This window comes from Pangasianodon hypophthalmus, chromosome 8, assembly GCF_027358585.1.
Source record: "Pangasianodon hypophthalmus isolate fPanHyp1 chromosome 8, fPanHyp1.pri, whole genome shotgun sequence".
Lineage (NCBI taxonomy): Eukaryota > Metazoa > Chordata > Actinopteri > Siluriformes > Pangasiidae > Pangasianodon > Pangasianodon hypophthalmus.
The window spans coordinates 25793033-25865121 of record NC_069717.1 but is presented as its reverse complement, the minus strand read 5'-3'; the positions used below and the strand labels follow the sequence as shown (position 1 = coordinate 25865121).

Genomic DNA, 72089 nt, shown 5'->3' with positions numbered 1-72089 from the left:
GCAGTTCAGTAAAAATGACCAAAACATATCTGTGATACAAAAAAGTAAATCTTTAGAACTACTTAAATGCTTTAAGTTCTGCACTAAATTAATTCATATAAATATGTGGCTAAAACCTAATATTCATATTTTACTTATTGTGTTAGATTTACAAGTTTTGCATGTGCTTAGAAAACTAAAAAAAAAATTAATGCGCAAAATTTCCTTTGGATATGTAGCTACGTATAATATTGTAGCAGTTTCAGAATAAAGGTGGGGCATGGCTTTTGAATTAGATTTGCAAATGATTCCCAGGAACTTTAATCTGATTTTTAATAATTTATATTAATTTTGAGCACAAAGGAAGGGTTCTTTTTAATATTTCTTGTTTCGTGTTGGATTTAAGGCCTGGGATCATTGTGTTACAAACTGATTTGTAAGAGCAAGTGTTTCGGTAAAGTGTTCCTAGTTTGTGTTTCTCAGTCAGCTGTATAAACGTGTGTGCACGCAAGTGTGTTAAATAGTCTTGTTGGGTTCTTTTTATGGAGAACAAAAGAAAACGTTTGATTTGCTTGTTTTATTTGCGTTTATTTGTAAAAATATTTCAAATTTAAAATGAATTAGATTTGATCCAAAATTACATGAAGTTAATTTTACTTTTTAAAAAAATCTAATGTAAGATTATTGCCAAAAGATTTTTTTTTAATAAATTTGATTCTTTTTTTTCAGTGAATGACAAAAAACATAAATGTTCTTTAATAAAACATGCAGTTTGTCACTGTTTGGCATATTTTTAAATGCTTTTTCTGCTGTATTAATGAAATGTTATGTAAATTACCAGTCTGCATGCATGTCTGTTACCATCAAAATAAATAAATGCTAATCAGAGATTACTATGTTGAGTAAGGGGACAGTATCTTCCATCATTACACATGCACGTGGAAGTGAGTGGATATCAAAGTGAGTGGATATCAAAGATATCAAAGGATAGTTATTTTCCCAAAGCCCTTTTTCATCACAAGCAATGTTATTTGTATAGAACAAGCTGATGGTTTATGAATGATGGTGTCTGCCATATGCACAATTCATTGGGACTCAACTCACTCAGTGATCCTGTACAACTCCTTTCACATTTATGGTATTACTACACTAGTCACTGAAATGGATTGCATAGGTAGGCGATCACTCTGGTTCCATCATGAGGGCATTTAAGCTAGATTAACTCATAAGTAACCAAAATCTCCACCACCATTGATGTGCCCTGTTTTGTCTCCACCACTGTTAAAATCTTTTATATAATAGTTTGTCTTGTTCAGTGTATTGCAACATAGTGGTATGATCACATTATTGTATCATCAATTCATTTACATTAAACTACAAATCATGTTGAATGAATATTGGAAGGGAATGACAATATGCAGTCAAAACACTGACGCTGGCCAATCTCAGTATACGCTCTGAAATAACTTTTGAACTAAATTATAAAGAATGCAAGGAAAGTATTTTCTCCCACTGATTCAGTCTCAGCAAAGCATTATATTATATCGCACAAACGGTACATTATTTGCAAAAACTGCACATATCCGCACTTTATACTGTATCTGTACTGTCAGACTGCTGCTGCCATCATACATACATATATATATATATATATATATATATATATATATATATATATATATATATATATATATATATATAAGAATACAGAGAATCATACAGGATGTGTACACGGTGTTACACTAAGAATGAAAAATATTTCAAATTCTAGATTTATCAGCTGTGTCAAATATTAAGACCCTAGTTGCACACACTTTAAGCTTTAAGTTCTGCACTAAATTAATTCATAAATATGTGGCTAAAACATAATATCCATATTTTACTTGGTGTGTTAGATTTGCATGTGCTTAGAAAACTAAAAGTTCAGTGATCCAGTACAACTCCTTTCACATTTATGGTATTACTACACTAGTCACTGAAATGGATTCAATGGAGTCCAAAAGGTCCAAAATCAGGGACCTCCCTAAAACCTCACGTGCCAGTGTTAAGATAATTTGGTGTAATTGAATTTGCTGTTGTGTGAGCATACCTTTATTCAGTTGCTTTACAAATACAGGAGCAGACATGAGGTAAAAAGTTCAAACAGCCCTGAAGCAAGACCCACACAGCTTGTTTAGAGAACAAAGCAAATAGACATTAGGTACTATATGAAGAATACAGAGAAATATACAGGACGTCTACAGCTTGTGTAGAGTGCATGAGCTCTTGGCTTGAAAGATGCTCTGAGGTCATGGTAAATAGAGAATTTTTTTAGTCCCTCAATATGAAATAAAGTCTATTAATGTGCGTCTGACTATCACAAAAGTATATCATTAAAGTATGTAACATCAGTTGACTAAAAAACTGAACAAAGTTCTGAAAAATGTGACGCTCACAGGAAAACTTTTGAATTCGTCTGATCTGATGGTGAAATGTGATTTTAATTAAGTGTATGGTCTAATGTAAATGTAAACATGGTATTACATCCAAAATAAATACTTGCTGGAAAATTACTTTGCTTTGTTATCAGATGTAGGTAGTACAAGAGTATTTGACTATAAAATGCTTTTTTAAAAATCATCATAGTGTTTTTTTATGTAATCAATTTAAAATATGGAACTTTTAAAGTATTTTTAATATTTGATATTTTACATATTTAGATTTAAATTCCAATAAAAATGCAGTAGTGCCCTCTCTGAACCCTGATAACCTCCAGTTCATGCGCCACTGTGTACAAACAATGAATATTGAAAGGGAATGACAATATACAGTGAAAACACTGACGCTGGCCAATCTCAGTGAACGCTCTGAAATAACTTTTGAATTAAATTATAAAGAATGCAAGCAGGAAAGTATTTTCTCCCATTGATTCAGTCTCAGCAAATCATTATATTATATCGCACAAACGATATATATATATATATATATAATATCATATTTTTTATGTATATAGTTTTCTTTATATATTCTTTATATTTAATATTTTTCTATATTTCTATATTTTCTTATTTTATGTCGGAACAGTTGTATAAAGCATTTCACTGCAAGTGGTACTGTGTATGGTTATGTATGTGACAAATAAAATATGAATTTGAATTTTAAAATACAATTTTACCAAATTAGGATTGTGTTAGTTTAGAATTGTAAAGTGCATACACTTCGTGACTGACTGTGTCTCTCTATTTCCATAAACAAACAATAATCAGACAGTACACAACTGGGAGGACGAGCTGACAATGCTAACCTAATTTGGTGTGACTGAATTTGCAGTTTCCATTTGCATTGTGCGATGGTACATTTATTCAGGTTATTTACAAATATTGTGACAGGAGTGAAAAAGAGCAAACAGACCTGAAGCAAAGAATACAGACATTAGGTACTACATGAAGAATATAGAGAATCATACAGGGTGTGTTCACTGTGTTACACTAAGAATGAAAAATATTTCAAATTCTACATATATCAGCTGGGTCAAATATTAAGACCCAGAATTATTTTATGTGATGTTTCTACTGAGGATTTGTTCTTCTCAAAATGAAAACCATGCAATTGAATGAACCGTTTAACTGAATAGAACCAAGTTAGTTCAGTTTGCTGATTTAGTGAATCTGAGGCTTGTGCTCCAGAGACCTGCCAGGTAATACTAGCAATAGTGTATGACAGACAATGTGCCTTGTGTGTGTGAATTTAAAGCTAACTATACCTAGTTGCATACACTTTGTACAATTTTTGGCCGAATTTTGTAGTCACAGACAAAAAATGCACATCATAAAGAACTCTTTAGACATGAATTGAGATTGACAGTCTTAGTGTGACGTGACGCGTAAGGTGACATGCTCACCCCCAGCCGATGTAACACCACCGTGATCAAAGCCAGCTGTAATGTGTAATATATATATATATATATATATATATATATATATATATATATATATATATATATATATATATAAAAGCAAACAAAGAAACTCTTTATTTACACTATTTAAAAAAAAAGGACAAATGAAAGATCTTTTTTTCACAGTTTAAACCTCCCTAGTTAGACGAAACAGGAGAAAATAGACAAAATAAAATGGCATCTCACCTCTACAAACAACAAAACTGAAAGAATAAACTACATACAAACTTAAATGAAAAAAAAACATGCTAAAGGATGCTAATGGAAGTTGGTCTTTGTTTGCCTAAACTGCTAACACGTGGCGGCCCATTTAAATTTTCTAGAAAATAGGGGAAAAAACATCCTTTTATTATTTTTACTAAATCGCTAACAAGGACGCAATTTCTGTATACGCTATTTAATGGAACTATTTTATCAGATTTATAGTGTTTGAATCATTGAGGTATGACAAAGCATTAAACAAAAATATATAAATATTATTTAAGTAATATCTAAAGATGCACTAACTTTTGCACTGCCTGCTAGTGATGTTAGTGAAATGTCTTCTGAGCACATGTTAGAGTATGAGCATCCTAAATAGTTTAGGCATTTCTGTAAAAAAACTAATTTCCAATTTTACACACATTCCACAAGCAATGCCCCAAAATCTCAGACATTGCCCCCAAAACTAGCAAACAAAAGACAAAGCAAAACAAAGCAGTGACAAAAGCAAAAACAAAGCAAAAGATGCATATATAGATGCATACAGCAACATTTTTTGGGACCCTGAACATAAGAGACCTTCAGAACCCTGATGCGGACGATATAACAAGGCAGAGAAGTTCAGAGAAGAAATTCATATTGTTTAATCAATTTGTTGCACTTATATGTGCAATAACAATAATGTGCAATAACATGTATAAATTAATGTGACCACTAGCAAAGCCAAATATAACATATTCACTATACAGTGCTGTAAATTTGCACTCTCACTGCGAATGTCTTCTGTTTCTATGTGCTCGCGTTCCCACTCTCTCTTCCTCAAGTTTATGTCTTGTTCTTGTATTGCCTAGTGTTGTCCTGCCTAGCCTTCCTAAGTTATATCTTCTGGTTTAATAGTCTCTTCATTGTAACATTTACATTAAACTCTAAGTCTAGTTACTTCCAGGTTTGTCTAGTCTTGATTATAGTGTTTATTTTAGTGTTTTCTAATCTTATTACTATTAGTTGGTTTAAGGACTCCTGCCATTACTTAAGTTCTTTATATCAGCTGTTTAGTTTCTGTTATCTTCTGAGTTTGGTGTGTTTAGCTAGCCATTTGGTTTGGTTACCAAATGGCATAAATGACAAAAGTAAAGTTTGGTGTTCCGCAAGGCTCTGTTCTAGATCCACTGCTCTGTTCTATACATATGCTACCTCTGGGTACAATTATTCGTAAACATTTGCTTCCAACCTCTATCTCTGTCAAGCTATACGATACTCCTGTTGCCTTATAGAATGCTGGTGCCTGATGGTTGCAGTGGCTAGTGTTGTCCCCTCTCAGCTCCAGGGTTCCTGGGTTGATCCTGAGCTTATATTACTGTCTGTGTGTCCTCTCACTGTACAAAACCATAAATGTAAGCAGATCGGCTATGCTAAAATTGCCTGTAAGTGTAAATGTGTTTACACATGGTGCCCTGTGATAGACTGGTGTCCCATCTGGGGTGAATTTTACAGTATTGCCTTGTGCCTAGTATTCCTGGGATATATGTATATTTTTTTAATTTTATGTAATCTTACTGTGCACTGTACATTGTATATGGCTGTGATGACAGTAAAGATCTACTTGACTTGACTTCAATTGACTTGTATGTCATGGTCTACATAATCAATAACCCAGTATATTCAGAAAGCCAGAAAGCCAGAAAGATAAAAGTAAAATAAAATTAATAATAAAAATGATAATAACAACGATAAATGAAAGCCGTAATAAATGTCTGTGCAAAAGCACCTGTGCAAAAAAATTTAGAACTGGTACTTGTAGCCAGGGTGCAGAACTGAACCAAACACATCAAACTCAGAAGATAACAGAAACTAAACAACAGATATAAATAACTTAAATAATGGCAGGAGTCAGTTGTGAGAAAGTAATGGGCAAAGATTATGATGAATATGCAAGTATATCTCTGTAAGCCCTGTCAACAATTCACACATTAAGGCGGTCTTAAACAACTCCTGATTACACACTTGAGACAAGTAATTAGAATATACCAACAGGCATCTTCAAACAAAACTAAAAGCAGTAATACTAAAGTTAACAATGCTAAATTCAACAGAACCAAACAGATAGTATGCAAGAACTAGTATCCTATCTTACCAGCAGAGACTAGATCCAAGATCCTTTAATCACACTGAATATTGAACTGGATTTGTTGCTTGGTGCACAACAACATTCCCGTATTAACTTCATAATTTCTCTATAGTCCTCTTTTAACTTGGGCTATGTGCCTAAATCCTTTAAACTAGCAGTTATCAAACCAATGATTAAAAAAAATACTTTGACCCTTGCCGAGTGTCAAATTATAGGTCAATATTAAACCTTCACTTTAAATTTTCTCTGAGATACTAGAAAAGGTTGTTGATCAGCAGTTAAGCTGATACCTGCATAGGAATCACATACATTATGTCTTTCAGTCGTCAGGATTTAGACCTCATCGTAGTACAGAGACAGTGCTGGTTAAAGTGGTAAATGGCCAACTACTGGTCTCTGATTTGGGTTGTATCTCTTACTTGTGTTGCCTGATCTTATTATAGCTTTTGGTACCATAGGTCACAATAATATTCTAAATATACTATGAAATGTTAGAGTTATGCAAGCTGCTTTTTCCTGACTAGGTCATATTGACTGTTTGTAAATATCAATGGTGACTTCGTGTATGATTGTTCATCACTGTCTTTCAGTCTTTAGCCCTACACTTTCCATCCTCTTTCCAATACACATAGAGAAAAAAGTTTAGGCACAAGAATGAGAATGTACAGGCAGTGTAGAGCTAGTGCCACCTAATGCCAGAAGCAGCAAAGCCTGATGTTCAAGTGACAACATAAGGTATACGGAATGTGTGTGTGTGTGTGTGTGTGTGTGTAAGTACTTTGCCGCCTGAGTCCATCAACCAATAGCCATGAATCCATGACCAAACAAGGCAAAACCCACCAAAAGCACGGGTCTGGATTAATTGGATAAATATATTTCCAATTATTTATCATATATACTGTACTGTGCAGAAGTCTTAGGCACCCTATTTTTTTTTTTTTTTTTTTTGGGTACAAACTTATAGATTTTTATTTTCTGACTTCTACATTATTGATTCAGTACAAAAACATTTTAGATTCCAAACATTAATTTTCCAGCACAAAATTAAATGTTACAGAAAAATGTTTGTATGTCAGTAAAGAAAGCAGCAGATTACATAAGAGACACTTTTCAGATAAAAACATAATGAAGGCTGCTGGGTTTCGCTGCAGAAATAAGAAGCGAACAGCTTACAGCTCATTTCCTTATAAAACTGCACACACTGTACCTGAGACTGCTAATTGTTTTTTAAAGTGAAGGATGGTCACACCAAATATTGACTTTGTTTCATTTATTACTGTTTACTGCTCTTTATAGTGTTTTTTTTAAATGTAGAAACATTTAATTCCTTTAGTTTTGAAGGCATCTTTGCTCTACAGCATTTCTTTGCATGTGCCTAAGACTTTTGAACAGCACTGTATATATATATATATATATATATATATATATATATATATATATATATATATATATATATATATATATATATATAAGCTTGCAGTGATGCAAGTTAGATGTGTAAATGCATAGTGTGAGGGTGTTTATGTGCTTTCAGAAGAGCTCAGCATTGCCTGGTTCATGAATATAGTAAGAGAATCATATGCAGTATAGATGATGCTGGTCAGCTTAACCCACCATCAAAGAACATACTGCATCTGAACTTAACAATGAAGAATCAATGCAGCGAAGTATTTTTCTCCCACTGATCATCTTCAGTCTCACCAAATTCAGATTATAGTACACAGTTAATTATGTTAATATACAAGACTCAGTCTGTTACAAAAACACTAAACAATTGTTTTGTGTAATGCTTTATTGTAAGAGCAGATTTCTCAGACTAAACTACAAAAGGCTCACATTCTACCTACATTATTGTTTGCACAATGGCCTTATATGTGAGCCTTGATTTTGAAACTTCTGTCTCAACAACTTTAAATGGGGTTGACTTTACATTCAACTGATGGGTCATTCTTAGTCACTGTATATTTGCATGTTTTAAAGTCCTTTTGCAGGGTGCAGCCAGGGCTCACAGACTTTGGAAATCTGGAAAATAAACAGATAAATAAGTATTTAGTATGTTTTAGACATGTCAGAAACATGATTTTTCAGCAACACTGTTTCCAAATGATTTGTGTTACTGCATTTACATATTTTGTATGTAAGAACAATTTGTTCCATTGTGTGTTGCTGTTGTGTGTATTTACTCAGAGCAGCAGATCATGTATCCAGGCCTACAAGTGCATGTAACACAGTTGCGGTTTGTCCAGGTGGATCCATGTGGGTGCCATGAAGAATCGAAGTAATCCAGACACTGATCTGTTAGCAAAGAGTAGAAAGTAGAAATAAGTAATGTGTGTGTGTGTGTGTGTGTGTGTGTGTATGTGTGTGTGTGTATACCTTTGCCACCAGCGTCCATCAACGAGCAGGCACGAATCAGAGGAATAATGCCAAACAGGACAAAACCTCCCACCAATGTCTTCTTCAGCAAAGCCTTTTAAAAAAATCAAAGACACAAATTAACTGGAGAAATATCTTTCCAAACATTGATCAGATCTTCACCTTACCTCAATCATTTATACATATCATTTACATTGACACAACCATCTAGATATTAGTAAACGTTTTACATAAATCTACCCTTTACAAAACCTACCCTACCTACCCAACATAACAAAACCTACGCTACCTACCCAACATAAAACTACCCTTAGCAAAACCTACCCTACCTCCCCAACATAACAAAACCTACCCTACCCTACCTCCCCAACATAACAAATCCTACCCTACCTACCAAACAAATCTCCGCTTAACAAATCCTACCCTACCTACCCAACATAAATCCACCCTTAAGAAATCGTACCCTACCTACCGAACATAAATCTACCCTTAACAAAACCTACCCTACCTACCTAACATAAATCCACCCTTAACAAAACCTACCCTACCTACCCAACATAAATTGCCGCTTAACAAAACCTACCCTACCAACCCAACATAAAACTACCCTTAACAAAACCTGCTCTACCTACCCAACATAAATCCACCCTTAACAAATCGTACCCTACCTACCCAACATAAATCAACCCTTAAATTGTACCCTACCTACCCAAAATAAATCTCTGCTTAACAAATCCTACCCTACCAACCCAACATAAATCCACTCTTAACAAAACCTACCCTACCTACCCAACATAAATCCACCCTTAACAAAACCTACCCTACCTACCCGACATAAATCCACCCTTAACAAAACCTACCCTACCTCCCGAACATAAAACTACCCTTAACAAACTCTACCCTACCTAAGAAACATAAATCTACCTTTCATGGTCCTCTGAAGAGAGGGGTGGAGAGGTTAAAACAAAACAAATCATTAATCACATAAAACATTGTATTGGTCTGTTTTACACACTTTGCACACAGTTAATTAAAAGATAACCTACTAAACCTCAACAACTACAAACTATTTAGAAACAGTAGATGGGATGGTTCATGACTGTGACATGAAGTAGAACATTTCCATAACTGCATCATATGTGAATTATATTAAAAACACCAAAAGAGTGGTGTCACAATAATATTGGAAAGTAAACTTACCATGTTTCCAAGTTGGAATATTTTCAGTGTTGTAAATTCTGCAACCAGCAGCAGATTCTTCCTTTTAAATAAAGCAGAAAAAGGGGCGGGTTGTGAACATACACACCGATGGTTTAGATCACATGTATACATTACTTTGTTCTCTGTGTCAACCCCATATTCATGTTTAAATATTGATATACACTTCCAGTAAAAGCAGACATGGAGACACATAGAGGTATTGTTTTTTTATTACAGTTTCCCTGCTGTTAAACAAATGTTAAACAAGTCATCAAATACCTAAACATTCGTCCACTCTCAGATTCTAATCATCTAATCACCACAATGTCTGTAGGTCTAACAGCTAGTTACTTTGTATTATTTAAGGAAAATTCTTTTTTAAAAAATTTAAAACAACACTGAAAACACTGCAAATTAGCAGTTCAGTAAAAATGACCAAAACATATCTGTGATACAAAAAAGTAAATCTTTAGAACTACTTAAATGCTTTAAGTTCTACACTAAATTAATTCATATAAATATGTGGCTAAAACCTAATATTCATATTTTACTTATTGTGTTAGATTTACAAGTTTTGCATGTGCTTAGAAAACTAAAAAAAAAAAAATTAATGCGCAAAATTTCCTTTGGATACGTAGCTAAATATAATATTGTAGCAGTTTCAGAATAAAGGTGGGGCATGGCTTTTGAATTAGATTTGCAAATGATTCCCAGGAACTTTAATCTGATTTTTAATAATTTATATTAATTTTGAGCACAAAGGAAGGGTTCTTTTTAATATTTCTTGTTTCGTGTTGGATTTAAGGCCTGGGATCATTGTGTTACAAACTGATTTGTAAGAGCAAGTGTTTCGGTAAAGTGTTCCTAGTTTGTGTTTCTCAGTCAGCTGTATAAACGTGTGTGCATGCAAGTGTGTTAAATAGTCTTGTTGGGTTCTTTTTATGGAGAACAAAAGAAAACGTTTGATTTGCTTGTTTTATTTGTGTTTATTTGTAAAAATATTTCAAATTTAAAATGAATTAGATTTGATCCAAAATTACATGAAGTTAATTTTACTTTTTAAAAAATCTAATGTAAGATTATTGCCAAAAGGTTTTTTTTTAATAAATTTGATTCTTTTTTTTGAGTGAATGACAAAAAACATAAATGTTCTTTAATAAAACATGCAGTTTGTCACTGTCTGACATATTTTTAAATGCTTTTTCTGCTGTATTAATCAAATGTTATGTAAATTACCAGTCTGCATGCATGTCTGTTACCATCAAAATAAATAAATGCTAATCAGAGATTACTATGTTGAATAAGGGGATATTATCTCCCATCATTACAGCATGCATGTGGAGGTGAGTGGATAAAAATATCAAAGGATAGTTATTTTCCCAAAGCCCTTTTTCATCACAAGCAATGTTATTTGTATAGAACAAGCTGATGGTTTATGAACGATGGTGTCTGCCATATGCACAATTCATTGGGACTCAACTCACTCAGTGATCCTGTACAACTCCTTTCACGTTTATGTTATTACTACACTAGTCTCTGAAATGGATTCAGTTAAAATGCATAGGTAGGCGATCACTCTGGTTCCATCATGAGGGCATTTAAGCTAGATTAAATCATAACTAACCAAAATCTTCACCACCATTGATGTGCCCTGTTTTGTCTCCACCACTGTTAAAATCTTTTATATAATAGTTTGTCTTGTTCAATGTATTGCAACATGACAATATGCAGTGAAAACACTGATGCTGGCCAATCTCAGTGAACGCTCTGAAATAACTTTTGAACTAAATTATAAAGAATCCAAGCAGGAAAGTATTTTCTCCCACTGATTCAGTCTCAGCAAAGCATTATATTATAATGCACAAACGGTACATTATTTGCAAAAACTGCACATATCCGCACTTTATACTGTATCTGTACTGTCAGACTGCTGCTGCCATCATATATGTATATATATAAGAATACAGAGAATCATATAGGATGTGTACACGGTGTTACACTAAGAATGAAAAATATTTCAAATTCTAGATTTATCAGCTGTGTCAAATATTAAGACCCTAGTTGCACACACTTTAAGCTTTAAGTTCTGCACTAAATTAATAAATAAATATGTGGCTAAAACCTAATATCCATATTTTACTTAGTGTGTTAGATTTGCATGTGCTTAGAAAACTAAAAGTTCAGTGATCCAGTACAACTCCTTTCACATTTATGGTATTACTACACTAGTCACTGAAATGGATTCAATGGAGTCCAAAAGGTCCAAAATCAGGGACCACCCTAAAACCTCACGTGCCAATGTTAAGCTAATTTGGTGTAAATGAATTTGCTGTTGTGTGAGCATACCTTTATTCAGTTGCTTTACAAATACAGGAGCAGACATGAGGTAAAAAGTTCAAACAGCCCTGAAGCAAGAACCCACACAGCTTGTTTAGAGAACAAAGAAAATAGACATTAGGTACTATATGAAGAATACAGAGAAATATACAGGGTGTCTACAGCTTGTGTAGAGTGCATGAGTAAAGAGTGCTTTTGGAAATGTGCAGGCTTTCTTTGTGCTGGTGTTCTTTGTATTTAATTAACAAAGACGCTACGATTCCCCAGACATTTCAGCTATTCAACAGATTTCAACAGATTCAATAAAATAATACCAAGCAATACCAAAAGATAAATATTTAAATGACCATTTCAGATCTTTGCACTTTTTGCTTTGGAGCGTCTCTTCTTAACAGCAGAATCGGTTTCCCTAATGAACACAAGAATCCAGAAAGCTTGACATTTTCGCTTGTGTTTTGAGCTCTTGGCTTGAAAGATGCTCTGATGTCATGGTAAATACAGAATTTTTTTAGTCCCTCAATATGAAATAAAGTCTATTAATGTGCGTCTGACTATCACTAAAGTATATCATTAAAGTATATATCATCAGTTGACTAAAAAACTGAACAAAGTTCTGAAAAATGTGACGCTCACAGGAAAACTTTTGAATTCGTCTGATCTGATGGTGAAATGTGATTTTAATTAAGTGTATGGTCTAATGTAAATGTAAACATGGTATTACATCCAAAATAAATACTTGCTGGAAAATTACTTTGCTTTGTTATCAGATGTAGGTAGTACCAGAGTATTTGACTATAAAATGCTTTTTTAAAAATCATCATAGTGTTTTTTTATGTAATCAATTTAAAATATGGAACTTTTAAAGTAATTTTAATGAGCCATTTAAAAGCCCTTCGAGATCAAATTTAAAATATTTAAATTTAAATTCCAATAAAAATGCAGTAGTGCCCTCTCTGAACCCTGATAACCTCCAGTTCATGCGCCATTGTGTACAAACAACACATAGGCAGGCGATCACTCTGGTTCCATCATGAGGGCATTTAAGCTAGATTAACTCATAACTAACCAAAATCTCCCCTACCATTGATGTGCCCTGTTTTGTCTCCACCATTGTTAAAATCTTTTATATAATAGTTTGTCTTGTTCAGTGTATTGCAAGGGAATGACAATATGCAGTCAAAACACTGATGCTGGCCAATCTCAGTGAACGCTCTGTAATAACTTTTGAATTAAATTATAAAGAATGCAAGCAGGAAAGTATTTTCTCCCACTGATTCAGTCTCAGCAAAGCATTATATTATATCGCACAAACTATATATCTATCTATATATATATATATATATATCTATATATATATTCTTATACACATTTTTCCCCTTCATATTTTTTTTATGTATATAGTTTTCTTTATATATATTCTTTATATTTAATATTTTTCTATATTTCTATATTTTCTTATTTTATGTCGGAACAGTTGTATAAAGCATTTCACTGCAAGTGGTACTGTGTATGGTTATGTATGTGACAAATAAAATATGAATTTGAATTTTAAAATACAATTTTACCAAATTAGGATTGTGTTAGTTTAGAATTGTAAAGTGCATACACTTCGTGACTGACTGTGTCTCTCTATTTCCATAAACAAACAATAATCAGACAGTACACAACTGGGAGGACGAGCTGACAATGCTAACCTAATTTGGTGTGACTGAATTTGCAGTTTCCATTTGCATTGTGCGACGGTACATTTATTCAGGTTATTTACAAATATTGTGACAGGAGTGAAAAAGAGCAAACAGACCTGAAGCAAAGAATACAGACATTAGGTACTACATGAAGAATATAGAGAATCATACAGGGTGTGTACACTGTGTTACACTAAGAATGAAAAATATTTCAAATTCTAGATATATCAGCTGGGTCAAATATTAAGACCCAGAATTATTTTGTGATGTTTCTACTGAGGATTTGTTCTTCTCAAAATGAAAACCATGCAATTGAATGAACCGTTTAACTGAATAGAACCAAGTTAGTTCAGTTTGCTGATTTAGTGAATCTGAGGCTTGTGCTCCAGAGACCTGCCAGGTAATACTAGCAATAGTGTATGACAGACAATGTGCCTTGTGTGTGTGAATTTAAAGCTAACTATACCTAGTTGCATACACTTTGTACAATTTTTGGCCGAATTTTGTAGTCACAGACAAAAAATGCACATCATAAAGAACTCTTTAGACATGAATTGAGATTGACAGTCTTAGTGTGACGTGACGCGTAAGGTGACATGCCCGCAAAGCCAGCTGTAATGTGACCAAAGGCTGATGATCGACCTTGACATTGCTTGAATTTCATGGCAAAAATACTGTAGAAACCTTGAGAACATACAGAATTTGGTACAGAAAAATCTTCCATAATGTTAATCACCTTTTATTAAACCACCGTCTGTGTCATTTACAAATCAAACCACAAAATACTGCAATCATTTTGTGCAATTCAGTAATGTATGATTTTAAAATCAGTTCTGTCATGACATTTTGCAAAATGAGTCTCATGCTCATTTGATTAATTAAGATCAATCAACTGTAAAGTCACTTAAATCTGTCATTTTAATTATTAAAGATCACTTTCCAAAGGCAACGGTTTCTTGTTAATCACTCTACATAGGTTGCCACTGTCCAAATTCATTCTGTATTCTGCCTATATATATATATATATATATATATATATATATATATATATATATATATATATATATATATATATATATATATATATATATATATATATATATATATATATATGTATGTATATATACACACACACACACACACACTATGTGTATAAATATATATATATATATATATATATATATATATATATATATATATATATATATATATATATATATATATCTAAGCAAACAAAGAAACTCTTTATTTACACAATTTAAAAAAAAAAGGACAAATGAAAGATCTTTTTTTCACAATTTAAACCTCCCTAGTTAGAAGAAACAGGAGAAAATAGACAAAATAAAATGGCACTCAACAAACAAACAAATTTTTAGTGTTTTCTAATCTTATTACTATTAGTTAGTTTAAGGACTCCTGCCATTATTTAAGTTCTTTTTATCAGTTGTTTAGTTTCTGTTATCTTCTGAGTTTAGTGTGTTTGGTTCACCATTTGGTTTGGTTACCAAATGCCATAAATAAAGAAATGACAAAAGTAAAGTTTGTTGTTCCACAAGTCTCTGTTCTAGGTCCACTGCTCTGTTCTATGCATATGCTTCCTCTGGGTACAATTATTCGTAAACATTTGCTTCCAAACTCTATCTCTGTCAAGCTATACGTTACTCCTGTTGCCTTATAGAATGCTGGTGCCTGATCCTAAATCCCTCTGCCCTCTGGACCTGGAGTTTGGTGTGTTTGGTTCAGTTCTGCACCCTGGCTACAAGTACTGGTTGTAATAAGAGAACCTTAATTACTGCTTTTGGTTGAGAACTCACAGAACCCATTTCACTGAACCAGCTCTTCCCCCTGATCATCCGGCTGTTGCACAGTCAGCCCCTTAAGTCTTCTATAAGCCCTTCAGCTGAAAACCCCAAGCCCACAGAACGAGATGTGACAGAAACTTCAGGCTCGGTTATGTTTGGGTTGTGAGGTCAGAGATGGTGGTGAGTAAATCCAATGTCAAGAAATTTTCTCCTGTGCAAAATAAATTTAGAACTGGTACTTGTAGCCAGGGTGCAGAACTGAACCAAACACATCAAACTCAGAAGATAACAGAAACTAAACAACAGATATAAATAACTTAAATAATGGCAGGAGTCAGTTGTGAGAAAGTAATGGGCAAAGATTATGACGAATATGCAAGTATATATCTGTAAGCCCTGTCAACAATTCACACATTAAGGCAGTCTTAAACAACTCCTGATTACACACTTGAGACAAGTAATTAGAATATACCAACAGACATCTTCAAACAAAACTAAAAGCAGTAATACTAAAGTTAACAATGCTAAATTCAACACAACCAAACAGATAGTATGCAAGAACTAGTATCCTATCTTACCAGCAGAGACTAGATCCCAGATCCTTTAATCACACTGAATATTGAACTGGATTTGTTGCTTGGTGCACAACAACATTCCCGTATTAACTTCATAATTTCTCTATAGTCCTCTTTTAACTTGGGCTATGTGCCTAAATCCTTTAAACTAGCAGTTATCAAACCAATGATTAAAAAAAATACTTTGACCCTTGCCGAGTGTCAAATTATAGGTCAATATTAAACCTTCACTTTAAACCTTCTCTGAGATACTAGAAAAGGTTGTTGATCAGCAGTTAAGCTCATACCTGCATAGGAATCACATACATTATGTCTTTCAGTCGTCAGGATTTAGACCTCATCATAGTACAGAGACAGTGCTGGTTAAAGTGGTAAATGTCCAACTACTGGTCTCTGATTTGGGTTGTATCTCTTACTTGTGTTGCTTGATCTTATTATAGTTTTTGGTACCATAGGTCACAATAATCTTCTAAATATACTATGAAATGTTAGAGTTATGCAAGCTGCTTTTTCCTGACTAGGTCATATTGACTGTTTGTAAATATCAATGGTGACTTCGTGTATGATTGTTCATCACTGTCTTTCAGTCTTTAGCCCCACACTTTCCATCCTCTTTCCAATACACATAGAGAAAAAAGTTTAGGCACAAGAATGAGAATGTACAGGCAGTGTAGAGCTAGTGCCACCTAATGCCAGAAGCAGCAAAGCCTGATGTTCAAGTGACAACATAAGGTATACGGAATGTGTGTGTGTGTGTGTAAGTACTTTGCCGCCTGAGTCCATCAACCAATAGCCATGAATCCATGACCAAACAAGGCAAAACCCACCAAAAGCACAGGTCTGGATTAATTGGATAAATATATTTCCAATTATTTATCATATATACTGTACTGTGCAGAAGTCTCAGGCACCCTATTTTTTTTTTTTTGTTACAAACTTTGTTATAGATTTTTATTTTCTGACTTCTACATTATTGATTCAGTACAAAAACATTTTAGATTCCAAACATTAGTTTTCCAGCACAAAATTAAATGTTGCATAAAAAATGTTTGTATGTCAGTAAAGAAAGCAGCAGATTACATAAGAGACACTTTTCAGATAAAAACATAATGAAGGCTGCTGGGTTTCGCTGCAGAAATAAGAAGCAAGTCGACAGTCAAAGTCTCCAGAAGAACTGTGGCTGCTTCTGCAAGATGCTCAGTAACACTTATAGCTCATTTCCTTATAAAACTGCACACACTGTACCTGAGACTGCTAATTGTTTTTTAAAGTGAAGGATGGTCACACCAAATATTGACTTTGTTTCATTTATTACTGTTTACTGCTCTTTATAGTGTTTTTTTAAAACATTTAATTTCATTATATTTGAAGGCATCTTATGCTCTATATTCACTGTATATATATATCTATATCTATCTATATATATATATATATGTGTGTGTGTGTGTGTGTGTTTGTTGGTTGTTTGTGTGTGTGTGTATACATATATATGTGTATATATATATATATATATATATATATATATATATATATATATATATATATATATATAAAGACAATGCTAACCCCCTTTCATCAAACTGCAGTTTGACAGTTTTTCGTCCAATCAGAGTGCGCCACGTCACGAAGTCCCTCCCCTTTTATCCAATCAGAGCGCACTGTGGCGGGTAGTCCCGCCCCCCCTTTCAACCGATGAGATTCTTCTTTTTTTCCAGGGGGTCCGTTCACGCGCTTCAACCCCCTTTCTCTCTCACCCCCCTCACCCCCTGGTCTGGGGCCCTGTGCAAATTATCCGGCCGGCGCACGAGGTCAGATTTCAGGCGGCTAGTGTCATGCCGTTCCGGTCTTAAACTTTAGCTAATATTTAATACATCTTAGATAAATTTGGATTAAAGCTAGCTAGCAAAAATTCCCCAATTGGAAGAGTTTAGCACAAAAAAACCCAGTGCTTAGCATCAGTTAGGTTAGTCTCGCTATTTATATTTAGCCACATTTTACCAACAAGCATACGGGGAACATTTAATGCACAATGTACAAATTATTTATTTGTTACTGCTGTGTATAAGTGATTTATTTGAAGCTAGTCAAAGTTGATGGTCGTAGTGATGAACTTTTTTTCCCTTTTCCCGTGTATCGTGCGATTTCGGGTCTTTTATTAATACTTTATTTATTTATTTTTGAAACATAAACGGTATCTCTGTTATATGCAAAAAGAGGATTAATGGCCCATCACAGGTGTTCTATTATCAGTGAGACTATTATTTCAATTTTTCAAGATTCTGACAAAGACGGCCCGTGGAAAACCAGCGCGTATCTTCGCCGCACTCAAGCACCGCCGGTGGGTCCGTTGTGCGAGGAATGGCCTCCGGATTTCTGCGGACTGGGTGGACGATGGGGCTATGTGTTTAGATACAAAACCGGGGAATTGCTGCTTTATCAGGCGAAGTGTCGAGAGAGACCGGGGGTCTCGACGTGTCTAGCCTCGTTATCCTCTAACGACTGGGGTGTGTTAAAGAAGGTTGTCCTTGAGAATTTTGACAAGGATGAAGGAAAATGGAGAGGGAACGGGAGGGCCTCTCTCCCGGAGACTTTTCCCAGTACCGCGGAGGTTTCAGAGCGAAAATTCAAGTTTATGGCTGTATGGTTGACTAGAGCCTCAGGTACAGCTCGCTGGTTCTACAGGGCCAGTCGCTGTGTGGAGAACATGGAGAGAGAAGGGGTATGTAAGAAACCCAGAGAGTACTTTGTCCTGGATCTTTTCAGCTCGGACTGTGGTGTTTTTCATACCGTGTTGAACGTGCCGTTTGTAACGTGGAGGGAAAAGATGGGGGAGATTGACTATAAAATTACTTCGCTCTTTCGCAGCTGTCGTGAGTGGATCGTGCTTCTATACCCCTCAGCACGTACCCGGATCGTGCTGAGGGGTATAGAAGAAGAGGACGGAATGTCCGACCGTCCTTCATCTCCGGAGGAGAGTTACGCCGTTCCTTTGCCGCCGACCCCTCCCCCGAGCCCCGAGCTCTCGCAACAGCTTTCACCCCCTCGCTCCGAGGAACCTGTCATCTCGGGGCACGAGGAGACTGTCGTCACGGAGCACGCTGACGAGGATCCTGCGGGGATGGAGGTTCAGGACACTCCTTCGAATGAGAACTCACCCTGCGGATCGGATGACCCATTGCCGATGTTCATCGACGACCCTGACGCGCCGCTCACATGCTGGTTGAAGAGGATCGAGTTTTTCAAATGTCTGGAATCAGCGGTGCTTCATTTACTCAACAAGGTTCTGAGAATGTACGCCGAAGCCAAATGCAACGGTTGTCAGATCAGCCATCCTAGCCAGAGACAACACACATGCTTGCTCGACCCACCCGACGACATATATCAGACCTGCTTTCACGGTGTGATGCGGATGCTGTGGAACTCACTGTTCGTCCAAGCCCTTGAGAAATATATGGAGAGCTACGGGTTTTACGAGACGTGCGAGGGCGACATAATTGGGCCTGCAGCAGAGATTCTTTTGCTGGGGTATAGATCAGGAGGACCGATCTACGACCGCATCTACCGAATGTACGATGAAATCAAACCTGATGAGGAGAGAATAGAGCGTTTCATAAAGCTGGTCATGGACTGCCACTATTCCTGTTAACTTATTCCATGCCGTCATATATGCATTTATTCAGTGTATTTTTTGCAGCTACCTCTTATATTTTATTCTATACTATTATATATTCGATTATTCAGTGTGTTTTTTTTTTGCTGTGCTGCTAGCTATTAAATACGCTTGTAGTTTGATTTTTTTTGCTGACACGTATATGTATATAGTTTTTGCACGCGTGTGTTTGATTTTATTCTATACTATTATATATTCAATTATTCAGTATGTTTTTTGCTGGTACCTCTTATATTTTATTCTATACTATTATATATTCGATTATTCAGTGTGTTTTTGCAGCTACTATGCGGTACTCTGGGCCATCTTGGTTCAAACTTTGTTTATGATAAAACATTAATAACGTTTGTGTGTTTGTGTGTATAAAAAAAAAAAAAAAAAAAAAAAAAAAAAAAAAAAAGTTGAATAAAAAGTCTGAATAAAAAATCATGACTTTCTCTGTGTGTATAAAAAAAAAAAAAAAAAGTTGAATAAAAAGTTGTAGTAATGCGGAGCCATCAGTTCTGTATCTTATGTCTTTACTAACAATACCTGAAGACATGAAAATAAGTTGCCCAAGCTATACAATATAATATTATTTCTGACGCATACACCCGCTCGCTCCTCACTCCCTGCAAACATGAAAATCCCCTTACAACTAGCTACTACTGCCATCTAGAGGGTAGCTGAACCATAAACCCACTTTACTACAAGAGTCTGAATAAAGAATCTCGCCTCTCTCTGTGTGTATAAAAAAGAATTTGAATCTCAATCCTCGCCTTTTTCTCTCATTTCGGTTCAGCCATGCCTGAGAAGCGTGCGATGAAAAAAGCGTATTACGATCCGTCCGACCCCGGTAGTTTCGGAGGGGTAGAAAGACTGCGAAGGGCCGTGCGAGATGAAAAGGGGAAGCCGCCGTCTGTGGAAAGGGTAAAAGATTTTTTATCGGAGCAGGATGCTTATACTCTACACAAACCAGCCAGAATACATTTTACTAGAAATAGAGTTTTTGCCCCGCGTCCCTTGAACCAATTTCAAGCCGACCTGTGCGATATGCAGGCTTTATCGGATTATAACGACGGGTACAATTATTTATTAACGGTCATAGACATATTTTCCAAGAAAGCTTACGTTAGAACTCTCAAAAGAAAAACATCCGCGGAGGTGGTAAAGGCTCTAGAATCCATTTTCTCTGAAAGCCAGACGCCTGTAAAGCTACAGACCGACGCCGGAAAAGAATTTTTTAACAAGGCTTTTGAAGGTTTGATGAAAAAACATGGCATCGTGCATTTTTCCACATACAGCGAACTCAAAGCTTCAGTGGTCGAAAGATTTAATCGTACTTTAAAAGGTCGAATGTGGAGATATTTCACAGCTAACAACACGTTGCGATACCTCGACGTGCTGCAGGACTTGGTGAAAAGCTACAATAACAGTTTTCACAGCAGCATTAAAATGGCACCGGCTCAGGTGAGCTTCGAGAACATCGATCGAGTGTTTCAGAACCTGTACGGTAAGCCGCCACTCCGGAAGGCTAGATTGAAGATGGGTTTTGAGATGGGGGATCTTGTCAGGATATCGAAATTAAGAGGGGTGTTTGATAAAAAATACGAACAGAGTTTTACAGACGAGCTTTTTTCGGTGGCCGAACGCCTCCCTCGCGACCCTCCGGTGTACAGACTGAAAGATTACGACGGAGAACCGGTCCAAGGCACCTTCTATGAGGCCGAGTTGCAAAAAGTAAAAACGGACGGGGGCAAAGTCTACCACGTGGAGGAGATTCTGAAGAGGCGTACGGTCAGGGGCGAAAATCAGGTCTTTGTACAGTGGAAAAACTGGCCCGAGAAATTCAACAGCTGGATCAGAGAGAGCGATTTAAAAAATATATAAAAAACGGACGATGTCCGTGAGGGTTCATCATTTCCCAGTCATGTACGGCCAGAAACACGCGGGTTTTTACATCACCCTACCATCCAACGCCAGCCTCGATGTTTTTAAAGATAACAAAATCTCCAGTTACCGCGTGGATCTGGCTCATACATATCGATCTGGAAGGGGAATGGGAGGTCGCCTTGACGGAGATTTCCTATCCTCACACGTGGTATACCGTACCCGAAGAACGAGCATACTATGAATATAAGTTTAAACCAGAAACCCCGGAGACGAAGAGCAAGGTGCGTCGTCACAAATTCCCAACGGGTGTTTTTGCTAACTTGGGACAGTTCAAAACGGAGATGGAGGCTTCGTTTAGAAAAATCAACTCCGATATTTACCTGTCCTACAACAATTATCTGAGGAAATTCGATTTCCAAGCGGGCGGTCAGACTCATGTGCGGTTTTACCCACCGCTCACTTACATTATGGGTGTGAGACCGGAAGAATGGATAGAATTCGACAGGAAGCTGGCCGATTACCCAGCTGATCTACAAGCTGGATTTTATCACATGTTCTGTTACTGCGACGCGGTTCGCCCTCAGTTGATAGGCGACGCTTATGCTCCGCTGATGAGGGTGGTCGACGTGCGCGGAGCGTACGGGGATGTGGTAACCTTACGCTTCGATCTGCCGTATTATTTACCTGCAAGCAAGCGCCACATCGAGAACATAAAGGTCGAGATAAAAACGGATCAGAACCAAGAGGTTGAATTCACTTACGGGAAGGTCATCGTGACGCTTCACTTTAGACCGAAAACATACGGTGTATGAATCTATATAAAATCCATCCGACCGTCATTCAATCTCAGGCCTGAGAGGACCAAGCTACGTTTGAGGGTGTCGGAGAACTAATTAAAAAATAAAATGGTTCAGGTACTAGCGATGGAAGACCCTCACAGATTCGTCCGTTACTACGAAAATCAGGCCGGTTTAGGAGGATTTTACGGAGCCCCTGTAATGTACGGTCGCGGTATCGGCTCTATATTCTCAAAACTGTTTCGTTTTGTATCTCCTCTGCTGAAAAAAGGGTTCGACATTGCCAAACCCCATCTTAAAACGGCCGCCACCCGTATCGCTATGGATGCGGTCGGTACAGTCGTGGGGAAAATGTCGAACTTCGACGATCGGAAAAAACAAGAGGGATCAGGGGGCATCGTGGTTTTGTCGTGAAGGGTGAGGAGACGACCTCCGGGGGAGCGCCTCTCGTCGAGTTCTAATAAACGCTCGACGGGTAAGAAGAAGAAAACAGTCGGCAGAAGCGGTCGCTCAAAGAGGAAACCCTCCCGGAGCTCCGATATATTTTAACCGATGTAGGGGAAATTCAAACAAAAAACATGGCTCTCTTGCATCAGAAATCCCTCGAGTGCACGCTGCGGGAGCTGGATCTATTTTCTGCACCTATGACACAGCTTTCGATCGAAGATAAAATATACACCGAAATCTCTCCCGTGTCTGCCATCACGGACACGGGGCCCATTGAGTTTTTCATCCCCGGAGATGGGGAAAAGTATCTCGATCTGAATGACACCATGCTGCATCTCCACGTAAAAATCACCAACGCCGATGGCACGGACCTGGCCGACGCGGCCGTGGTAGGGCTCATCAATTACCCCCTGAATACGATATTCAGTCAATGCGACGTCATTCTGGGGGACCGTCTAATCTCACAATCGAGTGCCACACATCCCTACCGTGCCATGATCGAGACTCTGCTCAACTTTTCACCGGATACCCTCGGGAGTCAATTCACAGCCGGTCTTTTTTACAAAGACACTGCGGGAGCGATGGATTCTATAGCGATCGCCAACGGTCCTAACAGAGGATTAAACAAGAGAGCCGAATTCAGCGCTAATTCTAGAGAAGTGCACCTGCTCGGCCCGCTCCACGGGGACATATTTTTCTGCGAGAGACTTTTGCTGAACTCGGTCGACCTGAGGGTCAAACTGACACGTGCCGCCGATGCTTTCTGTCTTATGGGGGCGCGCGACTCGGGATTCCGACTGAACGTGCTGGGAGCGTCTCTCTTTGTGAAAAAAGTGACCGTAGCCCCTGCTGTGCGGTTAGGGCACGCGGTGGCCCTGATGAAAGCCAACGCTCTCTACCCCCTCTCACGTGTCATCGTGAAAACCTATTCCATCCCAGCAAACTCTAGGATATGTAACCAGGAGAATCTACTTCTCGGAACCACTCCTAAATACGTGGTTTTAGGTATGGTGCACCACGAAGCATTCACGGGGAGAAGAGACCTATCCCCGATTAACTTTGTACATAACGACGTAGAATATCTGGCTCTCTGTCAGGATGGTAGACAGACCCCCGCCAAGGCTTTCCAGCCCCAATTCAACAACAGACAATCCGTCAGGGAGTTTTACAACATGTTCATGGCTACGGGGAGACATCTGAAAGATTTACCTCTGAGTATTAACCACAGCTAATTTAACGAAGGATACGCCCTGTTTGCTTTTAATCTCAACCCAGCCGACGACAACGATGCATTGTCGGTCGTATCGAGCGGTAATTTGAGACTGGAGATGAGATTCAGAGCGCCTTTAGCGAATACCACTACTCTTATCGTCTACGCTTGTTACGATTCTATTCTAGAGATTGACTCTAAAAGACAGGTGCTGGTGGATTATTACCAAACATGGATAATCTTCAGCTAGAGAGTCTTTTGCGGCATCTTCCGAGGAACGTATTTTGTGGTGTGTGGGCTTCCGACCACCTACCCTCTCTGTATCCTTCCTTTAGACCTCCTGCCTACTTCGTGGTCAACACGCACCCTGCCCACATGCCCGGCGAGCATTGGTTAGCATTAACCCTGGAAAAGGAAGGTGAAGCCACATTTTTTGACTCTTACGGATTTCCCCCGGACTTTGCGCATTACCCTTCGACCATCCTGCAGTTTTTGGAAAAACACTCCGAAAACATCAAGTACCACAGCACTCAGCTACAACAGTCTATGTCTACCGTATGCGGTCATCACTGTGTCTATTATCTTTACCACCGAGCCAGAGGCTTATCTTTTGACCAAGTATTGTCTTTGTACAACGAGGAGGACTTGATAAAAAACGATCTTATGGTGTATGACTTTGTGAAAAAATGTGGGTTAAAAATAAAAGCGATTACTGCGGTGGGGCAGGGTTGCTGTTCTTTATCCGCATGTGAATACAAGTTGTGAAAAATGAAAGACTGTACGCATAATGATTCGATTAATTAAACTCTTTATTGACAAAATAATTGTCTCAGACATTTATTATTATTGCGAATACTCGATCCATCGAGGGGATAGAACGATTCGTTTATTGCTCCTGAACTTCTTAGAGGTGAGAGGTGCAGGGGGTGTGATCCATCGCGGGGATAACGAAGCTGAGGTGCTTTTAGGATGTGATTTTAAACCGGTAACGCTACCCTCCTTCAGGGAACGGTATTGTTCTCGAGCGTGCAGGTTATTTACCGAAGATAAAGGGACGTTCAGTTCCGATAAAGTATTCAGAAATTGCGTCCAACCGGTGGGAGGGGGTGTTTTTTTCTTAGAGGAGAGAGAAAGATGTTTGAATAAATCGATCATATGAGACCCTTTCGCCGTCTCACCCTTATAAACAAATTCCCCCTTCGAATTCCATCCCCCGCCGCTCTCCTTTAATTTCTCGATGATGTACGCGCCGTTCTTGCATCCCCGAGGGGGTAGGCTTTTCAAAACTTCATCGCCCGTACGGTCGAAATCGCCCCCGTCTGACGCACACGCGGTTCGAGCGGGAGAAGAGGAGGGGTGTGGATCTCCCACACGGGCAGGGATCCGAGCCCTCTCCTCCTCGTCAACCTCTCCACCCTCTCCATCCTCGGTTCGCTCCCGTAATGTCAGAGTGACTCTACACTCGTCTCGCCGATCCTGCTTCAGCAACGTCAAATATCTCTGCAACAAAGCGTCGTATTTTTTAATTTTTTCATAAGAACTCAGCCCCGGCTCGTTTAACACCTCCCTCATTTTATCGTTCAAATCGTCTTCGGCCGTTTCTCTGACCGTAGACCGGGTCAGTACAGAGCCGCGAGCAAGGGAGCGTTCCTTTTTATACGAGTCGTCATGACGTTTTTGGGACGTACACGGTTGAGCTCTGGTGAGGGAGCAGCCTGCTCCTCAACCTGTATCTGTCTGGGCACCCCGGGGTGAGGTCGATGATTAAATAACTGTGAGGATCTCTGGTGGCATCTTCGAAACATTCCAAGAAATAACCCTTTTGTGAAGGAAAGATCTGATGGGCTAATACACTCACCTGTAGTTTATCCCGAGGGTTTTTAAACAATACCAGATAATTACTGTTCAGGCACAAACTGTACGGTTGTGTTTACCTCGCTGAAACACGTTTTGAGTCAGCATCATGACGCTCATGTTTCTGTGGTGTCTGTACTGAGTGAAAATTTTAACCACTTCAGGATGTTCGGATGCTTGAAAGATAACGTCGTCCAGAATGATCAAATGGTTTAAGTCCTGAGGAAACAGGTTTTCATCTTCGAAAGAATCAGGAAGCCCTTTGACAAATTTTATCTTTTTATTCATTTTCTGCAATTCATCGTACATAGGCTGGTAAGAAGTGTAGACCCATACAATGTTTTCGGGTACGACATTCATGACACGTTCAGAACATTCCAGTACACTCTTTACAAAACAGGTTTTCCCACAGCCACTAGGGCCCGCTATTATACAAGAGAAAGGACAGACGAACCTGTGTTCGAAATCTGTTTCTTCTATAACCTCGAGATGTGACATTTTATTTATTTATTTGCCCCTCCAAAAAAAATATAGATTAATATCCGAACGGCAGAGTTGTACCGTCTGGAAAGAGTTGTCTTTTGTCGTATACAACCTGAAACTTTTTCTGAAATGTCGAGTTTTTTAACGAGAAACCCTTTTTATCACGAGTTATTCCGTGCTGTGGGATCTCGATAGCGCCCGGCACCCCTCCCTCCCCGGAGATCTTTAGGTAATCCTCCACCAGATCTCTGACGCTGTCAAAGTTGACTCTCTCACTACATTCTACGGTCTGTGTGATCCCTTTGACGCGCATCACCACTTTTTTTTTATTCTTTGTCTGATAGGCGTAACTCTTGGGCCCCGCTGCCGCAAACTCCTGTATGCTATCCCCGTCCAATTCGTCGGTCAGGTCACCTAGGTAATTACCCAATTCTAAAGGAGTCTCCCCCTCCTTCACCACATAAATTAAACTATCCGTGTCTGTGTAAAGAACTCTGTCCCTCAACCTTTCCAGGTAGCTGTACAGTTTGAGACGCGCATGGGCGGTGGTGAATGCGGCTATGAACACATTACTCCTTCTGCCTGGGGGTTGAATGCAACGGTCGCTGAATCTCCACCTGATCAATGCTCTCTGGTCATCCAGAACATCAAAGCAATCGATCACGTATTTACCAGAAAACAGATAGCTGAAAAACTTTTCAGGATCCGATACTATCTCGGTGCGGAGCAGATCGTCTCTCTGAGCAAACTTCCCCCAAAGACTATTGAGACAGAGTTTAGCCACCTGTCTCTTGGCCGGATTCGCCTCTATCTTTTCAGGGTCTAATCGGACCCCCTGACGCTCCAGATACTCACTGACGTACCTCTCCCTGCTGACCAGATCCTTAGCTTCGGGCGGGTAACCGGACGCTTCCTGCTTTCCTTTTAAAAACGCGTGTACGTACCCTGTGAACACAGAGTCGCTGCTTTTATCGAAGTGCCATACCTCCGTGATTTTAGCCACTCTGTAGCCCATCTCCAAGGCTTTGTTAAATTCTACAGTGACCCACACACCCGTCAATGCTCGGGCGTCATCGTCATGCGAGCAAGGGTCTCTCTGCATGCATGATTCTGCACATGTGCGACACAGACGAAAGAGCAATTTACCGCTCTTGCTTTTGTACGGTAAAACAGGGAAAAAGAGCCCACGAGGCGGGTAGACTGTGGCTCTGATGAGACCAAAGTAATTTCTAGGGTCTCCGAAATCTTTGTATATGATAGTAGGGTGATCTAAGGGATAAGAGCATGCACTATTAACGTATGGATATAGAGAGGTGACGTCAACGTAGAGCACCTTTTCCCCAGGCCCCGCTGTGTGTCTCAGCTTAAGAGCGCTCGTTCGACCTCCGTAAAGAGCGGCGCGAGGGACCAGAGGCTCTGGAGGATTAAACGTACGGAGAAACTCTTTGACACGATCGCAAGATTTTTTCATCTCGCACCACTCGTGTTCTCTCACCACCGTCACGCGGACGCCATGTTCGGACTCTAACGTCCTCACTCTCTCCTCGCTGTTCAACCATAATTCGCCGAATCTGACGTCTCTCAACGGGCACGTCTCTGCAGGGTCGAAACACATCGGACACCCGTGGTAAAAGCACCCGTGATATTCCCACGCGTACTTTTCTCCGTCAATCTCGGCGTAACCGTCTACAAAAAAAGGACCGATCTGCTTTTCCCCCCTATTTAGAGCGTGCTGAATAAAGATTTTTTCTTTCGTCATGATCCATTCTAGCCATTGGATGGACGCGTGCGAGAATCTTTTACACGCCCGGGTGTAACCGTAGGGGCATGGTATGGCCAGCGTCTTAGGAGTCATATAATTTGTGATAAACACTTTCATGCAGGCTGACAATATGGTGATCGAATCGAACGGGTCCACCCCCATCTCTCCGAGAAACTGATCTCTGAATTTCATGTAACCCGGAGAAAGTATAACCACGTCGTTTTTACAATAATGCAGAGCTTCCTTCCTAAAGTTAAAAACGCCCCGCGCAGCCACGTCGTACCATTCGTGAAAATCTTGACGTTCCCGCTCCGATATGCGTTCTACCCCATAATCGGAGGCGGGTGGGTAGGGTCCTACGTACTCGAGACGTTCGGCCGAGCTGAATTTATGAGGAAAATACCCCTTGGTCTGATCGGTGAAACCTAAGGCTTTTGGGAAATCGCTAAGACGCATGGGTAGGAAAGACAGAGAGTCTATGAATTTTAGCTCATAATGAGGATCTTCAAAACTGAGGATTTTACTCCCCGTCATGAGAATATGTCGAGGCGATAACCCCTCTTTCAGCATACCTTTCAAAACCAGATAGCTGTCGAACCCTTTGGCGTTGTGAGCGATAAAAACGTTACGTCTGTAGCGCTCATTTCTGAAATACATAAGAAAATGTTTAACGCACCCATGACCGTAAAACCACTTCTCTTCGCCTTTCAATGTTTTCGCATACACCAGAAAAGGTACGTGCACACCGTTCTCTGTGGCGAACGTTTCAAAGTCATAAAAAATCAAATCAGGATGGTCGGCGCTCACGGGGAGAGGGCGACTGTAACACCTGTGGTCAGTTTCCAGCTCCCTCGTTAACGTCTCCCCACAGATTCTACATTTCGGTTTAGCGCAACGATGACCATTTCCTACACGGGTGTTCGGTCCTGTGTTGTAACACAGGCTGCATCTAGCACATTTTTTAACGAGCTCGCAGAGACTGATCGACCTACCCGTTACAAAGTTCCTCTTACCTTCTTTGTGACGGGCGAAACACGCTGGGGAACGACACTTTCTGAGACAGTCCGAGCATTCTACAGGATTGTACTCTTGCATGGGACACTCCCCATTGTTACAAATATGACAATAGCCCCGGCAGGAATGCACATAGGAGCAATTAAAACCCTTGTAGCAATAATTACAGACGAATCGCGTACCTATAAAACCCTTGAGTTTTTTTATCCCGTAATAATGGTTATGCAGTAAAAACAAAAACAAAGTTTGGGAACGGTCGGGGAAATGTGTTTCGAAATGCGAGAGGGTGCTAGACGTTCTGTAAAACACTACGATTTTACGTTCTAAAATGTCTTCGAATTTTCGCACGTCGCTAAAGGTGACGGGTGTCTGCTCGTCCAGACCGACGGCTCGCTGCCACTCTCTAGCTTGTCTCTCGCACTGCCCATCTGTGAAACTGCTGTTACACACGTGAGCTAGACTGATGGCGAAGCAGAGCTGATCTCCGCGGCCCTCTGTAACGTACAGGTGACGTCTTTTTTTACGTATGATTTCGCAGTCTAAAGTTTTCTCCAACTTACGTTTTCCCCCGCCTCTAGGGTTCCGCACCACCTGAACAATCAGATCCACTCTTTCGTTCGCCACAACCCCAGTGTTCGACTGTACTAACCGATCGAGCGTATCTTCAAAAACGGGTAGAATATTTTCACCCGTGCCGTCGGCGACTACCGACGCGTGAACGCTTACATTTTCACCCTCTACACTTAACTGTACCAAGTCCCCCCTCCCAGCTACGGCTCTCGCATCGTCGACCAATTCCCGAATGAGACCGATCACGTTTTGATAAAACGTAGCGATATCAGGCTCATCCCCTGGTGGAGGGATTGCTAACACACGTCTCATTTTTACGGTATTAAACGTCTTGTGCGTCGTGACATCGATTTCTCTTTCACCTCCTCCTCCTCCTCCTCCTGCCTGCGTCTCTTCACCATCAGCACCGCTCCCCTATCTATAACCCAGCATTCACAATGTCAGAAATATTTCCCTGACGCTAACATACATTCAAAAACATGAATTCACAACATCAAAATATAGCTCGACACGGACATGCATTCAAACCTTTCACACAAAACCTTTTTCACACGCGTTAGAAAACGTGGCGCTGTAGTCACGAATCAGGTCGCGAATCAAATCGCTCGTTATTTCGGCGAGTCGCAAGATTCCGCTGTCACGGTGCTGGCGGAGAGGTGGCGCTATTCTCAGCCGACGGACCCGTTCAGGTCTCGCTTCCTGGTTAGAGACGTTGGCTGAAAAAAATAATAACCCCTATCAAAATCTTATACGTATAGGTATATAAAGAAGAAATATAAATATATACAACAGATGACATACCGTTATTCCGTCGTTGAGGAAACCTGCGCTTAAACAGAGGTCTAGTGGGACTCTGGCGCTCTCTCCGCCATCGCTCGGCTTCCTGATTCGGTTCTGGGCCGTTATCCGCTTCGGTCTCCGCTTCGGTCTCTGTTTTAAAAAAGAAGGCTCGTATCAAAAAAAACGTATTCACACACACACGCGCGCGCACACACACACACACACACACACACACACACACACACACACACACATATATAAAATACACCGTTAATCACGCTTTGAGATCCACGACCCCCTTCCCTGGTTGAACACGCGGGTGACCATGTGGGTGATTCGACTGAATCTGTAGAGGATTAGAAGAAGAATGTCTAATGATCCTTTATATTTATATATATATATATGAATAATAAATTTTGAAATAATACAAACCTGTAAATAATCGCTTCACTAGAGACGCTGTCTTACTGACTAATCTCCGTCTCTTCGCTCGCTGAGGCGCGTCACAGGCTTTTAAGATGGGTGTCACGCTCGCTACTTTTGTTGATATTTCTATTACGCCATTTCCGCTTCTCGGAGGAGAGGAGGGAACGCGGCGATCTCGCGAGATCGCTGGCGAAGCCCCTGTTAGAATCAAATCCAAATCATCGGCGAGACTGTCGCTTCCCGATCCTCTCGCAAACTCATCAGGATTAATTCCGCGTGTAAAATCTGTCACGCGTAGTAAAAAAAAGTTTTTTCACCAGAACTAAATAACAGAGGCCAAAAACAAAAAAACACAGAGAGAGATACGGTACCTGGATCCGTCTGAGTGAGGCTAATACCCTCTAGTTCTTCTGCTGTAACTTTATTAAAGAGAAAAACATATTTAAAAAAAGTACAGAAGAGTTAAAATAAAAGAGAAATTAATAGAAAAGCTTACCCTGATACTCAGGCACCTGGTGAATTTCAGCTTGAACTTTTAAAGCTGAGAATACATAAAGTGTTTATTTAAACAATGTTTTTAAGAGAAAAGAAATACCTTATAATTTCAACAAGTTTTCTTACCATGAGCCATCGTGTCGATCCCCGAATTTCTTCATGGAAAATGTTAGTCCGTCTTGTTTCTTATATACCCTAAAGTTCTTTTCCCACCGAAACACCTGTCACAAGTTCTCGAGCAACCATATACACCTGACGCATCATATCATTATAATGTTTCAGCTGACAAAAGAGAGTATGAGGATATTTTCATAAAATATATTTTCAGAATATGAGGATCGCGCTGGGAAACAGAATAAAATGTGATGCTCGAATTAAAATCTATTTTTTTTGCATATAACAGAGATACCGTTTATGTTTCAAAAATAAATAAATAAAGTATTAATAAAAGATCCGAAATCGCACGATACACGGGAAAAGGGAAAAAAAGTTCATCACTACGACCATCAACTTTGACTAGCTTCAAATAAATCACAGCAGTAACAAATAAATAATTTGTACATTGTGCATTAAATGTTCCCCGTATGCTTGTTGGTAAAACGTGGCTAAATATAAATAGCGAGACTAACCTAACTGATGCTAAGCACTGGGTTTTTTTGTGCTAAACTCTTCCAATTGGGGAATTTTTGCTAGCTAGCTTTAATCCAAATTTATTTAGGGAGGAGGATCGGGGTGGGACATCTGGAAAAAAAGAAGAATCTCATCGGTCGAAAGGGGGGCGGGACTACCCGCCACGGTGCGCTCTGATTGGATAAAAGGGGAGGGACTTCGTGACGTGGCGCACTCTGATTGGACAAAAAAACTGTCAAAATGCAGTTTGATGAAAGGGGGTTAGTATTGTTTTTTTTTTTATATATATATAGTATATATAGAAAATTATTATTGAAACTCCACCCAAAAAATTCGAGTTGTCAAAGAAGTTTACAGTGATGCAGGTTAGATGTGTAAATGCATAGTGTGAGGGTGTTTATGTGCTTTCAGAAGAGCTCAGCATTGCCTGGTTCATGAATATATTAAGAGAATCATTTGCAGTATAGATGATGCTGGTCAGCTTAACCCACCATCAAAGAACCTACTGCATCTGAACTTAACAATGAAGAATCAATGCAGCGAAGTATTTTTCTCCCACTGATCATCTTCTTCTCACCAAATCAGATTATAGTACACAGTTACTTATGTTAATATACAAGACTCAGTCTGTTACAAAAACACTATACAATTGTTTTGTGTAATGCTTTATTGTAAGATCAAACTTCTCATTCTAAATTGCAAAAGGCTCACATTCTACCTCCACATTATTGTTTGCACAATGGCCTTATATGTGAGCCTTGATTTTGAAACATCTGTCTCAACAACATTAACGGTAGTTGATTGCACATTCAATTGATGGGTCGCTCTTAATCACTGTATATTTGCATGTTTTAAAGTCTTTTTTCAGGGTGCAGCCAGGGGTGTTAGTCTTTGGAAATCTGGAAAATAAACAGATAAATAAGTATTTAGTATGTTTTAGACATGTCAGAAACATGATTTTTCAACAACACTGTTTCCAAATGATTTGCGTTACTGCATTTACATATTTTGTATGTAAGAACAATTTGTTCCATTGTGTGTTGCTGTTGTGTGTATTTACTCAGAGCAGCAGACCATGTATCCAGGGCTACAAGTGCATGTAACACAGTAGCGGTTTGTCCAGGTGGATCCATGTGGGTGCCATGAATAATCCAAGTAATCCTGACACTGATCTGTTAGCAAAGAGTAGAAAGTAGAAATAAGTAATGTGTGTGTGTGTGTGTGTATGTGTGTGTGTGTGTGTGTGTGTGTGTACCTTTGCTACCAGCGTCCATCAACCAGCAGGCATGAATCAGAGGAATAATGCCAAACAGGACAAAACCTCCCACCAATGTCTTCATCAGCAAAGCCTTTTAAAAAAATCAGACACAAATTAACTGGAGAAATATCTTTCCAAACATTGATCAGATCTTCACCTTACCTCAATCGTTTATACATATCATTTACTTTGACACAACCATCTAGATATTAGTAAACTTTTTACATAAATCTACCCTTTACAAATCCTACCCTACCTACCCAACATAACAAAACCTACCCTACCTACCCAACATAAAACTACCCTTAACAAAACCTACCCTACCTCCCCAACATAACAAAACCTACCCTACCTACCCAACATAAATCCACCCTTAACAAAACCTACCCTACCTCCCAAACATAACAAAACCTACCCTACCTACCCAACATAAATCCCCCCTTAACAAAACCTACCCTACCTCCCCAACATAAATCCCCCCTTAACAAAACCTACCCTACCTACCCAGCATGACAAAACCTACCCTACCTACCCAACATAAAACTACCCTTAACAAAACCTACCCTACCTTCCCAACATAACAAAACCTACCCTACCTACCCAACATAAAACTACCCTTAACAAAACCTACCCTACCTCCCCAACATAAATCCCCCCTTAACAAAACCTACCCTACCTACCCAACATAACAAAACCTACCCTACCTACCCAACATAAAACTACCCTTAACAAAACCTACCCTATCTCCCAAACATAACAAAACCTACCCTACCTACCCAACATAACAAAACGTCTCCAGGTTACGTATGTAACCATGGTTCCCCAAGGGAACGAGACGCTGCATCACGAAACGCTATGGGAACGCCCCCGCGTGACCGCGCTCTGAATCACGTGTCTAATCTGTCCAGTGGATGGGCGAGACGTCACGGGCGGGGTGACGTAGCGACCCGGAAGCATAAAAGCCCGAGCGGTGAGCCCCGCGTTAGCTTACTGGAAAATGAAGCAAGCGCCGCAGGGACGCCGGAAGTGTGGCACCGAGACGCAGCGTCTCGTTCCCTCGGGGAACCATGGTTACATACGTAACCTGGAGACGTTCCCCTTCAGGAACTCGAGCTGCGTCACGAAACTCTATGGGAACGAGTATACCCACGCCGCCAGACTTACAAGTCCCTGTCTCCAGGAGGAGGCAAGCCTAAGGCACAAGGACAGAGGAGCCGGGAGTGGCTCGCGTATCTAGGTCATAAAACCTGGCAAAGGTCAGGGGCGTGGACCATCCCGCCGCGTTGCAGATGTCCTGTAAGGACACACCTGCCAGAAAGGCCTTAGAGGCCGCCACCGCTCGGGTAGAGTGAGCCTTGACCCCCAGGGGACTGGGGAGACCAGAGGACTCGAAAGCCAGAGAAATGGATTCTACAATCCACCGGCTGAGGGTCTGCTTAGAAGCAGGAAAACCCCTCTTAGGGGGACCAAAGCACACAAGCAACTGGTCCGCCTTTCTCCACAGGGCAGTTCTGCGGACGTACGCGTCCAGTGCTCGCACTGGACACGTACAATTGAGCTTCCAATGGTCGGGCTCCCTGAAGGGAGGAGGACAGAAAGCCTGCAGCACGACCGGCCGTGGTGCCAAGGAGGGGACTTTCGGTACGTACCCCGCTCGGGGGTACAAGAACGCTTTGGCCAACCCAGGCGCAAAATCTAAATAGGAAGGGGCCACAGAGAGGGCCTGAAGATCCCCCACTCTCCTAAGAGAGGAAATTGCCAAGAGAAAGGCAGTTTTTAATGTCAGAAGACGGTCCGAAATCTCCTCTATGGGCTCGAAGGGGGGTTTGCAGAGAGCCTCTAAAACCACGGCCGAGATCAAGCTGGAGGTCTGATCCTCAGCGCACCGCGGAGGAAACGTGTCACCCAGGGGTGTCTGCCCACTGACTGGCCATCGAGAGGGGCGTGGCAGGCCGCAATAGCCGCCACGTACACCTTCAGGGTGGAGTGGGTCAGCCCCGCGGAGAGGCGGGCCTGCAAGAACTCCAGCACTGTACCAACTGGGCAGTGAACAGGGTCAAGCCGGCGGTCTCCGCACCAGGAAGTGAAAAGTTTCACTTCAGGGCGTACAGTTTCCTCGTAGAGGGAGCTCTGGACTGGAGGATGGTCTCCACAACCTCGGTTGAGAGTCTGGAAGCACGGAGTTGTGCCCCCTCAGAGGCCACACCCACAGCTTCCACAGCTCCGGGCGGGGGTGATGATGGCCCCCTGCCTGTGAGAGGAGATCCCTCCTGATCGGAATCTCCCATGGGGAGCCGTCTAGGAGGGAAATCAGGTCCGAGAACCATACTCGGCCCGGCCAGAACGGGGCTACTAACAGTAGACGAATTCCGTCCCGGCGCACTCTCTCCAGAACTCCCGGGAGCAGAGCGACCGGAGGAAAGGCGTACAGACGCAGCCTCGGCCACGGCTGTACCATGGCATCCAGTCCAAGAGGAGCTGGATGAGTCAGAGAGAACCAAAGGGGACAGTGCGACGTCTCCTGCGTCGCAAACAGATCCACCTGGGCTCTGCCGAACATACGCCATATGAGCTCCACCACCTCGGGGTGGAGTCTCCATTCCCCGGGCACCGGCCCCTGCCTCGACAGGGCGTCCGCTCCCACGTTGAGATAACCAGGAATGTCTCAATGAGAGGAGCTTCCCTTGGGACCACACAAGGATCTGGCGTGCCAGCCTGTAAAGGGGGCGCAAACACAGACCTCCCTGGCGGTTGATGTAAGAGACCAACGTCGTGTTGTCGGTGCGCACCAACACGTGGCGGCCTCTTAGGTCTGGGAGAAAGTGTTTCAGAGCCAGAAACACGGCCAGCATCTCCAGGCGGTTGATGTGCCAAGTGAGATGGCGGCCGCTCCACAGACCATGGGCAGGACGGCCACTCATGACCGCTCCCCATCCGGTGAGGGACGCATCCGTCGCTAGCACTACGCGGCGACCAGGAGCTCCCAGGACCGGGCCCTGAGACAAGAACCCAGGTTCTTTCCACACAGCTAAGGCACGGCGACATCGCCGCGTGACCTTGATCATGCGGAGCGGGTTTCCTCTGTTTCGGAAAAAAACCCTGGTCTTGAGCCACCACTGTAGGGGTCTCATGTGCAGCAGGCCAAAAGGTATCACGTTGGACGCAGCTGCCAATAGGCCCAGCAGTCTCTGAAACTGCTTTACAGTGAGTGACCGGCCTACTTTCACTCTCGCGACTGCTGTGAGGACCGACTCGATCCGAGCAGGAGACAAACGTGCCTGCATCGTGGTCGAATCCCACACGATGCCTAGATAAGCGGTTCTCTGAGCTGGAGAAAGCACGCTTTTCTCAGCATTTAGTCTTAACCCCAGTTCCTTCATATCTCGATGCCGAGCCGCCATCTGCTCTGAATGAGCTAAAATCAACCAGTCGTCGATGTAATTCAGTATGCGGATGCCCTGTAGTTGCATAGGAGCCAGGGCAGCATCCACGCACTTCGTGAAGGTGCGGGGTAAGAGTGCTAGGCCGAAGGGAAGAACTCGATACTGGTAAGCTTCGCCCCCGAAAGCGAACCTCAGGAACTTCCTGTGTGGGGGAAGGATGGAGATGTGGAAATACGCATCTTTTAGGTCGATCGTGACAAACCAGTCCTCGGACCTGATCTGAGACACGACCTGAGTGACCGTAAGCATCCTGAACTTCAGTCGTGCGACTGAGAGGTTCAATTGCCGCAAGTCCAAAATGGGACGCAGCCCTCCCCCCTTCTTGGGAACAATGAAGTACCGGCTGTAGAACCCGGACTCTCTGTCGTGAGGAGGGACCACCTCGATGGCCTCCTTCCTCAGGAGAGTGTGTACTTCCTGCTCCAATACCAGAGCCTGCTCGTGACCCACCACAGTGGGAAGAACCCCAAAAAAAATGAGGCGGAGGCGAGCCGAACTGAATTCGGTAGCCTCTTTCTACAGTACACAGGACCCAATGAGACACATTCGGCAGAAGTTTCCACGCTGCCAGAAAGCTCACTAAGGGAATCAGTCTCTCGAGACTGACCTCTGGTGTAATAGAAGCGGTTAGCTGGGTGCCCTGAGGCGGCGAACCGACATGGGGGAAATGAGCTAACCTCTGCGAAGACCTCAGAAGAGGCCGCGAGCCTCCCAGACCCGCTACGTTGCCGGGCGAGAACTGGGAGAGGCGCTCGCCGGAGACCGCTGCGCCCTGAAGCACCATAGGTGGCAGGGTTGGCAGATCGACCCGGGCACCGTGAGATGATGTGTACGCCGCGTCGCCCCAGAGGGGCCCGCCCTCGGAAGCTCTGGGCCAAAACCGTCAGGGCTTCTTAGCTGCGGCCCTTCTGGACATGAGGACGGTCCTTAGATCTGCCTTAGCGCCCGAAGGGCCGGGTCCTCCCTGTAGGAGGGGGCCATACACTGAGGGGGCTGCCCCCGCCCAGCAGCCCCACGAGCTAGAGAGCGACGGGGGAGGAACCGCTGGAACGCCGCCTGAGCACGGGCCTGCTGGTATCTCTCGACGATGGAGTCTACCGCGTCGCCAAACAGGCCCGAGGGAGTAAGCGGGGCGTCCATGAGCACGACTCTGTCCTTCTCTTTCATATCGGACAGGGTCAGCCAGAGATGCCTCTCCGCCGCCACCAGGACTGCCATAGACCGACCGATAGCACGGGCGGTCTCCTTGGTGGCGCAGAGGGACAGATCAGCTGCCCGCCTGAGCTCAGCTACCTGCTCAGACGTCATCTCCCCTTGCTCATCCAGCTCTTTAAGCAGGTCGGCCTGGTACGCCTGTAACACCGCCATGGTGTGCAGACACACACCGGCCTGACCTGCTGCCATGTACGCCTTGCCTACCAGCGCTGAGGTGGTCCGCAGCGGCTTGGTAGGCAACGCCGGAGCCTTCAGGGACGATGCAGCAGCAGGGGACAGATAGCTGGCTAGCGTCTGTTCAACCCTGGGCATCGCCCTGTAACCGGAGTAGTCCAGCCCCGCCACATTAGCGTAATGGGAAGAAGTGGGGCTGAACAACCGGGCTGAGAACGGCCTATTCCAGGACCTCGACACCTCAGTGTGGAGGTCCGGAAAAAAGGGCAGGCTCCGGGGCGGAGGTGGCGGCCTACTGCGTAAAAAACGCTCATCCAGCCTAGAGCACTGAGGCTCAGGCCGTGACTCAGCGGGCCAGTCAATGTTCAGTTTGGCGACTGCCCGCGTAACCACCTCGAGCAGCTCGCCGTATTGAGGAGACTGCGGCTCTGGGTCGACACTCTCCACATCGACCTCCTCGGAGGACGATAGGTGGAGCGCCGAGTCCGCTCCCCGGGGGGAAGAAACCGCAGAGCGTGCTTCCGAACCCAGGGAGGGGACAGTGGACCTGGAGGGTGAGGAAGGAGAAAGGGACGGGCCCGTCTCCATTCCCTCCGCCAGGTCCATCTGCGAGCCCCACAAGCGCAACCGCCGCTCTGCCTCGGCACGCTAGTGAGGGCTCCCTACTCAAAGAGAGCCCAGCGGGAGCAAACAGGCGACGCACAGCGCTGAAGCGCTGCCCGCTCTCGCCCTTAGTCTTATCCTTGGCCTTTGGCATGCCGCGGATAAAACACAAAATAGACAGAACAAAGACAAACAATAACATAGAGCGCTTGCTGAAAACAGGAAGCTAACGTGGGGCTCGCCGCTCGGGCTTTTATGCTTCCGGGTCGCTACATCACCCCGCCCGTGACGTCTCGCCCATCCATTGGACGGATTAGACACGTGATTCAGAGCGCGGTCACGCGGGGGCGTTCCCATAGCGTTTCGTGACGCAGCTCGAGTTCCTGAAGGGGAACCTACCCTACCTACGCAACATAAATCCACCCTCAACAAAACCTACCCTACCTACCCAACATAAATCCACCCTTAACAAAACCTACCCTACCTACCCAACGTAAATTGCCGCTTAACAAAACCTACCCTACCAACCCAACATAAAACTACCCTTAACAAAACCTGCCCTACCTACCCAACATAAATTGCCGCTTAACAAAACCTGCCCTACCTACCCAACATAAATCCACACTTAACAAATTGTACCCTACCTACCTGACATAAATCCACCCTTAACAAAACCTACCCTACCTCCCGAACATAAAACTACCCTTAACAAACTCTACCCTACCTAAGAAACATAAATCTACCTTTCATGGTCCTCTGAAGAGAGGGGTGGAGAGGTTAAAACAAAACAAATCATTAATCACATAAAACATTGTATTGGTCTGTTTTACACACTTTGCACACAGTTAATTAAAAGATAACCTACTAAACCTCAACAACTACAAACTATTTAGAAACAGTAGATGGGATGGTTCATGACTGTGAACATTTCCATAACTGCATCATATGTCAATTATATTAAAAACACCAAAAGAGTGGTGTCACAATAATATTGGAAAGTAAACTTACCATGTTTCCAAGTTGGAATATTTTCAGTGTTGTAAATTCTGCAACCAGCAGCAGATTCTTCCTTTTAAATAAAGCAGAAAAAAGGGGCGGGTTGTGAACATACACACCGATTGTTTAGATCACATGTATACATTACTTTGTTCTCTGTGTCAACCCCATACTCATGTTTAAATATTGATATACACTTCCAGTAAAAGCAGACGTGGAGACACGTGGAGGTATTCCCCGCTATTAAACAAATGTTAAACAAGTCATCAAATACCTAAACATTCGTCCACTCTCAGATTCTAATCATCTAATCACCTACATGTCTGTAGGTCTAACAGCTAGTTACTTTGTATTATTTTAGGAAAATTCTTTTTTAAAAAATTTAAAACAACACTGAAAACACTGAAAATTAGCAGTTCAGTAAAAATGACCAAAACATATCTGTGATACAAAAAAGTAAATCTTTAGAACTACTTAAATGCTTTACGTTCTGCACTAAATTAATTCATATAAATATGTGGCTAAAACCTAATATTCATATTTTACTGTGTTAGATTTACAAGTTTTGCATGTGCTTAGAAAACTAAAAAAAAAAAATTAATGCGCAAAATTTCCTTTGGATATGTAGCTACGTATAATATTGTAGCGGTTTCAGAATAAAGGTGGGGCATGGCTTTTGAATTAGATTTGCAAATGATTCCCAGGAACTTTAATCTGATTTTTAATAATTTATATTAATTTTGAGCACAAAGGAAGGGTTCTTTTTAATATTTCTTGTTTCGTGTTGGATTTAAGGCCTGGGATCATTGTGTTACAAACTGATTTGTAAGAGCAAGTGTTTCGGTAAAGTGTTCCTAGTTTGTGTTTCTCAGTCAGCTGTATAAACATGTGTGCATGCAAGTGTGTTAAATAGTCTTGTTGGGTTCTTTTTATGGAGAACAAAAGAAAATGTTTGATTTGCTTGTTTTATTTGTGCAATATTTCAAATTTAAAATGAATTAGATTTGATCCAAAATTACATGAAGTTAATTTTACTTTTTAAAAAAATCTAATGCAAGATTATTGCCAAAAGTTTTTTTTTTTTAAATAAATTTGATTCTTTCAGTGAATGACAAAAAAACATAAATGTTCTTTAATAAAACATGCAGTTTGTCACTGTCTGGCATATTTTTAAATGCTTTTTCTGCTGTATTAATCAAATTTTATCTAATTTAACAGTCTGCATGCATGTCTGTTACCATCAAAATAAATAAATGCTAATCAGAGATTACTATGTTGAATAAGGGGATATTATCTTCCATCATTACACATGCACGTGGAGGTGAGTGGATAAAAATATCAAAGGATAGTTATTTTCCCAAAACCCATCACAAGCAATGTTATTTGTATAGAACAAGCTGATGGTTTATGAATGATGGTGTCTGCCGTATGCTCAATTCATTGGGACTCAACTTGCTCAGTGATCCAGTACAACTCCTTTCACATTTATGGTATTACTACACTAGTCACTGAAATGGATTCAATGGAGTCCAGAAGGTCCAAAATCAGGGACCACCCTAAAACCTCACGTGCCAATGTTAAGCTAATTTGGTGTAATTGAATTTGCTGTTGTGTGAGCATACCTTTATTCAGTTGCTTTACAAATACAGGAAAAGACATAAGGTAAAAAGTTCAAACAGCCCTGAAGCAAGACCCACATATTGTTTAGAGAACGAAGAAAATAGACATTAGGTACTATATGAAGAATACAGAGAAATATACAGGGTGTCTACAGCTTGTGTAGAGTGCATGAGTAAAGAGTGCTTTTGGAAATGTGCAGGCTTTCTTTGTACTGGTGTTCTCTGTATTTAATTAACAAAGATGTTACAATTCCTCAGACATTTCAGCTATTCAACAGATTCAATAAAATAATACCAAGCAATACCAAAAATTAAATTTTTAAATGACCATTTCAGATCTTTGCACTTTTTGCTTTGGAGCGTCTCATTTTAACATTTTGCTTGTGTTTTGAGCTCTTGGCTTGAAAGATGCTCTGATGTCATGGTAAATAGAGAATTCTTTTAGTCCCTCAATATGAAATAAAGTCTATTAATGTGTGTCTAACTATCACTAAAGTATATCATTAAAGTATATAACATCAGTTGACTAAAAAATCTGAACAAAGTTCTGAAAAATGTGACGCTCACAGGAAAACTTTTGAATTCGTCTGATCTGATGGTGAAAGGTGATTTTAATTAAGTATGTGGTCTAATGTAAATGTAAATATGATATTACATCCAAAATAAATATTTGCTGGAAAATTACTTTGTTTTTTTATCAGATGTAGGTAGTACCAGAGTATTTGACTATAAAATGCTTTTTTTTTTTTTACATCATCATAATGTTTTTTATGTAATCAATTTAAAATATGGAACTTTTAAAGTATTTTTAATGAGCCATTTGAAAGCCCTTCGAGATCAAATTTAAAATATTTAGTTTTAAATTCCAATAAAAATGCTGTAATGCCCTCTCTGAACCCTGATAACCTCCAGTTCATGCGCGATTGTGTACAAATATATAAAAACGCATAGGTAGGCGAATCACTCTGGTTCCATCATGAGGGCATTTAAGCTAGATTAACTCATAACTAACCAAAATCTCCACCACCATTGATGTGCCCTGTTTTGTCTCCACCACTGTTAAACAACCTCAGTGAATGCTCTGAAATAACTTTTGAACTAAATTATAAAGAATGCAAGCAGGAAAGTATTTTCTCCCACTGTTTCAGTCTGAAGCCAATGTCAAACAGCTTGAGATCAAAGAATACAGATATTAGGTACTACATGAAGAATATAGAGAATCATACAGGGTGTGTACACTGTGTTACACTAAGAATGAAAAATATTTCGAATTCTAGATTTATCAGCTGTGTCAAATATTAAGACCCAGAATTATTTTATGTGATGTTTCTACTGAGGATTTGTTCTTCTCAAAATGAAAACCTTGCAATTGAAAGAATCGTTTAACTGAATATTGAATTCATTTCAATTCAATTTTATTTGTATAGCGCTTTTAACAATGAACATTGTCTCAAAGCAGCTTTACAGAACATAAGAAACAAAAAGCATGCAAACAGAAACAAAAACATGCAAACAGTCCTAGATGTTAGACAGAATTATCCCTAGTGAGCAAGCCTGAGGCGACCGAGGCGACTGTGGCAAGGAAAAACTCCCTTAGATGATATGAGGAAGGAACCTTGAGAGGAACCAGACTCAAAAGGGAACCCATCCTCATTTGGGTGACACTGGAGGGTGTGATATGAACAATGTCCTTTCTGTATTTATTTATAGTCATGTAGGTTGTTGTCTTCCTCAAAGTCCTCAAAGTCCACATAGGGGTGGCAGCGTTGCTTTGAACACCCAAATCCTCACGAGGCAGAAACTGGCTGGAGCAGGTCCACCTCTGGATGCCTCAGGATCCTCATAGGGTTGGCCTCGTCTACTGGAGCTGGCACAATCTCTATGTGCCTCGGGGATGGGTAGAAGAAGGGAAACAAGTGGAAAAGGAATTAGCGTAGCTGCTGTAGAACCAAGAATAGAACCAAGTTAGTTCAGTTTGCTGAATAGAATCAAGAATTTTAACTCAAAGGTACCCCGCTGCCTCATAATTTCCAGTCTGTTTCTGACAGAAGGAGGTGCTGATTTAGTGGATCTGAGGCTTGTGCTCCAGAGACCTGCCAGGTATTACTAGCAACAGTGTACGACAGACAATGTGCCTTCTGTGTGTGAATTTAAAGCAAACTATATCTAGTTGCACACGCTTTGTACAATTTTTGGCCGAATTTTGTAGTCACAGACAAAAAATGCACATCATAAAGAATTCTTTAGTCATGAATTGAGATTGACAGTCTTAGTGTGACGTGACGCGTAAGGTGACATGCTCACCCCCAGCCAATGTAACACCACTGTGATCAAAGCCAGCTGTAATGTGACCAAAGGCTGATGATCAACCTTGACATTGCTTGAATTTCATGGCAAAAATACTGTAGAAACCTTGCGAACATACAGAATTTGGTACAGAAAAATCTTCCATAATGTAAATCACCTTTTATTAAACCACCGTCTGTGTCATTTACAAATCAAACCACAAAATACTGCAATCATTTTGTGCAATTCAGTAATGTATGATTTTAAAATCAGTTCTGTCATGACATTTTGCAAAATGAGTCTCATGCTCATTTGATTAATTAAGATCAATCAACTGTAAAGTCACTTAAATCTGTCATTTTAATTATTGAAAATCACTATAGGAAAGCGACGGTTTCTTGTTAATCACTCTACATAGGTTGCCACTGTCCAAAGTCGTACTGTATTCTGCCTATATATATATATATATATATATATATATATATATATATATATATATATATATATATATATATATATATAAAAATAAAAGCAAACAAAGAAACTCTTTATTTACACGATTTAAAAAAAAAAGGACAAATGAAAGGTCTTTTTTCATAATTTAAACCTCCCTAGTTAGACAAAACTAGGGAGGGGGGGGAGGAACATCCTTTTATTATTTTTACTAAATGGTTAACAAGGACACAATTTCTGCATATGCTATTTAATGGAACTATTTTATCAGATTTGTAGTGTTTGAATCATTGAGGTATGAGAAAGCATTAAACAAAAATATATAAATATTATTTAAATAATATCTAAAGATGCACTAACTTTTGCACTGCCTGCTAGCGATGCTAGTGAAATGTCTTCTGAGCACATGTTAGAGTATGAGCATCCTGTCTCGTTTAGGCATTTCTGTAAAGAAACTAATTTCCAATTTTACAGACTTTCCACAAACAATGCCCCAAAACCTCAGACATTGCCCCCAAAACTAGCAAACAAAAGACAAAGCAAAACAAAGCAGTGACAAAAGCAAAAATAAAGCAAAAGATGCATATAGACTCTTTTTGCTGCAACATTTTTTGGGACCCTGAACATAAGAGACCTTCAAAACCCTGATGCGGACTATATAACAAGGTAGAGAAGTTCAGAGAAGTTCAGAAATTGTTTAATCAATTTGTTGCACTTAAATGTCATTTTGTTTGTATATTTATACTTTCATTTAACTAATCTCACAGCTCAAACAAGGTGTCTTGTTTAAACTGCAAAATGTCTGGTGAAAAGGTACTAGCAGGTGAATATGAGTGCTCCTGCTTACACAAAATATAGCAATAATGTGCAATAACACGTATAAATGAATGTCACCACTAGCAAAGCCAAATATAACATAATCACTATACAGTGCTGTAATTGTGCACTCTTATTGCGAAGGTCTTCTCCTTCTATGTGACCGCGTTCCCACTCTCAAACAAGTTTTTGTCTTGTTCTTGTATTGCCTAGTGTTGTCCTGCCTAGCCTTCCTAAGTTACATCTTCTGATTTAATAGTCTCTTCATTGTAACATTTACATTAAACTCTAAGTCTAGATACTTCCAGGTTTGTCTAGTCTTGATTATAGTGTTTAATATGTTCTAATCTTATTACTATTAGTTAGCGCAGTGGGTAGTGTTGCCCCCTCTTAGCTCCAGGGTTCTTGGTGACTTCTCCAAGTATACAAAAGCAGTGGTAGCTCAGTGGATAAGACATTGCCCTTCTGATTGGGAGGTCATGAGTTCAAATCCAGCTCCACCAAGCTACCACTGCTGGGCCCTTGAGCAAGGCCCTTAACCCTCAACAGCTCAGTTGTATAAAAAATGAGATAAATGTAAGTTGCTCTGGATAAGGGCATCTGACAAATGTACAGATTGGTGTTCTACATGCCTAAAATGATTAAGTAACAAGGCTAAAATATATATATATATATATATATATATATATTATTCATCAATAAATGATTGGTACAGCCTATAACATGATGATGAAGAGTAAAACTGGTTCAATCCAGAATAGTTGGTATCTTTACTTTAGGCCTCTGTATCTGGGTTTACTGGGCAAGATGTTGCTTTTCAGAAAGAAGCCATGTGTAATGAAGACCTTGAAGTTCTCCCCATCCTTATCATTCCGCCAGCCTCATGTTGGAACAACAAAGATGAGGTCAGATAGGTTTGAAGCAAACACAAGTTAATTAATATAACAATAAAGGGTTGTCACAAGCTGTCCCCAAATACAGATCCATCAGTTATACTGTACACATAAAATTGAATTGAATATAGTTCAAAATGTAGTGTTCTAGGTATTGGTCCACATACCTACGTGACAATGATATAAATCAGCTTGAGCTAGATATGACTCTTTAGGTCTGAATTAATTGTACAGCCATAAATAATTTCTCAGAGATAAGATTAGAGGTCAATGTCAAGGCAATTGTGGTGGCAAGGCTTATTTCAAGGTTGGCAGCCATCACCCACTGCCATCTATGTGACTACACCCCTGGTTTTATGTTAATAGAGATAAACAGGCCAACCAAGGTTAAAATAATGGCCCTACTTAGTTGGGTAAAAAAGAAACCAGCAGACAGGGCTATGTCACTGATAAGTTGAGAGTACATGCACACGGCTACTTAGAATTTTCAGTAGGAAGTTGGGAAAAAGTCACTGGAAATATGTCTCTTCAATCTGCATGGTTTGAATCCCATCTACAGCTGCATAAGTGTTCTCATCAATAAGTGTGCAGGTGTGACCACCCAATACTTTCAGAGACATTGTGGTCAAGTGGCCTGGGAGTACTCCTTACCAGTGAAGTGATTTTACACGTTCCTAAAGCCAGTTTCCACTGCAAGGGTCTAGCCCATTGAGACTGTTCATTGCTTGTCTGCTGCCTGCCTGGCATTGCGCCTGACCCCCATCCCACATCTTGCAGGTTGTGCCATTTCACCAGGTGCTCCTCTTAGTTCCTTGTGTCAGAATATTCTACTGTTCTGTATTGACAGTCCATGCTGAAAGAAAGCACCACTTAAATAATATAATCATGGGATTCTGCTGGACAAATATGTGCAAAATGTATTTATCTTCTACAGTGGCATACTGTCTTGAACAGGATACCAGGTTTTACTATCATAATAATGCCACACCTTTACATCAAACAAAATGTCAAATAGAACAACGCTTCGGGCGTACATCTTTATTTGAAGAATCACATGGGAAAAAATCTTTTGGGGGAGAGACTGAGCTATTCCTCAGAGACAACTAATTTCCATGACAAACGTTAGGTTAATAGTTTTACCAAATTTAACACAGTCACAATAATCCATTGTGTTGGACATCACAGACTAATTAACCACACAATGCAATAAAAATAAGGAAAATATGAAGTAAGGAATAAAACATGATGTGATTCCACACTGAAGTTGGTTATTTTCTTATAACAGGACATTTCAAAGTGTTTTATTCCTCTTATACGACAGCCGTTTGCCAACAATTACAATTTTGTAATTTATTAATAAGTTACCTGTACTTTTTATTCATTTAATGTTAGACTTAATGCTCTGAAACATCTGTAAAACAAGTTATCACTTACATTACAACCACTAGAAACAGTCCTTCACCAGCCAAAATAAGACAAAAAACACAGCTTGTAATTTCCCTGAGAAAAAAATGTCTTTACAGAAAACCTCACCATATCAAAGAAGATATGTTCTTCTTTGTTACATAACAGCACATTTTAACATTTGAGAATAAAATAATATTTGTTTATTATTTGTCCTAGATGTGGAGCATCTGCCATACAAGTCCCTGTATAAGTTTTTACTATAGAAATGATAAGTTATTAGAATGAATACATTAATATAAACCTGTGATTTGAATTTTAGCGGGGACTACTGTCGGAGCTGCTGTTATTAAAAAAAAAAAATTAGTCAGCACCTTCTGATCAATCAGACTCAAGAATCCATGAACAATTAGATACTGGCCGGTTTTACCAGCCAGACAATTTGTAGTGCCTTCATCAGACTAATTCACTAAGTACAAAGTCTCAAGAAAAACCAAAAAAACATAAAAGTTAATTCAGTGGAATTTAATATGTCTAATTTAGTGTATTTCATGCATCTTTGCCTTTGAACAGTAAGACGATGGAGTCGTGAGCAACAAGCACTGTATGATTAGTACAGAATCTACATATAGAGTGTTTGCACTTTTAAAGTTCATGTGAAGATGGACAGGTTATTCACATGACTTTCTTGCTCTTTGAAAAGTCGGAGCATCTAAACGTGGACACATGGTGAGTTTACATTCTTAATTAGGAATTCTGAAATATTTTTTTCATGCAATGAGCTATAACATTTGTTACATTGCACTGGAATTGTTCACCCCGTTAGTAATTTAAATTATATGCCATATGATGGCTGAAATAGTTTTTATTTATGTATGTTTTCTGTCTTGTAAATAAATACATTAAACATTAAAGTATTAAAGTAAAGCAGGAGCTCTTATAGCAGAGTTTTCCCGACTTATATGTGAATAATAATCCATAATTTACTGCTACTACCGTAACAGTACTGTTCCAACACTGCTGGGACTCATAATTGAAGATGGGCTCCCATACCTTACCATGGTATTCTCCCATACCATGTGTTTATATCCAATTCTAATCATAAAACATGGAATAAGTGTATAACAGGTACATGCAATTTCTGCGTATATACAGTACAAAATCCATGAACACTTTTAAAGTGGCATTCAATTGTATTAAACACAATAACATCATTTTTTTGCCATTAGGAAAGGATTCAAATTGTGTAAGTAATAAGAACAAGAATTCAACTTTTTTAGTCTCCTGAAGAACTGAAAATAATTTCTGTCCTGTTTGTTAATATGTTTTTTGTTGTTCATGCTCAAGAGGACAGAATTTGTAGGTATTTTCCTGCTTGCTCTCATTACACTTCGAGCAACAGCGCTCTTCACCACCATCATCAAAACACCAACTGAGGGAAGACCTTTTGGTGTGTTCATGGCTTAAGAGATGTGTAGAATCTAGGCCAAATTGTTCTGCTGGCTCTTATTAAGTCACTTTATTTTGGTTTTTCTGTTACCCGTCATGTGTATAAATATTGTGGTCTCATGTTAATCCTTTCTTATTTGCAGGGTTCAACTCAATGAAAAGATGATCCAGCTGGACAAATAGTGCATGTGAGAAGTGCGCGTGCTGCACTTCCACCCTGTTCCACCCCTAGCTCCAGTATTTTATTAGTTACACTCTATAATGTGTAAGAATTAAGTTTGTTGTCTGGTGTTTTTTTTTTTTACATTTGTGTATTTATTGTTTTAGAGGTGGCCAACATCTACAAGTCCAGACTACTCTCTAAAATATGATTACAAGTCCTGTACATATGAAGTGATGAATGAAAACCCAGATATTCCATGAGAATTAATGCTATATTGATTGTCAACACTGATATACAATAAATGCAGAGATCATTAACTCTGTACAACGGTGCTGACTGACTGAATTTTATACAGAGAAATAATATGCAGGCACTCAAATCTTCATGTCTTGCACAGCAGAATTATAAATCAAAAGGTGCATGACAAAATTCTAATAAAGCATTTCTGAATTGCACAAAATGATGGTTTTTTTGTGGTTTAATTTTGTAAAAGAAACAGAATGAAGCATCTAGATTCATGAAAAGGAAATATTGTGTATGGTTTGGTGAGATTGGAGATGTACTTTTGCAGTTTAAGGTCACCTATTGTTAGTGTAAGTCTGAGAATGTAGGACATCAAATGTTGTTTCATTCCTCCATCCCTCTGTGTGCGCATGCATGTAGCTATCTAGGTGCGCTCACTTTTACTGTAATGTTACCATCTGAGATAACTGGTGGCATTTGTTCCTCAGGTGATGAATAAAAGGAAAAAGGAAAAAACATATAGTGTCCTAGTGAGGTTTTGAGCTACCATGAGCCAACAGGTACAATGCACCTTAGCACTGATTCAGAAGTCTATGGACCTGTACTGGAGCAATGAGCACTGTTCTTTCAAAAGATATTTCCTCAGCTGGTGTTTTGATGATGGTGATAGAGAGCACCGTCTAACACGTCGCTCCAAAATCTCCTGTTATGTTCAACAGGGGTGAGATCTGATGACTGTGAAGATCATCGCATATGATTTGACATAATTTTCATTTTAAGTGAGGATCTCATGCCCTGTGGATGGGGGTGGGGCCATCCTGGAAGAGAGCACGCCCATCAGGATAAAAATGCTTCAACATTGGATGAAGATGATCAGTCAGAAGAACTTCGTATCGATTTGCAGGAACGCTTGAATCTAAGGGCACAAGTGGACACAAACAATGCTAATGAATATCTGGCAACCTCACAGGCATTAACTCCATGCAGTTAATTTGTATAATCATATAGCGCACTTAACCCGACTCTGAATATGAGCAATTTTTCCAGCAAAAACACTGACGTAACTTTTAGACTTAAGTTGCCAACTCTGAATACAGCCCTGTTTTTAAGGACATGTTCCAAAAGTGTTATATTCTTAACAAAAGAAAAAAAATAAAACAAATTTTCAAAGTATTCATTCAATTGGATTATATTTCACTGCATTACACTATTATTATTACAGGTAATACAGATTTATAGCTAATGGCTTAGTATGAAAATGTACCAACCCATCATTGAACTTTTATTTGCAAAGAGTAAAAAAATCCACTTTTCCCCACCATATAAGTTGTTTAATATTCTACTTAAAACTGATTGCGAGTCAAACCACAACCCAGGTTATCAAGCCACAACCCAGATTTGGCAATCGGATCTCTTCAGTTGATGTCTTAAGGTCTGAGAGAACTGTACAATTTATTAAGTCATAATAAATATAAACCAGATCCAGGAAAGGTTAATAAGGCTATATTTAAAAAAAAAATCCTTAATCCGGGTTTTATGTGACACTACTATGTTATCCTCAGTGTTGTGGAAATCCAGTTCGGCTTTTATGTGACACTACTGCGTTATCTTCAGTATTCAAGTCCGGGTTTTATGTGACACTAATCCGTTATCCTCAGTGTTGTGGAAATCCAGTACAGATTTTTTGTGATACTACTCCGTTATAGTCAGTATTCAAGTCCGAGTGTAATGTGACACTAATCCGTTATCCTCAGTGTTGTGGAAATCCGGTCCGGGTTTTATGAGACGCTAATCCGTTATCCTCAGAGTTGCGTAAATCCAGTCCGGGTTTATGCGACGCTAATGCGTTATCCTCAGTGTTCCGAAAATCCAGTCCGGATTTTATGTGACACTAATCCGTTATCCTCAATGCTCCGGTTCGGGTTTTATGTTTCTCCCACAGAGGCGCGGTGGCAAAACAAAAGCGAGGCGGCCATGATCATACCGCGAGGTTAACATCCCCTCATTTCCTTTTTAAAAGTCGCTTATATCTTCAGCTAGTTTATAAATTTTATATAATTATTCTGTCATTTGAAGGACGTGAGAAAAAAAAATACCATGACGTGAAGACTCGCGTTGTAGTGACGGCGGACTGGGAAAAGAGTAAGTACGCTAACATAATGTAGCTACATGCTAGCTAGCAAACTAGCAAACATACGCAGAGAGCTTACTATCGAGGTTTTTGGGTGGTAAAATATTGATTTTATTTTTAAAGAATTGGGTTGTTAGAAAAGCAACATGTTGACATTTTTGTGCCTGAATGTGACAGGGTAAGTGTAAGCTAAATGGGCGGTGAGTTGCTTAATCAGCGATCTCGTGTAGTATCGCGAGATTTTAGACTGAGGAATTAAAATGATAGTTAAAACTGATCTAGTTTACACTTATACTTCTCATAAGATGATTTTCAGCTTTTTTTAAATAAGCAGATTAAATTTTGCAGAGTAAAGCAGGAATACTCATAATTATGGACTGGATACAATGTTATGTCAGGACTTCTCATCATCCTAACCTTCATCGAAACTTAAACCCAGCACAACTGTCAGGATCTTGTGATCTCCATGGAGAACTCTGAGATCTCACCATCTGTCACTGCACGCAACCTTGTGGTGATCATGGACAATCAACTGTCCTTTTCCTCTCAAACTGCTAGACTGACACGCTCATTATAACATCAGAAGAATTCGTCCGTTTCTATCCACACAGGCCGCTCAGGTGCTTGATCAGACCTTTGGCATATCGAGACTGAACTCCTGCACCTTGCTACTGACAGGTCTGCCTCTGCGCACAATTCGACCTCTGCATCTGATCCGGAACACAGTCCAGGACTTGTTTTCATCCTTCCCAAGTTCTCCCACACCACCCCATTCCTACATTCCTTTCACTGGCTTCCTGTAGCTGCCCGCATCAGATTTAAAACGCTGATGCTCGCCTACAAAGCCAAAAACGGACCAGCTCCGTCCTGCCTTAAAGCATTTCACACACCCTGTACTGCACCACGCTCCATCCGCTCCTCTAGCACTGCTCGACTGGTCCCACCATCTCTCAGGGTACAAGGATCAAGGTTCTTCTCTGTTCTGGTGCCCAAGTAGTCGAATGAACTTCCTCTAGATGTCCGAGAGGCTGAGTCGCTGGCGGTCTTCAAACGACGTCTAAAGATAAAGACAGAAGTACTTAAATTCAAGAAGTACTCAAGAAGTACTTAAGTTCAGGAGAATTCAGAGCGCTTGTGTAAGGCGCTCTGGATAAGGGCATCTGCCAAATGCCGTAAATGTAACACTTTTCAGAGGAAAGTAGCTAAAGCAGGCTGAAAAAAATCGCTAGAAGTCGCCAGTTGATGTCACTTGCTCATTTGCATATTCATTTATTCATTTGCATATCAAAACCTTTTACATGAAAAAGGAATATTTTCTGAAGACACTTAAAACAGAAGAATTTTCTCAAAATAGAGAATAGTAGATCACAACGTATTTCTTATAGAAAAAAGGCATTCTTGGGTCACAACACAATCATTTACATAATAGAATAAACCAACTATTTATGCGTTTCCAGAATATTGCGTAAATAAATCATTTGAAACAAGACGAAGCAGTGGTAGTAAGTAGATGGAAGAGATGTTTATTTGTATCATATTTGTTGGATGAATAAAGCTGAATGCTTGGTCCTGACGTGGTGACGCTCCTCTCTCCTCCGCAGCTCTGTTGATCTCATGTTTGCGCTGAATGCGCTCCGTTATCGTGGGACCTTTAGTGCTCCCGTTTGCCTTTAGGGAACCATGTACCGCGTCACTGGAGAGCGGGACTTCCAGACGTCGGCCCGCCGCATGGGCACGTCGCTGCTCTTCCAGCTGTCGGTGCATGAGCGAGAACTGGACCTGGTGTTCCTGGACCACAGCTATGCCAAGCCCTGGAACGCCCACCCTGACGCCAGCAGTGCCCGGCCCACCCGCATGCTGTTCGTCACCCCGCGCCGCCAGCAGGACTCCTCCGTGTGAGTCACGCTTTTATATAGACTGTTTTTTTTTTTTTGATATGTAAAAGACTGTTGTGTCTTTTGAGGAACTTTTATTCACATTAGTGACATCGTAGTAAATTTGCATATTTAGAAGCTCTAAGTGTTTGATAGAGGTGAATTAGGTGGTTTGGTGGTTTAAAACTTGACATCTGTGCAGAGATCTTCAGATTCACATTAAAAAGTTTGTGGTAATTAATAAGTCTCACAAGCGTCATTAATAGCGTATATGTACTGTATTTTAGCTAAAAAAAATTATGTCTTTTCCAGGGAGTCTGAGATGTCCATCGATGTTGAGACGGTAACACCCACTCCCATGCCCCTCTACGACAACCAGAAAGCTCGAAGTGTGATGAACGAGTGTGAACGCCACGTTCTGTTCGCTCGGACCGTTGCTGATGGACCGCTGCCTCCAGACGACTGGGAAGATCATATTAACAAGTAAGAAAACCACACAGAGGTCTGCCACATGCTGCTTGTAGGAATCCAGGCTCTGTAGGAATCCAGGATCTGTAGGATCTGAATTTGCCAATAATTCAGTGTGGTTTTATTAAAGAATGTTACACTTTTTATCTGTTTCTAGTTATGTTTCATTTAATTTGATGTTGTGGAATGTCAGTGAAACAAATCGTTCATGTATTAATTGTTCATTGCAGTCATTGTGTAGCAGTGTGATGTATGAAGACGGACCATACACTCTGTTAATGAGGCCACTGTGGATCTTTACTCTTTTAGGACTGGGTGGACGATGGCTCAGAACAAGCTGTTTAATAAAGTCCTGAAGGCGCTGCAGGCGGAGAGACTGGCCAGGCTGGCTAATGAAAGTGTGAGTGATCTAAACCTTAGTTCCACAGAGCTTCTCTTTTTTGTTCTGTCTAATTCTTAACTGTAGTGTAGTATAGCATAATTAACATAGTCAACTTTTATCAGAATTGAAAAGGCTTGTTGTATCAAATAACATATTAGGCACTATGTTCTGTATGCTATAGTGGATGGGATATACATTAGCTGGGTTTTTTTCTACTGGTTATTTGATAGAAGGTAAAATACAGTGTACTCGTTCCAGATGTGAGCACAGAATCCATAAAAAGTACTGAAATGACAAATTCCAATTCCTCTGTATGAGAATTTAAACCTGTGCGTGTGTGTGTCCAATCCTGTGTCAGGTGTGTAACGAGCCCATCCTGCGCAGGATCGCGGTGGATAAATGTGCCCGTAAGGTTCGGCACGCGCTGGCCAGCGTGAACTGGGATGCTAAGCTAACTCAGTGGCTACACTGCACCCTGGTGGAGTCTCTGAGCCTGGCCATGCTGGCCGCCTACCTGGATGTCCTGCAGACCCTCAAAAGCAAGGTGAAAACGCTTAACCGTTCTCCAGAGTGTCCTGAAATCCACTTCAAAGACTTCAGCTCACTTAGCTTCTCTATGATTCATCAGGTTCCTTCGCTGATTGAGCGGATGCTACCGGCGTCGTCCACTAAATCGGGTGCGGCGGGGGCCGAGGCGCTCTCCCTGCTCCTGAAGCGCCCCTGGGATCCGGCCGTGGGTGTGCTGTCCCAAAACAAACCGGTACGTGTAAAACGCCTAGCGTTCTAATGATGGGCTTAGTATTATTAAAACCGCTGTATTGTATTTCATTAAACCGCTGCAATTTGTGTGCTTTCTGATGTATTTAGAGTAAACTTCCTGGTTCGCCTCTGATCCTGATTTGTCCATCAGGACCGACGGTGCCCACCTTCTCTACCTCCCGCAGAATGAGATTCTGGCAATCACAGCTTTCCTGTTTAGGCAAGGCAAGTCGTCTCACACACACACACACACACACACACACACAGAAACAGAAACATTTTCTCTTTTTTCTCTACGTCTCTCTCAATCACTTTATCTCTTTCTGTCTCCCTACCTCTCTTGGTCTCTGTTGTGCTTCATCTCTGTCTCTCTATTGCTATTTGTCTGTTTTTCTCTATCTGTCTCTTTCTTGTGTCTGTCTATCTCTCTATGCTTCTGTTTCTCTCATTCTGCATGTCTCTGCTTCGCTCTCTGTCTCTATTTCTCTCCTTCTGCCTCTCTCTCGCTTTGCATCTGTTTCTCTTTTTCTGTCTTTCTTTGGCCTTCTGTCTGTCTCTCTCTGTCAGTCTTGTTCTCTGGCTGTTTCTCTCTGTCTGTCTGTCTCTCTCTCTCTCTCTCTCTCTCTGTCCAGTTCATAAAATCACCCACACTAATTTCCATCACTTGGATCAAATATATAAATAACAAATAAATAAATAACATGACTTCTTTGTGTCAGGTCATTCCCATAAGCACTCACGTGGGCAGCGGCGCTAACATCGGCATCACTCAGTGTCTGGAGCACCTGATCGGCACCGTCAGGGGGAAAGTCATCGAGGTGAGAGATTGCCTGGTGAAGGTCTGAAAGAGAGCTCCAGAATTCTGACTGATGAAACCCTTCAGCTTAAGGCTGGTATATGCTGGTATTTGCTCACCTTGGAATAGGCTTCAGCAATGATTTGGTTATTTGGTTATTTGCTTTCAGGTTCACAGTCACTTCCCTCACAAGCCCATCATCCTGGTGGGCTGGAACATGGGTGCGCTGATCGCTTGCCATGTAAGTCAATTTAGAGATATGTTGCCATTTGGGAACCGCTTCAATTGTTGTGTGTAGGAGTAAATATTGAGTGTTTGTGATTTTTTTTCTGTGTGCTACGTGTAGGTGTCTCTTATGGAGCACGTGACAGCCGTCGTGTGTCTGGGTTTCCCTCTGCAAACAGTCAACGGCCCCAGAGGGGTAAATCCTGAGTGACATCATGTTCTTTTCTTTGTACTAATCAGGAATATTGGGCCTGGAAAAAACAGAGCTGATTTAAACGTGCTATTCTTTACTGTTGTTCTTAGTGCTGCAGTGTGTTTACCCCTGGGGTGAGTGGAATATGTTGAGAACTATGTGCTTTATTTTCTGACTGGCAGGACGTGGACGACCCCTTGTTGGACATGAAGACCCCTGTGCTGTTTGTGGTGGGCCAGAACGCGCTGCAGTGCAGCACGGAGAACATGGAGGAGTTCAGGGAGAAGATCCGAGCAGACAACAGCATGGTGGTCGTAGGAGGAGCTGATGACAACCTCAGGTGTGTCTGTGTGTCGGGGTTGTAAAAAGTGTTTGTGTGAGAGAGCTTTTAAATGAGTGTTTTCTGTTGTTGTAATCCTCAATGCCGAATTTATTTTGTAGCTCATATTAACTGATCTCTCCTCTGTGTGTGTGTGTGTGTGTGTGTGTGTTAGTAGTCTTGTGCAGGATTGTTAAGGTCTCACAGTTTCCCAGTTAGTCAGGGTGTATGATGGGACAGTTACCTCACCTGTTTCTCAAAATATTAAGCAAAGACATTATGTTTTAAAAATTTTTGTATGACACCGTCTGTAGTTTCACCATTAAAAGATTAAAACATTTATCATGCCTCAGAGCTGCTCAACTCAGACATTTTTTTTCCCCCCTCTGTTACAGGATCGGCTCCTCCAAGATGAAAGCTGAAGGCCTGACGCAGACGATGGTGGATCGCTGCATTCAGGTTCACACCTCCCTTTTATATGTAAAACACAGCAACCAACATTAAAGCATTTTAATGCCATGATGTATTATTTTATCTGGCATTAACTAATTAGCATCAGCATCTTAATCCAGCATCTGCAACAGGTTCCTGAGAAGCTCACCATTTTTCTTTGCCTCTTCTTTGCCAGGATGAGATCGTGGACTTCCTGACGGGCATTCTGATGCGGGCAGAAAGTCCCAGTCTCACCTCGGGGGAAACGCGGGATCTCGACGCAGAGAAGAAAAAGAAGCCGCGTCGCGAGTTGCCCTTTGAGACAGAGAGGTCACGACCTTCATCGCCAGCCATCAGGGTTCCCATCTCCCCCTCAGGATCAGAGGTTAGATGATGAATTAGAGAAGAGTAGGACTGATGTTCTCTCACATGGAGTTTCACCGGGTGTAATGATGGTGTGATCATATAGAAAGATTGTGGCATTGATTAAGGAACTTTTTAATATTTGTTCTTGTTGACTGGAAGAAGTAGGAACAATGCACAGAAGACCAGTATTACACAAGAAGTAGTTTTGCTGAGGTTTTGATAATAATCATAAGACATGTTAGTTGTTTAGAATAATATTCATGTAAAGAATGAAACACTAGGGGGCGTGCTATTATAAGAAAATACGTCATCAATGACAAGATGATGTGATGAGGCCCGATGCAAAAAAAAAAAAAATTATTAAAGAATAACACATCATACTTTTTAGTGTGACACATAGCTAAATGTTGTGGAACATCCTTGAAACAAGTTAGCTCCTTTTATCTCTTATGTTATAGCAGATATATCTCACTAACCTCTCTTTTTCTCTCTCTTGAAGTTTGAAAAAATGCAGCTTATTATGTTACTGTGAAATTTGGAAACTCCGTCCTGAAGACTTTCCCATGTGGGAAAACTTACTGACTGTTACAGAGTGCTGACACTGGGGAAACTTGACCACAATAACAATTTATTTGTTACTAGTCTTAGATTACATAGAACATATAAATTGCAGTCGACAGGATTGTCAGAGCTGCTGTTATCGAAAATTAATTAGCGCCTTCTGACCAATCAGATTCAAGGATGTAAGCTTTTTGCACCTCACTGTAGAAGATAAGGACTGATGTTGGAATTTTTTGTCTGTGTCGCCCCCCCTGTAGGACATGTCCAGTGTGTGCAGCAGTCCCACAGCCAGTCCCAAACCCAAGACCACCACTCTGTCTCCGGCTCAGAAGTCGAGCCTCATCACCACCACGCAGCTCCTCAAAACACACATGCAGCGATCCGGAACCATGCTCACACACAAACAAGCTCAAGGTGCGGAGGGAAATGCGTGCACACAGATAAGCACAACATAAACCCCACACACACACTCCTGCTGCATGGACTGTGTGTGTGTTTGTGTGTTTGCATTGTTGAAATTTAGGTCTCTCTAATGAGCAGTAGATTAGTTGTTAGTTTATCCATTGTAAGCATTCAGTCACCTTTCCTCAGTTCATTCCACCTCCCCGTGATGTGTATGCGGGAGTTTTTCCCTACTTTCCTGTCCTCTTTCTCTTTTTTCCCCCTTCATTCTGTGTACCTTTGTCTTCCGTCCGCTGCAGCTCAGTTCGCTGCCTTTATGAAACAGAACATGCTGGTGAGGAAGAGTGTTCCTCCTGGCAGTCCCTCCTGTCTGTTTGGTGAGTATGTCTCCCTTCTCACTCCCTCTTTCTCTCTGCATCACTCATCTAAACTTTTTCCTTCTTTCTTTTTATCCTTTTGAAATTATAATCCTCTATTTTGAAGAAAGTTGCCTTTCTAAAACTTTATTTTTTTCGTGGAAAAAAGTTGTCAGAAAGGTTGATGTTGGCCTCGTTGATATGCATTAAGTTTGACACTTTTGGAATACAGTGTCGGTATTCACAATACGTACATATTTGAAAGGGAAAGAAATCCACTTCCAAAAGTGGAGAGTAGTGTTGGGCAATATGATGATATGACAGCGTGATGAATACATTGATACCCTTTTTGAGTATCATCTATATCACTGGGTGTCAGTGCTTTGAACTTCCTTGTAACATGGTGTAGCCTATTAGACTTTAAAAACTATTTTGATCTGATTCAAGTGTCGCCCTTCACTGGCACTGACAGTCAGAGACGTTTGGAAAAAAGAGAGCAAGAGACATGAACAGTGCTTCACAGCACGCTGCTGGCTTTGTTGCAGCCGTATCATAAATACTGAAATCTGCTCCAAACTGAGTTGGATAATCTTTAAAAGACACTCATGCAGAGACACTTGGCAAGTCTTTTTGTCAGTTTATATCTGAATATTAGTAAAAACCCACCCATGGTTGAATTTCAGATGTGTGTGTGTGGGTGTGTGTGCGCGCCTCTCTGACCCTCGCCCTGCTCTTTGTGTGCCACAGTACCTGTGTCCGGCGATCAGGTGGAAGGTTTGGAGCAGAGTGATCAGCGGCCCCATTTGAAGAGGAGGCAGACACCAAGTCCCACGATCCCTACAAAACCCTCCAAACGGGCCAAGATCAAAGTCACCATCGTCTCCCACGGCGACGGAGCCGGTGCCACGGTGCCTTCCGGCATCCAGGAAGGTAAACACACAAAGTGTTAATATACCTATATTCTTTTCAATAAACTAAAGGCAGTCATGAGTGAAACAAGACATAAAAAAATAGCTACGCTTGTAGAATGAAAATGCACAGGAAGTAATTTAATATCTATTTATACAGTAGGAGCGTCTGGAAAGCCCCTTACAGTCACCATGGGCCAGACTGTATCAGGTGCCAAAGATCTTTCCGGATTGTTGACTGCACAAAGGTTTGTACGCTGACACAAACGTAGATAAGCTCACAGGCTTACAGTACATAAGACATACAAACATGCTGTAAATTTTAAATGCTTATAAAGTGACAGATATGACTGATGGGTAAATCCTTTACAAACTCAAATTTACTGCTAATCAGAACTGTAGAAATGTCTGACTGACTGATTTTTGCACAAGTTTGTGGTATTTTTGGAAATATTTCTAGGGCTGTGTTTCTATTTCTCACTGCAAAACTAATGTAGCATTGCAGTATCCATGCCTTTGAATGCTGTGTTTTAATAGGGTTAACATGCTAAAATGAACAGCGTAGGATTGCTCATTCCTACGCTGGATGCTGCACCTCTGCTAGTAGTGGGCGTTATGATGGCTAATTCAGTATACTAGTTATAATTTTTCATATTGAGGGCCAAACACTGTATATCAATGTCTAGTGAGATATAATTGTAATATGAGGTGATTGTTTTTTGATGTGTGTTGGTAGGTCTGGTGCTTTAACTGATGTCTCTGGAGGTCTCAGCTCGGGCGGAGCTTCCTTCCACAGCCTGCAGGGAGGAGTCATATCAGGCTCCTCCTCCACCCCAGCACAGGTCCAGACTTCTGCACAAGGTAAAAAGGAGATGCTGCAGAGCCAAAAGTCCAGAGGGAGGAGATGGAGCTGGAACTCCTCCTATAAGCCGAACTCTTATCACTAATCTCTAACCCTTAACAACACACTTCTGCAGCCTGAAACACAGTGGGCATGTGGTTCGACTGCAGTTGGGTAGGCGGAGCTAGAAAAGGGTCTGGCTTCACCCCCTGGACTGTTGGTTCTGCAGTGAGGGGTACTTGGCCTAAAGTAATTGTGTTGTAATGCTTATTTCTGGCTCTTACTGACTCTGTGTGTGTGTGTGTGTGTGTGTGTGTGTGTGTGTGTGTGTGTGTGTGTGTGTGTAGCTACCTCTGCCAGTAGCCTGTTGCAGGGCCTGAGCTTCAGCCTGCAGGAGATCAGCTCTAAGTCCCCGGTTCTACCCTCCAGCACACAGGTACGAGCTCAGATGTTGTCCCACAACTTTGCATTTCACTCTGCAGTATTTTGCTGAATATCCAGTATACAGATGTGTATTTTTCTAAATCTCTCTCTCTTTCTCTTTCTCTTTCTCTTCTCTCTCAGGCTTCAGTAGGGAAGGCTCAGGCTCATGGGCAGATGTTAACCTCACTCACTCCAGCAGGTGGCACTCTGGTGCGCGCCGTTCCTGTCGTCTCCACCGGCTCTGGAGTGACCAAAAGCACAGCCATCCATCAGCTCCTCACCAACGGTGGCCTGGCCAAGCTGGCCAATAGCCTGCCAGGACTGGCCCACGTAGCCAATCAGAGCGCGGGTACGTCCTTATCGACACCGCGCTCCACCAAACAGAGGCGACCACGCTGAGTAGCGTTCAGGGAAATGTTACCATGACTACTGGCTGTAACCTGGCTTAGCAAAGCGACCAGAACCGTCAAGCAGTGAGACGACAAAAAAGTGCTTACTGATAGACGGAGGAGGAGAAAAAAAAGTGTATTGTGTTTAAATCAGCGATACGTTCCAGAGAAAGTAAGATGTATAAATCCACGCTTGTATATATGTACCATAAGGGTAGATCACTTACGTTAGAGAAAAGCAACATGCAGGCTAGATCGATTTCCAGTTCAGACACAAAGCGTCACAAAACCCTGTTTAAATTCACAAATGGAGGTGGTAAGAACTACATTACAGTTGATTTTGATGTAGTTGTCGTGTCACCAGCTGTTTTTGTCTGTTTCCGCATTCTCATTATGTTCATGTTCTTATTTGTTTTGTCCAATTTTAATTTTTTGTGTTATTTGGTCCGACACACATGTACTATTTTTGACATCCATTCTCAAATGCATTCATTAAACAAAAACATCAAACCAGCATCACTGATGTCAAGCTTTGTCTTTTTTACCCTCATCTTTTTTTTTTATATGTATATTTTTTTTTTTTCCCTCAGAAGTGCATGTTGCATTCCTACTTTTTGAATAATTAAAGGGGACGTTAGTAATATTTCAGTGTTTCTCACCCTGAAACCAGTGTTTCGGTGTTTCCCTGTTTCTTAGTTTTAGGATTCTGTTTGCATTTTTACAGCCCAGAAATGAGCTCTGTCTCCTTTCCCTAATAACAGAAACAGCAAAGGGGTTGAAGATTAAAGGGAAAGCGATTGCAAATCACTTTGCAGTCAGCAGAGGGTGCTGAACAACCTTTATATTAATATCTTTATGTAATCTTTATATTATGACTTACTCGCATTTCTTTATAAACTGCTTCTTACATCCACATCCCCAATTTTTTTAAACTATTTTTGTTCATTCTGGTTTAGTTTTTGTTCATTATGCATGTGTTTCCCCTTAAGCCATTAATTTCTCCAGTACATTCAGACATTCAGGTGTATAATCCATCCAAAAGCCATGTCATACTTCATCATATTCATGATAGAAAGTTTCTTTATTTACTGAATTAAAGTGATAATTAATCTTATTCTAATCAGTTATATCAGGTTCTCTATCCAGTTGCACCTTTTTAAACATTAAGAATATTTCTGTAATCTTGAGGCCTAGGATCTCCTGATGGAGCTAAAAAAATTTGGCACCCTTCTAGAAAATGAGCAAACATTTAATATGTAAAAACATATGGCTTATGGTATAATTTTATACAATATATAGATTTATTTGTTTTTTGGTACTCATCGATTATACTGGGACGAGTATCCTGCTTAGTATTACACAATCACTGGCATCATGGTACATTTTCTTTTGCTGTGTTTGTTGATGTCATGTACTTCTAGCAATAAACTCCTTACGATGAGTTTTATAAAAAATGAGCGCCGTGTGCAAAGTGCGAAAGGAAGTTTCTCCGTGTTCGGTGCTCAGTGCTCGCAGAACTGAAATGATCTTATACATAACAATTCCTCTGCATGATCACTTCACTGTTCCACAATCAAGAATACATTTTTTTTGCACCATTTGTGGCAACTTGAGCTCATATTAATGACCATGCTAGCTGATCGTGCTCTCCGCCTCCCTCACACTCTATTATAGATACTCTTTAAACACCATAAGACGTTCAGTAAGCTTACTAGTTTTGTAGGAAGATGCTGTAGTACCTGCTCTTGATATTGTCACAGTGCACAGTTAGCAGTCTGCTTTGCTATGATCATTAATCCTGAAATCTGAAATACGTCCGGATCATTGTGATTTTTTATCGTCTGTTTATTAGTGCGAAAACATACACTCGGCTAGTGTCACATAGTATGACGTGGTAGTGTTGGTATTAGAGCATTTTATATGAGTATGAGCAAATAATGTGGTAGTGGACCTACAACAGATGCCAGTATTATGTATCTTTGTTTAATTTAAACTTTTTTTTTTTCAAACACAAAAAAAGTTTAAATTATTGACATCCTTACCATTAATATTTATGGACAAAATGGCACAGAGTCTCCTCCTATAATATTTAACAAGGTTGGAGACACTTGTAGAAGGATCTTGGTCAACTCCTCCATGCAGAACTCTGAACTTATATTCTCAGGTTTGTATCATGTGGATGTCTGTCTTCAGTTCAGACCACAAGTTTTCAGTAAGGTTTTCAAATCCAGAGAGTGAGATCATTGCAAAACAGTGATTTTTTGTTCCTTTAACCATTTCTGTGTTGATTTGAAGTTACTGTAGGCTTGGCTTATCATCTTCTTGAAAGCACTATTAATGGCCAGGTTTTAACCTCCTGGCAGAGGCAACCAGGTTTTGAGCTGAAATATCTTGTGTGTGTGTGCGTGTGTGTACGTTGAGCAGGTCTGAAAGCCCCCACTACCATCACAGTGACATTGCGAGGCCAGCCGAGTCGAGTTCCGGCTCTGGGCCACGCTGGAGCCGTGCTGCCGCCTCACAACACATCCGAGCAACAGGTAGGGGTGCGGCTTTACATTTAAGCAATATCGCATAAGCAAGAGTATGGTTATACTGAATACCGGCACGGCTGTGATTCACCGCAGGCATGAGCCCACAGAAAATAGATCCAGAAGAAGCCACACACACTTTATAACACATTAGCTAGCAGGATAGCTAGCTCATATTGACTTTTTACATTGTTGGCATCACTTCTTCCTTTTCAGCTGCAATGTTTTAAGCCAAAAGTTATATTCCTAAAAAGTATTGTTTGCCATGTCTGCTGATGATGTCACTAACACTACTGTAGTAACCATTTCGAACTGGAATTTTAGTGGAGGACACAGACGAGCAGAGTGACACACACGGTGAAATGTCCCAGTGCGGTTATAGGAAATATAAGCACTCTTGGAACGCCACTCGACCAATCAGATTAGTGGACCGGAGTTGTATAATTGTTGTATAATAACTCGAATATACATCAGTCCAGCTAATAGGGTCACTTTCAGCTCTAATATCCTGTTAATGCGACAACATAATACGGTGTCCTGCTTATGCTTTCACCCCGCTTAAACTTCTTACACCACATTTTATAGTTTTGCAACCTGAAAATAAAATGAACTTAATTTGGGGTATATGTCATAAATCTACAAAAATAGTTCATGATATTGAACTAATGTAGTGGTTTCACACCAAATTAAGGGGGTGAATATTTATGCAATCACATTTTTAGTGAAAATTTTCTCTTAAGCCCACACACGCACACACACACACACACATTTGTACACTTTGCTTTTTTTTGGCAGAGTATAATGTAATACCCGTTTTCTTAAAAAAAAAAAGAAAAAAAAAGAAAAGGATATCAAGTACTACTGGACGATGCACCACAGGAACATGCTCCATATTCCAAATTTCATTCTCTGCTGACAGCTGTGCAAAATCCTTTTGCTGTTGCCTGTCACTTGTCATTTCATTCAAATTGATCAACTCTTTTTTTTTTTCTCTAAAAATTTCTACTCCACACTTGATAACAATTACGGCCTTTTCATTTTCCTCCATTGAAATTGATTGGTTTCATTCAAGTGGTTGCTGTAGTAACAGTCTCTATGACCACACAGAGGAATGGAGAGCTAATTAGCTAATTAAAATGCTGACAAGTTTAATTACACACATGCCTATTCCAAACCGAGAGGCACATGCCCAGTGACTTTTTTTTTTTTAAGTTTAATTTTAAACATTAATTTAAAGCTTTTTAAAAAAATGTTTTGAGAGCATTTTCTTTTAATTTGTATCACATTTCAGGTGCAATAAACAGGGCTCAAAATACAACAGAATTCATGGAGGAGTCAGAAATTTGTGCATGTTGCACATGGTCATATCATTCTCACTTTTTATTCAATGATTTAGAACTTGACCTTGAAGTTTGACCCTTAAAAGACCCTTAATTTTGTGTTTGTTTTTTAATTGTTAAAGGCTTCTTTTTAATTCTTCTTTTTAAAGACAGTACAGATATAGTTCAGGAAATTGGAACAGCAAAGTGGCATATAAACAATTACAACAATTGTACATAATAAAATTACTAAATTCTAGAGTAGAAATTACTTGGATACTAACTCCATACCCTGGTACTTAATATGTTATTAAATTATTAAGCAGAAGTTTTTTTCTACTTCTGAAAATGTGAAATATTTCATTTCAGCACTTTGCCTCTGCAGTTATATTAATTTTCACCATTACTCATATTGCAGGCCTAAAAATATTAGAAATGTCTCTGTAATTTTTCTCTCTTTTGCAGCAATTTTATAAGTTTTTCAATGGATTTATTTTGTGACTCAAACAGTGAGACATGAGTAACAGTTCACCACTTTTCTTCCAGTGAATAGAAACTCCATGGGAAAGGTTCATGCTGTGGGAAGCACCGCTGACACTCTCAATGGCTTTATTCGTAAACAGAATGCTGAGGCACTGAGGGGAAACGCTGACGTCCTGACTGCACGGCTCATCGGCTTTACCTGCTTTACCACAGTGAGCGAGTTCGGAACAGCTGTGGACTCTATTCTGCTTATGACCAATTGTCTTTCTGGCAAGGAGAGGGATATGAATCAGTGTTTTACCATAAATGTAGGATTGATGGGTCTAAGATTAGTCACTGAACACATTACTGTGCAATGCTGACACTGTAATTCCCTAAGAGTTAGCCAAAAAAAAAAAAAGGCATTTCATTATTTCATTATCCTGTACACGTGTGTATACTGTATGGATGACAATAAAGTTGAAAACTGGGCTTCAGTGCGAAGACGAAATCCTGCCCTGGGCCTCTCCTGAGAGAGCGTTTGTGCTAAGCTTTGATTTACTTCCGAATTGTGTTCCTACTTAGCATTAAAACCTACTCGATAACATTCAACCCAAAGTCATTGTCTTAACCACCTCAATCTATGTACTTAAGAATAAAACTACAAAAAAGGTCATTTTTAACTGTGTCACTGATATTGTCCTCCCCGTTATTAACATGTCCACCCTGTTATGAAGTTTATAATTTAATGACGCCAGCTAATGTAAGTAAGTTTTTGTTTGTAAATTAGTGAATCATGGAGGGACAAGTGTCTAAAATTATATGATGAAAAAACAAGGACAGTGTAGTCAGGCACATAAACTACATAAAGCTACGCTGTATGGCCAGAAGTATGTGGACACCTGAACATCTTACCCCTTATGCACTGATGTTGGTGAGGAGGTCTGGGGTGCAGTCGGTGTTCCAGTTCATCCCAAAAGTGTTCAGTGGGGTTGAGGTCAGGGCTCTGTGCAGGCCACTCGAGTTCTTCCAATCCAACTTTGGCAAACCATGTCTTCATGGAGCGTTCTTTGTGCACAGGAGCATTGTCATGCTGGAGCAGGTTTGGGCCTCCAGTGAAGGGAAAGTTTAGTTGCAGTGAAGGGAAATTGTAATTATACAGCATACAAAGAAATCCTATACAATTGTTTTCTTTCAACTTTGTGGCAACAGTTTGGGGAAGAACCACATATGGGTGTGATGGTCAGGTGTCCACAAACATTTGGTGTCCACAAACATAGTGTAAACTGATTTAAGGGAAGAAATGCCACGCAATATAATCTCTGATATAATATCGACATCAGATTTAAGTTTAATTTTTAAGTAGGGCTGTAGGACTCAAGTCTGGTCTCGAAACATTTTCCTTTATTGACTTAGACTTGTCTTGGATTTATTGACATTTGTACAGAGAATTAATATGGTGTTAGTTTCAACCAAGAGTTTGTAAAAATAGTGTATTTGGTATCTATTTGCATGCACAAAGTGTATGAACCAGCCTAATCACTGGCACAATGCACAATGGCCTCAAAGCTGATTTGATGGTTTTACAGCCTCGATCTTGACTCCATCTTGCTTTCACTTGGCCTTGACCCTCTTAAGACTTGACCTTGACTTGATCTCAGCTAGTTCTAGTCTTGGACTTGTCCTGAACTTCACAATTATGTTATGCAATATCCATAATGTGGAGGACATTTTAGGTGACGTTTAATTAGAAATATAATTTATACACCTTAGCTTGATTAGTGCAACTTTTGAAGACCCTAACATGCCCCTATCGTAATGAAACAGCAAAAGAAGGAAGAAAAGAACTGTAATTTTCAGATCCTGTGGAGCCCCAAATAACAGAAAATAACAGAAAATTACAAGGAATTGACCCAAATCTATTTTTTCATTGTGGAACAAATAAAGAGCTTTGCTTTGTGTAAGTTTATTCGTTACATGACTTTCCACTTTCAGTAATAACCCTAGAGCATAAAATAAAATCTGTAAGGAATAAAATTCTTAGGGGCATCCTGTTATAGGAAAATAATCAATGCCAGTGTGATGGGATGCAGCCCAACATGAAGCGGTGTTACTGTTAACACCCCAGAGTTGATTTTTTTTTTATGTCTCTTTATAGTTTCGTTTAATGTTGTGGAACGTCTGTAAACAAGTTAGTTCCTGTGATCACTTACGTTATAGCAGCTATAAACAGTCATTCTTTCACCAGCTCTCTTTTTTCTCACTCTAAAGTTAAGAAGTGAAGTGAAGTGAAGTGACTTATGGCCAAGTATGGTGACCCATACTCGGAATTTGTGCTCTGCATTTAACCCATCCAAGTGCACACACACCGTGAACACACACCCGGAGCAGTGGGCAGCCTTTTCTGCTGCAGCGCCTGGGGAGCAGTTGGGGGTTCGGTGCCTTGCTCAAGGGTCTCACCTCAGTCGTGGTATTGAGGGTGGGAGAGAGCGCTGGTCATTCACTCCCCCCACCTACAATCCCTGCCGGACCCGAGACTCGAACCCACAACCTTCAGGTTCACCTTCGGATTGCAAGTCCAACTCTCTATCCAAAACCTACTGTCCTGAGGACTTCTCATTTCAGAAAACCTACTAGATGCTAAGAACTGACACTGGAGACTCCTTCTATAAATGTTAAATAAAGGTCTCCTGACCATATCAACAATCACACACCGTTTTTTTTTTAAACAAGTCTCTGTGAATTAGGTTCTACTATAAAACCTATAGCACTATTGTCAGAGCTGTGGTTATGGAAAATTTGACACTTCAAGTAGCTCTGTAGCATGAAACTAACTTTATGTTCTGACAGAGGTTTCTGATTCATTGGCTTTATAGCTCTGCTTCATTTCCCTTGGTGCATCTACGTAAAGCTTTGCCTCACTGTCTCCTACAAGGATGGGAAAATTTGGGGAAGGAAGAGGACAGACAAATTTCCGCTCTGCTTACAGTTGAGCTGTTGAGAAAAAGGTTTTTTTTCCCAAACATTATGATTAATAAATGCAGAGCTAGAATAAAAGTGAAGCTGAATATGAGATGAGTGTTTGGGAGGCAATATCTGAAACAGGTCATACTGAAACTAGATCATTTTTAGAGCTCGGAAAAGATATTCACATGCTGGGTTTGTAACCCAACTCATGTATTTTTGTAAGAATCTACAATTTTCTTCTTTAAAAAAAGATACATGTGTATATTAAACGGCATCAGTTTGAGTACACGCTTCAGTTTTATTCTGTGTTGCTGCTTGTCTGCGTGCTGTGGAACAGAAGCTGTCCTTGAATCATCATAATGATGATGATTACGATAACAGCAGTGATAACAGCGCTACATGATTATAATAGCACCGCTCTGATTGTAGCGTAATTAGGGAGATGGAGAAAGAGGACGGTAAATTGCTTTCAACAAGGTTTGATCATACAGAATTAATCAGGCACTTAACCTGCTGTGTGCCAAATCTACACCAATAATGTGGATCCCGCTGTCTGTATTCTCAATGAGAATGCTCTATACAGTCACTGCTTATTCCACTACACATATAGCTACTATGTTTTTTTAAAAAAAAAAAAATCATATGTCAAGGGCTTTTATACCAAGCTAGAATCTAGTCCAAGCATATTAAGCAAGATTCAGTTTTCACCAACTTTGTAGGAACAAAGATTCAGTTTTCACCAACTTTGTAGGAACAAATGCAAGATAGTTGTAGAAAAAACCAGGAAAGACAATATTTTGCATTTAAAGAAGCAAAATATTGTTTTCTTACTGTTTTATAGCTGTAATGATACAGTAACTTTACAGTAAGGTTCTCTGATACAGTATATTCAGCCAGTATTGTACAGAGTGCAGAAGTATTCACCCCCTTTGAAATTTTCCACATTTTGCAGTGTTCAAACCTGGATTTGAAATGGACTTAACTGAGATTTTTAACATTTTATTTGCAGTCCATACTGAAAAGTAACTTCATATGTGAAATTAAAACGTGGTGTTTACACACTTCATGTGTTGCTTTACACATTTTCACTTGTGGGTTTTTTGCACGTGATTTTTATACGTGATTCATTTATTTTCACATGATTGTTTATGATTAATTTATTTTGACGTGATTTTTATACATGATGCATTTTTCACATGTGATTTTTATACATGATTCATTTATTTTCACATGATTGTTTATGATTAATTTATTTTCATGTGATTTTTATACATGATGCATTTTTCACATGTGATTTTTATACATGATTCATTTTCACATAATTGTTTATGATTAATTCCTTTGGAGGTGATTTTTTAATGATTAATTTATTTTCACGTGATTTTTATACATGATGCATTTTTTCACATGTGATTATTCTACATGATTTGTTTATTTTCATATGAATTTTATACATAAATTATTTTCATGCATGATTTTTTTTCCCACGTTTAGTTTATTTTCACATGATTTTTTTCCCCGCATGACTAATTTATTTTCATGTGTGATTTTTATACATGATTCATTTATTTTCATGTGATCTTTTACACAGGATTTGTTTTTCACATGATTCTTATGTTTTTCACGTGATTTTTTCACTTTAATTTATTTTTATGCTTGATTTTTTTCATGATTACTTTCTTTCACGCATGATTTTTTTTTTTTTTTTTTACGTAATTCATTTATTTTCACTTCAGTTTCTTGCATGGTTGTATTGATCACATATTATTCACATTACATATTTGCTTACATGTGCAGTTTCAAGGCATGCATTTTCACGTTTTTCACATGTAATTACGTATTCCTCAAAATCACATGTAAAATGTGTGTGATATTTCTGTAAGGAACACTATTGCTAACATATTAAGGTGCAAAATATTGTTTTATTATAACTAAAAGATTAATCAACCTAAAAGGCAGATATTTGTTGGTTGCATAAGTATTCATCTCCTTGGTTGAACAAACTACAGCTGTAAGTCTTCTGGGATACGTCTTTGCACATCAGCTTTGCACATCTGGATCATGATATCAGTACTATATTGTCAAAATTACAAAAATCGTTTACAGTCTACATTCTTGCGTAGACATTACCTGTACTGAAGAAGGATGAATGAAAGGAAAAAAGTCTTCTTTCCTTTCACACAGCTGAATATAGGCAAAAAAGGCACAATAACACTCTATACTATATATAATAAAACCCTGTTCACTTTCAGCATGATGATAATTTTTGTTTACAGTCATCCTCTGGGAGATTTCTGTCATTTATGTATGTGTGAGCCATTTAACCATATCAAATACTTTCATGCTCGTTCTCAGAGGTTGAGCACACAGGATGTTTTTATGAAAAAGGCTACAGGTGGCGCCCAAATCAATGAAATTGTCAGTGCAGAATAGTCAAGAATATTCTCAGAGCACACAGGCTTTGAAATGGGACAAAGATGTAACAAAATTTCAAAATTGAATTTCCTTGAACTGACCAAGAATAACTGATAAAAACCCTTTCAACTGAAAGAGTCTCATTCATTCATTCATTCATTCAGTTATTTATGTGAAAATCTGTGTATGGTCTGTGAGTTGTAAAAATGTAATTTTTCCCACAATGTGCTTTTGCTCATGACTCATTTCTCTTGACTTGTGAAGAGACCGGAAACAAAGTCTTATAAACAATTACACAATAAACTGCACCAGACCATAGTCCAAGCATGGAGTTAGATAAATATATACAAATCGAAGTACAAACTGCTGACACGTTTGCACATTTTCTGGTCTACGATACATTATGACTCATTCAACAGTATGATTCATTTAATAGTAAATATTGCATGTTCTTAGAACCTCTTTAGTATTGTCTTGTGAAATGAAGCACTGAATAACAGTAATGTCCCGGAAAAACGCTGTCCTGTGAAGTTCATTCTCCTGCTGATGTGTTAAATGTGACGTGGCAGAATAACACACTGTTCATCCGTCGATGACTCAACATGTTTGAAGATTTGAGAAATAACTCTGGCACCTGGACCTGATGCTTTCGCTCAATCTGTGCTTCTAAAAAGCCAGGCACACAGGGACATGATTTTCCTCAGCAGGCTGGTTTTAGCACAACTCAAAGCAAGCTGTATTTAAGGAATAATTGGTTTTCTGGCAAAAAATAGTGTTCAGATATGCTGGAGATGTCAGTGGGAGTTCAGTGGTTAAGATCCTATGCTAGTGACCAGAAGGATGAATTCAAATCACAGAGCTTCCACAGAGTTACTGTTGGGCACTTGAGAAAAACAAAACAATTAACCCTTAATTGCTCAGCTCTACTGTATTTGTTGTTGTTGTTTTCTTTTTGATATATACAAAATTAAATATTAAATATATATAAAAATAAGACAATGTAAATAAGACAATGTGGCATGCTGTTATTAAAAAAGAAAAGACGAACGAATAATGGGGTGGTGTGATGTCACCCCAAAATTGATTATTTTCCAATCATATGATGTCACAAAATGTTTTACCCCTCTTATACCACAGCAATTTGTCAACATTTACAATTTTTTATTTATTAAAAATGATACATACATTTTATTCATTTATAGTTAGATTTAATGTTGTTGAATGTTCACTGAGAAACCTGAAGACTTTCCCATCAGGGAAAACTTAAAATTACAGCTTTACCTCTGACTGGTACAAAGCGTTGACACTGGAAATGCTAAGTAGACATC

The 72089-nt window shown here is 40.1% G+C and overlaps 3 protein-coding genes across 6 annotated transcripts; 1 reads left to right on the top strand and 2 right to left on the bottom strand.

Moving 5' to 3' along the window:
• Positions 1–7734: 7734 nt before the first annotated feature.
• Positions 7735–9937, bottom strand: LOC117595683 (beta-microseminoprotein J1). The gene is made up of 4 exons (XM_026945897.3): positions 9822–9937; positions 8622–8715; positions 8429–8540; positions 7735–8267 (listed from the first exon to the last, which is right to left on the bottom strand). Exons 1-4 carry the CDS (start codon positions 9822–9824, stop codon positions 8156–8158), a joined length of 321 nt encoding a protein of 106 aa, XP_026801698.2. The 5' UTR covers positions 9825–9937; the 3' UTR covers positions 7735–8155.
• Positions 9938–30427: 20490 nt separating this feature from the next.
• LOC117597866 (uncharacterized) lies at positions 30428–40005 on the bottom strand. Of its 3 annotated transcripts, none has more exons than XM_053236367.1 (10): positions 39932–40005; positions 33486–33579; positions 33291–33402; positions 31727–33129; positions 31602–31646; positions 31477–31524; positions 31112–31390; positions 30946–31025; positions 30701–30829; positions 30428–30615 (listed from the first exon to the last, which is right to left on the bottom strand). In XM_053236367.1, exons 4-10 carry the CDS (start codon positions 31734–31736, stop codon positions 30568–30570), a joined length of 639 nt encoding a protein of 212 aa, XP_053092342.1. In that variant the 5' UTR covers positions 31737–33129; positions 33291–33402; positions 33486–33579; positions 39932–40005; the 3' UTR covers positions 30428–30567. The 3 variants fall into 3 exon arrangements, with proteins under 3 accessions (XP_053092342.1, XP_053092343.1, XP_034162228.2); XM_053236368.1 differs by having other exon boundaries at positions 30958–31025; XM_034306337.2 differs by lacking the exons at positions 33291–33402; positions 33486–33579; positions 39932–40005 and having other exon boundaries at positions 30431–30615; positions 30948–31025; positions 31727–32326.
• An 11169-nt stretch (positions 40006–51174) lies between these two features.
• kansl3 (KAT8 regulatory NSL complex subunit 3) lies at positions 51175–66044 on the top strand. Of its 2 annotated transcripts, XM_026925510.3 has the most exons (22): positions 51175–51387; positions 52978–53271; positions 53563–53733; positions 54028–54118; positions 54459–54644; positions 54729–54860; positions 54968–55084; positions 55579–55677; positions 55825–55896; positions 56002–56076; positions 56256–56413; positions 56788–56851; positions 57021–57209; positions 58009–58165; positions 58453–58530; positions 59257–59439; positions 59578–59665; positions 60154–60278; positions 60606–60694; positions 60823–61030; positions 63495–63607; positions 65464–66044. In XM_026925510.3, the coding sequence occupies exons 2-22, from the start codon at positions 53057–53059 to the stop codon at positions 65464–65466; spliced, it is 2613 nt and encodes an 870-aa protein (XP_026781311.1). In that variant the 5' UTR covers positions 51175–51387; positions 52978–53056; the 3' UTR covers positions 65467–66044. The 2 variants fall into 2 exon arrangements, with proteins under 2 accessions (XP_026781311.1, XP_026781313.1); XM_026925512.3 differs by lacking the exon at positions 58453–58530 and having other exon boundaries at positions 51176–51387; positions 65464–66039.
• The last annotated feature ends 6045 nt before the right edge of the window (positions 66045–72089 follow it).

What these genes read in the sequence shown, in the direction of transcription:
- LOC117595683 (XM_026945897.3), bottom strand. An exon ending in GATGGACGCTGGTGGCAAAG is followed by an intron (nt 8,541 to 8,621) that starts GTATACACACAC and finishes CTTTGCTAACAG; the next exon opens with ATCAGTGTCTGGATTACTTC. An exon ending in TACATGATCTGCTGCTCTGA is followed by an intron (nt 8,268 to 8,428) that starts GTAAATACACAC and finishes TTTATTTTCCAG; the next exon opens with ATTTCCAAAGTCTGTGAGCC.
- LOC117597866 (XM_034306337.2), bottom strand. An exon ending in CCTCACTCAGACGGATCCAG is followed by an intron (nt 31,391 to 31,476) that starts GTACCGTATCTC and finishes TACGCGTGACAG; the next exon opens with ATTTTACACGCGGAATTAAT. An exon ending in TCCTCAACGACGGAATAACG is followed by an intron (nt 30,616 to 30,700) that starts GTATGTCATCTG and finishes TATTTTTTTCAG; the next exon opens with CCAACGTCTCTAACCAGGAA.
- kansl3 (XM_026925510.3), top strand. Translation starts at nt 53,057, where the DNA reads ATGTACCGCGTCACTGGAGAGCGGGACTTCCAGACGTCGGCCCGCCGC. An exon ending in AGCTTTCCTGTTTAGGCAAG is followed by an intron (nt 55,085 to 55,578) that starts GCAAGTCGTCTC and finishes TCTTTGTGTCAG; the next exon opens with GTCATTCCCATAAGCACTCA. An exon ending in GGATTGTTGACTGCACAAAG is followed by an intron (nt 59,666 to 60,153) that starts GTTTGTACGCTG and finishes GTGTGTTGGTAG; the next exon opens with GTCTGGTGCTTTAACTGATG.